The sequence below is a fragment of the Nyctereutes procyonoides genome, unplaced genomic scaffold (assembly GCF_905146905.1).
Source record: "Nyctereutes procyonoides isolate TBG_1078 unplaced genomic scaffold, NYPRO_anot_genome, whole genome shotgun sequence".
NCBI lineage: Eukaryota > Metazoa > Chordata > Mammalia > Carnivora > Canidae > Nyctereutes > Nyctereutes procyonoides.
Window position 1 is genome coordinate 18203806 of NW_026575036.1, and position 69549 is coordinate 18273354.

The following is a 69549-nucleotide window of genomic DNA, read 5'->3' on the forward strand; positions in this document are numbered from 1 at the left end:
TTTGGTCAGTGAATTTTTTTCCCTTCATTATTTTTTTTCTTTGTTATGGCTTTTTCTTTTCCACTTGAAGAAGTCCCTTTAATATTTTTTGTAAGTGTGGTTTAGTGGTGATGATCTCCTTTTTTTTTTTTTTTTTAATTTAGGAAACTCATTCTCAAAAAAAAAAAGGGAACTCATTCTCTTTCAATTCTGAGTGATAGTCTTGCAGGGTAAATTATTCTGAGTTTTAAGTTTTCTCCCTTTAGCACTTTGAATATGTCACGTACTTACTTCTGGCCTACAATATTTCTCCAATGTTTCTCTTTCAATTCTGAGTGATGTCTTGCAGGGTAAATTATTCTGAGTTTTAAGTTTTCTCCCTTTAGCACTTTGAATATGTCACGTTCTTACTTCTGGCCTACAATGTTTCTCCTGAAAAATCAGCAGATAGTTTTATGTGATTTCTCTTGTATGTAACTATTTGCTTTTCTCTTACTTCATTTAAGATTCTCTCTTTATCTTTACTTTTTGACATTTTAATTATATTTCTTGGTGTGGACCTCCCTGGGTTCATTTTGTTTGTAGCTTTCTTTGCCTCCTGGACCTGGATGTTTATTTCCTTCCCCAAGTTAGGCAAGTTTTCAGCTATTATGTCTTTAAATAAGTTTCATGCCTCATTCTGTCTCTTTCATCTTCTCTGGAACCTTTATAATATCAGTGTTATTATTTTTGATATTATTCCAGAGATCCCTTAAGCTATCATTATTAAATTTTTTTGTCCTTTTTTGTTTTGTGCTTGCTTTCTACTACCTTGTCTTCCAGATTGCTGTCTATTCTTCTGCATTCTCTAATCTGTTGTTGATTCCCTGTGGTGTATTTTTCATTTTAGTTATTTTTCAGTTCTGATGGTTCCTTTTTATATTTTCTCTTTGTTGAAGTTCATCCATTCTTCTCTCAAGTTCAGTTAACATCTCTTTGACTATTAGTTTGAAATCTTTGTCAGGTAGGTGGCTTATCTCTGTTTTGTTTAGTTTTCTGTGGTTTTGTTTTGTTTTTTTGTTTGGAACATATTCCTTTGTCTTTTCATTTCTTCTGTATTGTTTTTGGTGCATTAGGTCAGTTCCTGGTTTTGAAAGTAGCGGTCTTATGTAGAAGGATCCTGTCGGGCCCAGTAGTGCATTTGCCTTTGGTCATAAGAACCAGGCACTCTAGCAGTATCCCCTTTGTGGGCTGCATGTACCTTCCTTTTGTGTTTGGGCTGTGATTGCTGTGGGTTCCCTGGTAGTTGGGCCTGGCCCTCAGCCCCACTCTCTGCAATGACTGGCCCTGACTACTATGGATGCACTGGTGGGCAGGGCTGGCTCCTGGCATGGTGGCCTGAGAGGTCCACCTGCGACTCCTGTGGGCATGCTGGTGGCTTGACTTGACTTCCCCTTCTCTGGGGCAGGAGCTGCTTTGGAGTGGCGGTGGTCTGGGCTAGGGCTGCCTGCTGCATGTGGCGGGGTGGAGCTGCTTTGGAGGGGTGCCTGTTGGGGCAGGTGGGTTAGGTAGTGCATAATCACAAGGGAATGTCAGGGCAGGACAGCAGTGCTAGTGAAGTACATAGTGTCAGAACTGGCTCTCACAAGTATCTGGCCAGCTAGGTTGAAGGGAGGGCAAGAAAAATTGTGTCAGCATTTCCATTCCCAGAGAAAGCTTCTGCAGATCCCTGCCCATCTGGCACATGCCCTAAAATTAGTCAATAAATCTTCCTTTATTTATAATCCTGGTGCTTTTCAATCTGCTATTTTTGTACTGGGTCTTGGATCAAGTGGTATAGCATTGCTGGTTCTATAAGGGTGGACTGTCAGTTCTCTATAGCCCTCTGGCTTTTCTGGAGTTAAGCCCCACTAACTTTGAAATCCTGACATTGTGAGGGCTTGTCTTCTGGTTCAAGTTCCCAGGGCTGGGGGTGATTGATATGGAGATTGAATGCCTTGCTCCTCATGAGGACCTCCATCCCTGTGATATCCTTCCTATTTGTAAGTTGTATCACCAGAGGGTTTCATTCTTTACTATATCTCTGTTCCTGCTATCCTTCTCAGGGTGGCTGCTGCTTTATGTCATTAGCTGTGGAGGATGTGTTCTGCTAGTCTTTAAGTCATTTTCAGAGTGACACTTGCATTTCATATATCTGTTGCCTTACAGTGTCTGTGGGAAAAAGTAAGGTCAGGATCTTCCTACTCCTTGATCTTCCCTGAATTTCCCTCTTCTCCCAGTTCTGACAGAATGGTCTTGTGAAGGAAATGAATCTCATTGATCAGCCAGGCCCTACCTCCTAGTTGTCTCTCAGACTTCTGTGATTGTCCAAGTCTTCTTTGTACTTAATATTTCTTAGTATAGATGGTATGCCAAGACCTGTCAGTGTCCCAATGGGTAGGATAGCAGTGAGCACCTGGTTACTAACCCTCAGGCTGCAACTATTTATATATTTAATTTAAGCCCCTTCTGGGAAGAAACTGGGAGATGAGCTTTTTTTTTTGTCTGCTCCCTCTGTGCTAGACTCCCATGTGTAGCCTTGGGGTTATGTGTGCCCGGTAAGAACTATTTCTTTGTTTGCTACATTTCTGTGGGACTCATGAATGCAAGCCCATTTGCTATTAGAACCAGGTGATCTGGAGACTTGTTCTTTGGGTGGCTGTCCAAAAGGTTGAGGCGCTAAATATGCAGCACAATCTCCTTCCAGGGAGATACTGGTGATTCGGTTTTATTGGAGTGGGCTGGAGCACAGAAGGCCTGAGAGATGTCTGCAGTCTTCCCTGGTCTGGAGAAGATCACAGCCAGCCTGTTGATGCCTGCTAGATTAGATGCCTTGCCCTAAGGCAGTATCTTTTAAGGTAAGCAGATAAACCTTTTTGCAAGGAACTAATGGGTTTAAGAGATTTTGCCTGGGGGGAAAAAAAGAGATTTTGCCTGGGGCAGCCCGGGTGGCTCAGCAGTTTAGTGCTACCTTCAGCCCAGGGCATGATCCTGGAGACCTGGGATAGAGCCCCACGTCAGGCTTCCTCCATGGAGCCTGCTTTTCCCTCTGCCTCTCTCTCTGTTTTTCTCATGAATAAATAAGTAAAATCTTAAAAAAAAAAAAAAGTATTTTATTAAAAAAAAGAGTTTGCCTTGTCCCTAGTTGCTTAGCCCTGCGATGACAGGCAGTTAAGAATTGTTTCTTTGTTTACTAAAGTCCTGGTTTCTTGAATGGAAGCCCCTTTGGCTGTCAGTACCAGGGCATCCAGTGACCTGTTCTTTTTTTTTTTTTTTAATTTTTATTTATTTATGATAGTCACAGAGAGAGAGAGAGAGAGGCAGAGACACAGGCAGAGGGAGAAGCAGGCTCCATGACTGGGAGCCTGATGTGGGATTCGATCCCGGGTCCCCAAGATCGCACCCTGGGCCAAAGGCAGGCGCCAAACTGCTGCGCCACCCAGGGATCCCCAGTGACCTGTTCTTTGGGCGGCAGCTATAATAGCTGGGGGATACCATCTCTTTCTACAGAGATACTGATGTGTTGGAGTGGCTTGGAAAAAAAGGCAGGAGAAGTGTCCTCTGGATTTTTTTACTTTCTGAAGAGGTTTGCAGCCAGCCTCTAATGTCTGCTGGAATTATAAGCCTGGATCTCAGGAAGAAACTTTTAAAATATACAGATAAATCTTTTTCAGGGAAGGGCCGGGAGATAGATGATTTACCCCCCACAGGATAGCTGTGATGAGTGCTGCACGCCCGTTAAGAATTGCTGTTTGTTTGCTACAGTCTTGTGGGTCTCCTGGACGCAGGCCCTGTTGGCTTTCAGCACTATGCTTTTGGGAACTTGTTTGTCTGGTGAGGGCCCTGAAAATTGGGAGTGCTGGATATGCAGTACAAACTTCCTCAGGTCAAAACTATGAGCTGAGAGTTCCCTCCCAACTCTATGGCACTGTTGCTAAGGAGGAGGGGAATGTGTTTATGCTAAGAGTGTCTTAGCCTTTGCTACTTGTTTCAGTGTGGGTGTTTTCCCTATGTAGGAGTCACTCAACTAGTTTCTGGATCTCTTTCAGAGGAAATGCTGCAAATGTAGCTGTACATATGCTTAGCTATGGGAAGAGGGGCCTCAGGAGCCTTCTATATTACCATCTGACTCAATCCTTGTGGAACAACAACAACAAAGAACATTGCTGTCTTATTTTAATACTCCCCTACACAAAACCATTAGAAACAACTATTAGGAATACACAGACACACACATATTTGACATGCCAAATAAAAACTTACTTTTGGATCATCAAGTATTTTAATTTTATTGTATAACATCTTTCACGTAGATATTTGTACTCTTTGGCAGCTCAGCATCTGAGCCCCTTTTCTGTGTGGGAGATATTTCCCACCTTATATGAGTATTGGTGTTAGGTACAGGCCACCTTCCTCTCTACAAGGTGGCAGAGCCCACAAAAAAATCCAACACAAAAAACACAACAAAACCCAGATACATGTTTCAGTCGGTTTTGCAGCTAGGGATGGGCATATGATGTAAGCCCAGACTTTGATGCACTTGTCCTGTACTTTGAATCAGCAGTTAGTGATCCAGAGAGAGAATACAGAGCATCTATTGTAGTTGCAAGCAGTTGTAGAAGCTTACAGGGGAATTTTCAGGGACAGTAATGACAATGATGCCAGAGGAGATATTTTACTGTCCAGGAGTGGAGATGGTGAAGCTGCCACCTCAGCCTTTCTGGCCTATTTAGGAGTCTTCAAATGTTAGCAAGCACCTTTAGTCCATGTGATTGGTTAGCCAAACCTTTCTTTGCATATCTATAGATCATGCATTGTTTACCAGAAAGAATGTACAGTATAAGTATAGTCATTCCACACTTCTATAAAACACCCATTGCTCCTCACCAAGTATAGTCCTTAATCTCCCATCATCTGTTTAACCAGTTCTCCCACCCACTTTCCCTCTGGTAATCATCAGTTTGTTTTCTATAGTTGGTTTCTTGGTTTTCTTCTCTTTTTCCCCTGTGATCATTGTTTTGTTTCTTAAATTCCAAATATAAGTGAAATTGATATGGTATTTCTCTTTCCCTGACTGATTTATTTTGCTTAGCATCAGACTATCTAGCGCCATCCACACTATTGCAAATGGCAAGATTTAATTCTTTTTGATGGCCAGTACTCCAATGCATGTGTGTGTACATACCACATCATCTTTATCCATCAGTTCATAGACATTTGGGCTCTTTCCATAATTTGGCTATTATTGATAATGCCAATGATAATGTTGGCTGTAAACACCAGGTGCATGTATCCCTTGAGTTAGTACTTTTGTATTCTTTGGGTAAATACCTAGTGATACAATTGCTGTATCATAGGGTAGTTCTATTTTTAACTTTTTAAATAACATCCATATTATTTTCTTCTGTACCGGTTTGCATTTCCACCAACAGCATAAGAGGGTTCCCTTTTCTTTGCATCCTCACCAACACCTGTTGTTTACTGTATTGTTAATTTAGCTGTTCTGACAGGTGTGAGGTGATGTCTCACTGTAGTTTTAATTTGCATTTGTCTGATGAATGATGTTGAGCATCTTCTCTGTTAGCCATCTGGATGTCGTCTTTGGAAAACTGTTTTCATGTCTTCTGCCCATTTTTTAACTGGTTTGTTTTTGAGTGTGAGTTTGATGAGTTCTTTCTACATTTTAGATGCTAACCCTTTATCAGATATGTCATTTGCAAATATCTTCTCCCATCCTGTAGGTTGCCTTTTAGATCTGTTGATTGTTTCCTTTGCTCTGCAGAAGCTTTTTATTTTGACGAAATTCCAATAGTTTATTTTTACTTTTGTTTCCCTTGTCTCTGGAGACATATCTAGTAAGAAGTTGCTATGGCTGATGTCAGAAGAGGTTACTGTGTGTGTTCTTTTCTAGGATTTTAATGGTTTTTGGACTCACATTTAGGTCTTGTATCCATTTTGAATTTATTTTTGTGTATAAGAAAGTGGTCCAGTTTAATTTGTGTGTGTGTGTGTGTGTTTTAAGTAGGCTCCACACCCAACATGGAGCTTAAACTCACAACCCTGAGATAAAAGTGAGTTGCATGCTCCACTGACTGAGCATGGCTCAGGCTTCCCCACTTTCTTTTGCCTATTGCCATCCAGTTTTCCCAACACCATTAGTTGAAGAGACTGTCTTTTTTCAATTGGGTATTCTTTCCTGCTTTGTTGAAGAGTAATTGACCATGTAGTTGTGGGTTTCCCCTTTTAGTGATAACTGCCCTAAAGTTCCTTTAAAAATCTTGGGGGGTGTGGGAGGGGAATCTTTGGGCCAGGCAGAGAAACCTCAGAGTTGGTTTTTGCACAGGAATCTACCTTCTTCCCAGGTGGCCAGCCTTCTGAATAAAGCTCAATTTCCTTTCCAATTAAAACTCATCTCTTAAGTTTGGGCCTTTTAAGAGAAGGACAACAGAACTTGCATTTTCTTTCTTTTTTTTTTTTAATTTTTATTTATTTATGATAGTCACACACACAGAGAGAGAGAGAGAGAGAGAGAGGCAGAGACACAGGCAGAGGGAGAAGCAGGCTCCATGCTCTGGGAGCCCGACGTGGGATTCGATCCCGGGTCTCCAGGATCGCGCCCTGGGCCAAAGGCAGGTGCCAAACCGCTCCGCCACCCAGGGATCCCAGAACTTGCATTTTCTTGTGACAGCAGTACAATCAGTGGTGTCCAGTGTTCACCTGTGTCAGCAGTGATGTCCTTATTGAAAATAATTATGGCATGGTTTTGCCTGTGATCTCACAGCCCAGACTATCTTGTTTCTTGCTGGTTGCCAAATCTGCTTTCTCAGCCTTCTTGGAAGGTCTCTTGGCTACCCAGTTTCTCTCTATTTATTAAAAATATATTTTTTAAGATTTTATTATTTATTTGAGAGAGAGGGAGAAGCAGACTCTCCACTGAGCAAGGAGTCAATGCGGGGCTCAATCCCAAGACCTTGAGATCATGACCTGAGCTGAAGGTAGACACCTAATCGACTGAGCCATCCAGGCATCCCTACCCAGTTTCGTTTTAATACATTTATTTTCTGTTTAAATTAACCAGAGGTACTTTCAGTTTCTTATAACTAAGAATCCTAATTGATGCAATGTTTTTGTTTAGTGCAGCTAATTAAGAGACACTGTTAGTACCATTGGTTGCCTTAATAACAATCTAAAGTGTTCTATTTAAGAAATTACCTTTGACTTTTACATCAGGATCCTTTTTCACTTTCATTATGGTTTAGTTATTAGTAGGCTGATCTAGCAGCTGGTCTTGAGTTCTTAGTTGACTTTTCTTAGGCACATATTGATGGAGATTATGTAGTACAAAGAATTTGGTGAGAGCTGTCAGAGTATTTTGCATAATGGAAAATAGGCCTGGAATAAAAACACTTGCTATTTACATATATAAAGACTGTATTTAAACTTTCAGTTGTCTCTAGTTCTGCTGATCTTTATAATGTGGAAACTGCACATAGAATTGATATTTCTTCTTATTTTCTGTTTATAAACTGAAATACTTAATATTGCTGGCTTTGTTATACGTCTTGTATTTCTGAACTTTGAAAAGTCACTTCGCTCCCTGTGCAAGTTTTTGTAAATTTTAAAAGATGGAGAATAAATTAATCTCTGAGGCCCTTTCCAGCCTTAGCATTTGAGGGGTCAATGAAATGTAATTTATTTCCTTTTCTTTTCTAAAATTTGAATGCCAACAGTACACTTATGACGCTGCACAGAACAGAATAGATTGGATTCTTTGTTCAATGAGTTCAAAATGGTCAATTGGGACATAGCTTTTGGGAAATATGTAAAAGAACAAGTTCAATAAGTGGCAAAATGGGCAGCCCGGTTGCTCAGTGGTTTAACGCCGCCTTCAGCCCAGGACGTGGTCCTGGAGACCCGGGATCGAGTCCCACATCAGGCTCCCTGCTTGGAGCCTGCTTCTCCCTCTGCCCGCCCCCCTTCTCTGTCTTTCATGAATAAATAAATAAAATCTTAAAAAAAAAATAAGTGGCAAAGTATGAGGGTATTCAGTAACAGTTATTCATGTAGTTTATGAAAATTTGGAAAAATTTCATTTGGAAAAATGAACAGCTTTGTGTATTCACAGTTGACATACTTGGTAAGTAGTGTGTTGCACTGGTTAAACTTTAAAATCATAGTTCTTGGATTTGAATCTCAGTTTTACACTTATCAGTGTGACTGTGGGCAAGTTACTTAACCTCTCTGTGTCTTAGTTTCACCATCAGTAAAATGGGGTTAAAAATAGATCTTACATACGGAGTTGCTGTGATGATAAAATGAATTTATACATATTAAGTATTCAAAGTATTTAGGGGTTGCAAGATACATAGCAGTTTTTATTTTCATGTTGTTATATAATCTCATATAGCTAAGATACATTTTATTATCTTATAATTCTTGAACAAATCTTGAATTTGAGACTATAGTTTCATGTATATCCAACAGCTATATTGTGAAAATCTTATTATGAATGTTTTATAGCATTCCATTATTACTAATAGAGCAAATATTTTATAACTAATACTGTACTGTCATTGGAATGCAGTGCATTGTTTAGCACAAAGATGCTATAAGGCACATCCATAATGACTAGCTATTCTAAAGGAGTTATGAGATTTTGAGTACACATAGCTGATACATTACTATCACTGGAGTTGCTCTAATAATAAACTTAACATTTCTTTAGATCCAAGTAGATTTTGATCTTCTCTCTATTCCCTCTTGATTTTAGTAGAATACTGAAATACAACGAAAGGCAAGAGAATAGCTATCAGATGAGACCAAGCATATTGCTATAGATGAGAATGTTTCAGAGCTAATCTTTTCCAGTGCGTTCCTTTCTTTTTGCTTATATTGATTATATAATCCAGGTTTATTCTGTGCTTTATTATTAATTGTAATAGAGTCTTTTTTACTACTTCTTGGATTTTTCTAAGACAATTTTGTGAAATAGTATATACTATAAATAAGAACATTCTCATAGTTTCTCTTCAGAAATAATATAATAATAAATAAAAATAATAAAATAATAAATAATATAATATAATTTTTACTTCACTTTTAGATTTTAATTTCAAGTCTTCAGTTCGGCTAAAATGGCAATCATTTTATAGACTATTTCTTTAATCACTATATCTTTTGTCTTGTTTCCTTTTTTAGTACCAGGGTTCTGATTAAGCAGGAGAGGAGAAAGCAAAAGGTAAAGAAAAAATATTTTTATTTCCATTAGCTTTATAAGAACAATGATCTTCTGAAGTATTTTTCAAAGGTTAATAAATTCACCTAGTAACTGGAAGACCACCCAGTCTTCTCTGTTCTTAAAGATAGCTTGATTAACTGAACATTTTGCTCAGGCAGAGACTTAAAGATCATCGTTGATTCTTGTTGTCATTGTAGTTCCAAAATATATCCCACATCTGATCACTTCTCACTGCCTGTGCTGTGAGTCCCTCGATTCAGATAATCATTTATTTCCTAGAGTATTATGATGGCCTTGTAACCTATCTCCTACATATTTTTTAGTTTTTTTCTTGCATTGATTTTATTATATAAAGTCGAGCATGTATGTATCTTACAACTGAGCAGTATATATTCAAGAGAAATTCTACATGTATACTTTGAGACATATACAAGTTTGTTTGGATCACTGTTGTTAAGTAGCAAAAAAAGAAAGAGAAGAAGACAAAAGAGAGGAAGAAGAGGGACAGGGTAATGGGGAAGGAAGGAGAGCACCCAAATGTCTGTTAGCAGTAGAATGGTTAAACATACTGTGGCATACCCAAGTGATGGTATAGCAGTGCAAATGTATTAACTACATGTAATTAATATAGATGAATCCCAAAACTATAATGTTGAACAAATGAAGCAACTTACAGAATATAAGCAGTAAGATTCCATTTATAAAAAGTTCCAAAATAGAAAAAAAAAATGTTCAAAGCTCATAAAATTTAAAGAAAAGCAAGGGAGTGATTATTATAAAAGTAGGATAGTTATTAGTGAAATGATGTCTCATTGTAAGTTTAACTTGTATTTCCTTTGATTACTAATGAAGTTATCTGAAATTTTCATCCATGCTTCTTTTGTAAAGTATTTTCCAAGTATTTTTTCTTTTTTTTCCCAAGTATTTTTTCTATTTTATAATTTGTGTTGTGTTTTTCTTCTTGTCTTTATATTTTTAGAATTCTTTGTTGGTTTTATGTGTACTCTGTAGCTTTTATTTTTACTTAATGTTGTCTTTAAAGGAAAGTTCTTAATTTTGATGTAATTGAATTTATCAGTGTTTTTCTGTTTTATCTTTTATTCCTTTGTAATCTGTTCTTCACACAGCAGTTAGTATGATCTTTTAAGAGCACAGATCAGAATTTTTGTTCCCCAGCTTAAAGCTCAGTTGTTTTACGTTGCTTTTAGAATATCTTACTTAACGATAGCCTAGAAATACCTGAAGGATCTACAGCCTGCCTACTTCTCTTTTTTTTTTCTTCTCTGACTTTCTTACTACAAACCCTGTTGTTCATTTTATTTTAGCTACATTGACCTTCTTTTTTCTTAATTCTTCCTTTTGTCTGGAAAATTCTTTAAGATATTAGCATGTCTGGCTCGTCAACATTTAGGTTTCAGCTAATGTATCTCCTCTAAGATTGGCTTTCTTTGATCACAGCATCTAAGTAGCTCCCCACCTCCAGTTACTTTTTTTCCAGGATCATTTTTTTAATCACTCTTTTCTTTCATAAATGGGTATTATCTTATAAACTTGTTTCCTCTGTTCTCCCTCACCTTCATTAACATATATTCATCAGAAGAGGGATTTTATTACTTTTGTTCATTTTGTATCTCCTACACCTAAATTGTGTCAAGCAATAACATAGGCACTCAGTGAATAACTATAAACATAATCTGTCTCTAGTTTTCTTTTTTAAGTAGTCTAACTCTGGATCATTCTTGTGAATATTTATGAGCAAGGGAAAGACATACGGACCTTCCCTGAAGTGTTGATCTCTAGTTATGCCACTTTCCTATTTGAAAATGTCATACCTTCCATTGAAATGTCAATGCCCTCCTTAAACCACTCTTCAACTCTGTTTCTAGTCTCTTCATACTTATTAGATGACTTTGTCTTGTATTTTGAAGAAATAGAAGCTATCAGGTGAGAATTATCTCAGATATCTACTACTAGTTCTGGAAACTATTTTAAATCTTCTCCAACCTTCTCTTTCCCTTTGGGACAATGGAAGTAGTTTCCTCTAGTCAAAGGAAGGTCCTTCTATCTGTAGTCTGGATTCCAATTTTCTCAAGGTCTTCACTGCATCAGTTACTTCTTTTTCTTGTATCTTTAACCAGTCACTGTCAACTGGAGGCTTTCCATTGATATTCAAACATACTCAGTTATCCCCTATTAAAGCAAGTAAAGCCCTCTCTGGATCCTTTCCCTTTCCTGCTATACCTCTTCACTCTTGTCTCATTCAGTTCTCAATCCACTCAATAGTACAGCTCTTGTTAATGACAAAGTAGGAGTCATGGGAGGATAATAAAGGAAATTGACTTTGACTAGAGTCACACAGCTTCTTTTTCTTGTCCTCTTCTCATTTCAGTTGACTTTTAATGGTACTCAGCTGTGCATATCTTTAAGGCTTTTTATATTTGAAGAATAACATACTCTGTAGAAAAACAAGTTTTTAACTTGTCAGATTTATGAAATTTTTAAAAAACTTTACATTTCAGATAGTTTTTAATCTTTTGATACCTAGTAATGGCTTTATAAAAGTATATTTTAAAGGTAGTACATTTACCAAAAAAGATTATAAGAGGCTGTGAAATTAAGTCTTTAAGCAAACTGTGTCGTCATGATTGATTTTAATTTACATGTAAACATAGACAGGGGATGTCAAAAATATAAAAATGTCAAGTCAATTATTAAATAGCATTATTGCTTTTTTATTTTTTATGATTCTGCCTAAAACCATATGGTTCTTATAATAACTTTTATTTTTAACTATTTTAGGAATATTTTGAAAAGAAAAGGTTAAAATCAAAAATGAAATTACTGGGGGTTTCATCCCCTGTCAAAAATTCCACTGTCAGTTTAGACCTTCTTAACCTATATATGGTAAATCACATATCTTGCCAGAAGAAAACACCTGGTAAGTCTTTCCATTAGCATTTTGTTTTGACTCTAATGTGATTGTAGTGTTCAGTTTTTTTAATAAATTTGTAATTTTGGAGCTCAAAGGATTTGGAAAGTAAATTAATTTTAAGAGGGGTTTCCTTCTTAAATTATACCATTGTTACTCTGCTTAAAAATCTTTTGTTGCTTAATCTTTTTATTTTTAAGTTGTGTGTTATATAAAATTAATTTTATAAGGTATGGTCAGAGTTACTATATTGCAGTTATTTTATTTATTTATTATTTATTTATTTATTTATTTATTTATTTATTTATTTTTTATTATTGCAGTTATTTTAGTTACTACATTAATCTACCTGAGCAGATAGTTACAATGTTTAACTAAAAAGAAGGGAATAAATGTTCTTATTGTCTTAAAGTATTTAGAGAATTTGTTTGAAAGGAGGCAGTGAAGTAGATTTTTGCCTCAATGATTAGTTTCTTATATCAGAACTTTTTTAAAAAAGATTTTATTTATTTATTCATGGGAGACACAGAGAAAGAGACATAGGCAGAGGGAGAAGCAGGCTCCCGGTGAGGAGCCCAATGTGGGACTCCATCCCAGGACCCCAGGATCGGGACCTGAGTCAAAGGCAGATACTCAACCATTGAGCCACGCAGGTGCCCCCTACATCAGAACTTGAATAATTTCTTAGGCATTCTTGGAAAATTAACTATAGTAGTCTAATACTTCAAAATAAAGTTCTTTTTTGCCTGTACTTTGAGTCTTCAAGTAAATAAAAGTTTAGTCAGAGTATTTTTTTCTCTCAAGGGAACTTGTGTCTGATATGTAATTTTTAAAATAAGTGCTAAAATGAGAGCTTAAGAAACAAGTTCGTAAAGAAGGGCTAGAACTTGATCATAATTACTGTTAGTATCTCCTCTTTTCCTTTCTCTACCATTTGTGTTCCTTACTGCAGTTGGCAGTTTACACAAACAAGTAAACTTATACTTTAGATGTAAATACATTATTTATGGACTTTAAGGAATAAAAGTTTTTGTTGTAAATCTGTTTGATGTATTTACCTTCTTTTTCTTTGCTTATGTAATACAGTGTTATCAGCCACAATCATGGCGTTCTACATTAGATTCTCAGACCTTATTCATCTTACAGCTAAAGTCTGACCTGTTTCCAACCTGTATTTCCTCTACTCTCTCATCCCCAGTCCCTGGCAACCACTTTTCTACTCCGTTTCTATGAGGTTGACTTTATTTTTTTAGATTCCACATATAAGTGATACCATGCATTATTTGTCTTTCTCTAGCTTGTTTCAGTCAACATAATGCCTTTAAGGTCCATACAAGCTGTCATAAATGGCAGGATTTCCTTAATTTTCATGGTTGAAGAATATTTCATCATATGTATATATCTCATATCATCTTTATCCAATCACCATTGACAGACATTGATGTTGTTTCCATATCTTGCCCATTGTGCATTGAACATGGGACATGAGAGTATAGATATCTCCTTATGATTCTGTTTTCATTTCCTTTGGATATATATTCAGAAGTGGGAATGCTGAATCGTGTAGTTCTACTTTTAATTTTTTGAGGAACATGTATTATGTTCTCCATAGTAGCTCTGCCTATTTGCATTCCTGTCAACTGTGCACAAGGGTTCCCTTTTTCCACATCCTTGCCAACACTTGTTATCTCTTGCCTTTTTGATGATAGTCATTCTAACAGGTATGAGATGATATCTCACTGTGGTTTGGATTTGCATTTCCCTGATGATTAGTGATGAACATTTTTTCATGTTCTTGTTGGCCATTTGTATGTCTTCTTTTTTTTTTTTTCATTTGTATGTCTTCTTTGGAAAAATGTCTGTTCATTTTCACTGCCCATTTATAAAATTAGATTCTCCTTTTTTTGCTGAGTTGTATAAGTTCATTATATATTTTGCAGTTTGAACCTTATCACATATATGATTTACAAATATTTTGTCACATTCCATAATTTGTCTTTCATTTTGGTAATGATTTTTTCTTTACTATGCAGATTTTTAGTTTGGTGTGGTTTTACATTTGTTTTTGCTTTTGTTGTCTTTGCTTTTAGTATGAAATCCAAAAAATCATTCCCAAGACTGATGTCAAGGAACTTACCCCTTGTTTTCTTCTAGTTTTATTGTTTTAGGTCTTACATTCAACTCTTTAATCCATTTGAGTTTTGTGTGTGTTGTAAGACAGGAGATTTCACTCCTTTTTATGAGGTTGTCCAATGATGTATTTACCTTTGTATATTCCCTTTCTTCTTCACTTTCTTTTCATTTTTACATTCAACCTGTTTATTGAGTGCTCCCGTATGTAGTGTATTGGATGCTGGGAATAGAATAGAAAGTGATGGGGTCAGGACACACTGTCCCAAAAATAAAGCACATTGGCATACTAAAGATTTTAAGCAGAAGGAATTGGAGAAGCAGCATGTGCAGGAAAGATTCTCATGTGAGAAGTGTCCTCCCTATACCTGGAGGAAAGGAGCATCTTTGTCTCCAAGACAGAGGGACACCGAGTAGATTCTAAACAAGTAAGCCTTGCTGTTTCTTCCAGTTGGCTATACTTAGTTCATACCCTTTTTTGTTTGATCACATTTTCCTACTAAGTAGGAGGAAGAGTAAAAGTTTACTCTTCATCAAACCTAGCATTAAAATGCTCAGGTTTAAACACTTCTTTGAGTCTCCATTTCCTTAAAAATTTTTCCATTTAAAATTGATACTAAATAAATTGGTAAGTATTTTATTAATCTATCTTTTGTTATAGAATCCCTAGGTGAGAATTTAGAAAGATAAAGGAAGAAGATATTTTTCCTTGCTTACAAAAGCAAAAGTTTATTAATGTTGGTGTTAGGAGGTGGTTAGGTCATGATGGTGGAGCCCTCATGAATGGAATTAGTGCTTTTATAAAGAGACCCCAGAGAGCTCTGTTTGCTCCTTTCACTGTGTGAGGACACAGGGAGAAGACAACTGTCTATGAACCAGGACACAGGCTCTCCCCAGACCCTGAATCTGAGAGCACTTTGATCTTGGACTGCCTGGCATACAGACTGAGAAATAAATTTCTGTTGTTTATAACCACCCAGTCTATGGTATTGTGTTAGAGCAGCCTGAATGGACTAAGACACTTAGCTAAAAGGAAGGGCAATGGTGCAACTGGGCCTGAGGGACTGAATTGGGGACTTAAATACCACCAAGATTTTCTTCGCACTTTAGATATTAACTTTGTTCACTCAGATTATCTTTTTCATTCAGGCTTAAAATACGACCTTAAAAAACTAGTATTCCTCATCTCTCCCATTTTGCCACAAGAAAAACACTGAGAGTTATTTCTTTGGTTTGGAGTTTTTAAATTTTATTGGAAGCATATTACCTTACCCTACTGGTGCCAGGTCCTAGCACTGGAACAGTTATTTATAACTACAAGGATGTGATCCTATCATTGATTCATCTTGGATTGGATGCTGCTCTTAAATCAATTATTTTTTCTAGAGACAGGGTTTTATAAGAAGATAGAAAGTTCTCTATTAGAACTGTATACTTGAGGCTCCTCGGTGGCTCATTTGGCTAAACATCCAACTCGTGGTTTCACCTCAGGTCATGATCTTGCAGTTTTGGGATTAAGCCCCACATGGGCTCTGTGCTCAGCCCAAAGTCAGTCAGCTTCAGATTCTTTCTTCTTTTCCGTCTTGCTCTGTCTCTCTCTTTCTCAAATGAATAAAATATAAAATCTTAAAAAAAAGAACTGTATAGTTGGTATGTGTGTAAAAAGCATTATCAGAAAAGGAGAAATACTTTCCTGTACTGAGCAGACCGAAGAGTAATACATCTTGTATAAGGAGAGAAAAGGCTTCTGTTTCCATAGTTTAAAAATCTAGTAAGAGAGATAGAATTAAGTACATTATGGTAAGTGCTATAATAGAGAATATATGTAGTACTATGGGCATGTATAACATAGCATGCGCTATAGTCTGGGGCTCAAGGAAATCTTGGAGGAAGAAAAAAAATAGAGCTGAATCAGTATAGCTCCTTTCATGAGGAATATATAAGAGGATGAAAAAGATGATTTGAGTTATCTGTGATAGTTTTTAGTACTGTAATGACTTCTAGCATATATGGATTATAGGTAGTTTTAGGAAATTTCTAATTTAATGAACATTGTATATTAAACATTGCTTTTAAAAGGTTTTTAATTATAATTTTTTCATTATAGAAACTGTGAGAAAACCAATCCATGTGAATATGTGTAGAGACATAAAAATGCCCCTAAGAAAGCATAATTTAGAACTTCCAATGTCACCTGACTGTGTACCATCTAACCTCTGCATTGATGATATAGAAAACAGGTAGGTTTTAGCAAGGTTGGAAATTAGGTATTTAAACAAGTCATCATCAGTATTGTTTTATTCATTAGAAATTTGTACAGAGAACTTAGTCTTCTAGCTCTAGGTTTTGTTTGTTGCCAGTATTATTTAGTTATTAAGACTTTTATCAAATGAGCTAATGGCCACATTAAATGTTTTGTATGCATAGTTTGACTTTCCTTATTCTCAAAATGTTTCTCTAGTAATGATACAATTTTTATAAAATTTAAGAATGATTTAGAGTTCTATATATTTTCGTGTATTTGTATAGAATAGTATAACTTTTAAATGTATATAAAAAGATAGTCAAATTTTTTGCCAGCTTTTTTTAACCTTAAATTTTTCTCTTCATTTTTATACATTATTAAAGACAAGGCAGCAAGAAACAACTTGCCCCAGTTCAGGTGAGACTTAAAAATTTTTTTAAGTTACTCTAACTGTTGTGGCATGCTACCAAATGATACAAATTTTTTCAAATATCAGGGAAAATTATTCTTTAAAAGTTTTTTTTACAGTCTTTAAAATTATTTTTGGAATTTTTAATATATAGAACTTAAGAATATTTTAACTGATTGCTTATGAGAAATGCTTTGGAGTTCTGGTAATGTAGATTAGGCCTGTGTGTACATAACAGTTGTTACTGATGAGCTGAATAAGATAATTCATTTGGAAATTTCTGCTTTGGGTTCATGTGATCCTTGAGAAATTCATCCTTCTAGCACAGTGGCCATATGATTTTATATCATATTGTGATTTTCAACATTTACACTGATCCCAAGAGTTTCTTTCAATGTATTGGAAATGATTTTTTTTAGTGATTTTAATAAATTAGAAAACATATAGATTGTGATTAAACCTTCAAATTTTAATGTCTAATGCTATGTTATATTTTTAAAAAGATTTATTTTTTTATTTTAGAGAGAGAGAAAGAGAGCCAGTATATGCAGAGACCTGGGAGGAGTAAGGATAGGGGAGAGAGAATCTTAAGCAGACTCTGTGCTGAGCATTCTCAGAGATGGAGATCATGACCTGGGCCAAAACCAAGAGTCAGACTGTGCCACCCAGGCATTCCAGGTCCAGTGTTATATTATTAATTATACTTTCTTTGCTTTGAATTGCCAAAATTAAACTGCATCAGAGAATGACAATGATAATAAAAATCTCTTGGAAATCTTTTTACCTGAATTGTGGGTCAGTGAATCTCAGGTTTCTTGTCATTTGGAGATGGCATGAAGCTAGGAGGTTGAGGATACCAGTAGTGAGAGAGGCAGATGGAAAGGAGCTCTTCAATATAATTCTAGTTGATAGCCTCTCTTGTCTTCATAAGTCCTGTGAATTATTGATGACTAGCTTTTCCTTGAAACTTTTTCTGCAGTCCATGACCTTTTCACTCCTATTTTGATTTTCTTCTCTAGTTTATATATTTTACCTGAGCAAATGGTTGTATCTTCTTTTCATGTTCAGCCCTCAGTATAACAGAATAGAAAATTGCAGTTTCACTTCAACCATCTTTTTCAGCAGAATTATCTCTAATAGAAATACTACAAAACAAAATTTCATTCTCAGAATAGCATCTAGTCCTCAGAAAGTTGTATATGAGAAAAAGTTGAATTAGTAGGTACATTTGAATCACTGGTCTTAGCATTTTATATCATTGTATTTTATGATATGCTCTTTTTTTCTCATGGATTTAAAAAATACTAGTTGTGAATTACTATAGATATAGCCAAATTAGGATATCTGTTAAGTATAATAATTCCTCTTTGGTCAAAGTTGGATTGTCTGCTCTGTAGAAGATTATGAATCCAAAAACTGGAATGTTCTTTATTTTTTTTATAATAAAATTATTTTTTATTGTTGTTCAATTTACCAACATAACATAACACCCAGTGCTCATCCCGTCAAGTGCCCCCCTTAGTGCCCGTCACCCATTCACCCCCACCCCCCGCCCTCCTCCCCTTCCACCACCCCTAGTTCGTTTCCCAGAGTTAGGAGTCTTTATGTTCTGTCTCCCTTTCTGATATTTCCCACACATTTCTTCTCCCTTCCCTTATATTCCCTTTCACTATTATTTATATGGGATGTTCTTTAAATGTCTTTGAAATCATCATCCTTTTGTAAAATTACTGATAGTGAAATTGAAAATAGTTCAGTGTGTTTATGTTATAATTAATGATATAATCACAGTAAATAACTAGTTGGTGATGTCATGGTAGCCCAGGAGGCATGATACGGAAAGGTTCCTGTGTATAGTAGTGTATAATTTCCATTACGTCATGGTAGTCCATTAAAGTATGAGTTGTGAGGGATCCCTGGGTGGCGCAGCGGTTTGGCGCCTGCCTTTGGCCCAGGGCGCGATCCTGGAGACCCGGGATCGAATCCCACGTCGGGCTCCCGGTGCATGGAGCCTGCTTCTCCCTCTGCCTATGTCTCTGTGCCTCTCTCTCTCTCTCTCTCTCTGACTATCATAAATAAATAAAAATTAAAAAAAAAAGTATGAGTTGTGGTGGCTTGATTCTTCTTATGATTTGACAGATGATAACTGGTTATATGCATTTGATAAAACTATACAAATATGTTTGTATAGATAGAGATATGTATGGCTAAAATATTGTTTAGTCATTGTATTCTCTAAAGTTAAAAATCCAAAAACATCCAGATTTTAAAATTCTGAAATCTACCATAGACTATAAAAAATAGTCATTTTATTAGATTATATAGAGTTAAAAATAAATTTATGATTATTGTACTAATATATAATGGTAGTGGGGAAAATGGTTATATAATCATGATGTCTTATTAATGGGAATAGTTTTGAATTTCTCCCATTTTAGTATGCATTGGTTTTATGCCATACTTATGTATTTGTCATTTATAAATGATTATAATTTATAATTGTAATTTTATAAGTTATAGTTACAGATGGTACATTATATATAATATATAATGATATTGATATAATTCAATATTATTAAGTATTAAAGTATATTTTCTATTTTACAGAGACGATAAAGTATATTCTAGTGATAGATGTTAGCCATATTAATTTAAGGACCCATTAACTTTGGAATGATACAATGATAGACATTTGTTATTCAGTTTGTATTTTATAAGATCAGAATTTTAATCCTATTAGGTAGTTTATAGGATAGAGAATGTAACTCTGTAATCTCTGTAACTTAAATAATCTCCTATTTTTGACTGCAGGATAGTGATTGATTATCTTTGGAGGGGTAAATAATGTTATACTTAATACACAGAAGAGAAAATTAAAAAGAGAGGTGAAAGTACCTGTCGAAGGCATAGTGTCACATTATGAAGTATTAGAGAAGTGTTAATTGCTCATTTGGAGGGATTTCAAGAAAAGTGAAAATTAAAATGAAACTATAAAAGAGAATGAGTTGAAAAAACAGGTTAGAAGAAAAGGTGGGCTGCGGCTCACTGATCCCTAGAGAAGTAGTATTGAGCCAACATATAGTATTATATATTTTATTGGAGTTCGATTTGCCATCATGTAGTATAACACCCAGTGCTCATCCCATCAAGTGCCCCCCTCAGTGCCTGTCACCCCATCCCCCCGCCCACCTCCCCTTCTACTTCGTTCCTTTCCCAGATTTAGGAGTCTTACATGTTTCGTCACCCTCTCAAATTTTTCCCACTCATTTTCTCTCCTTTCTCCTATAATCCTTTTCACTATATTTTATATTCCCTGCATGAGTGAAACCATATGATTGTCCTTTTCCGATTGACTTACTTCACTCAGCATATGCTGAGTGAGTATTCTCTTCTCTTATGATTTGTCACTTCACGGGATGACTTTGTCTCTACACCTCTGTCACTGTTCTCTGTGCCTGATAAGAAGTGTATTACCATACTTTATTTCCAGCTCTCCCTGACTTTAGACTCTCTCCCTTTTTTCTAAGACTTTCAGTATCTCTTTCTGTCTTCCTTTCTTTTTTTCCAACTTTGTGTCATTGATTGTCTTTGGACTTCTCATTTCTGTTTCATGGCTAATAAATAGAATATGCTACAGATATAAATTATTATTACTGGATAGATTAGTGTTGGGCCACTATAATATCTTACGTTTTATGTGGTTCCTTACAAATTAAGAAATGGATTACCTCATCTGTTTTCCACAAGTCTTTCCATAGGTTCCCCATTTTGCACTCAGTGATAATTGATATTTGGAAAGATTAAAAGAGTGTTCTAAAATTACTCAGTAAATGGATAAAACTGAGATAAATACAACTGTTTTTTGGGGGAAAATTATTTTCTGTCAGAGATCATTTGCTCAAGATCCAGGTGTCCTGGGTATTTATATATATTTATATGTATAAATATATTTTTAAGCTCTGAGGAAATGGTATCAATCATAGTATCAGTTCTGTTATTTTAACAATCATTTAAATACTGATCTTGCTTTCACTGTTAGCATATTTGTTTTGTTTTCAATAAAGACAATTACTTTCTTTTAAGCTAGTAAATTTATTTTTTTTTTGCATATAGATATCCACTTAGATGGCATTTTATGGTATGTAATTTAAATCCATATACCTTTACCATTTTGGCAGGTTCTTTTTTTCTTTTTCAGCTTAGTAAAGTTAATTATTCTAATTCCTTGGTCTCCAAATTAAATGAAAATCAAGATGTTCTCAGTCCATCATATAAAACAGCACAGTATGGGTCATTATTTGAAAGATTAAACAGGTAAGCAAAGATTTTTGAAGGAAATAAGGAAGCTCCAGCTTTCTTTCTTTGAGTTGTTAATTCAATATTAATGAAAAAAAATTTTTTTAATATAGACAAATCTAAGTAATACTTCTGGAGAAAAATAAAAGTCAAATGTAGCATTTAATTAAAATAATTTTAAGTAATTATTTTCTAATGTGTACATCTGCCTTTCATTAATATATTTAAAAAATATGTTGAAAAAAATATTTTGAGCCAAAGTGCTTTGCATTTGTTTTATAATGTCCATGAATAACTAGTTCATTTTCTGTATCATAAACATATTAATTTATTTTTCTTACGGTAGTTGATCAGTGCCCCACTTTTATTTTCTATCTGTATGTAAATCCCAGTTCATTGTTTTAAAATCCATTTAACTTGTAAAACCAGTTTGAATCACTCTTAGTAATCATGGTGAGAAACTTGACTCTCTGTAATCCTACCCCAGTCTTCCTCATTTTAGTTAATGACACTACTATTTGCTCAGTTGCTTACACCAAAATAAAAGTTGTCCTTGACTGCTTCCTTTCCTTCAACTCCCAATATCTGTTTCATCAACAAAGTTTGACAATTGTGTATTCTAATAAACTTTAAAGTTATCTAGTCACATTTCCACCTCTATAGGTTCCATCCCAGTCTAAGCCACTACTACCTCTTGCCTGGAGAACTGTAATAACTACCTAACAACAGGTTCTTTTGTTGTTTTCTCTTTATGTCCTGAGTTCAGCTCTATTAATGTATAATCAACATGCGACAAACTGAATTTATCTAAAGTGTGCACATTGAGAAGTTTTGACTGGTGTCAAATACAATGAACATATTTATCATCACTAGTATTTTCTTTGGTCATCTTTGTAATCTCTTCCTCTGGCTACTTCACATCCCTTACTTTCATCTCAAGGCAACTGCTGATCTGCTTTCTGTCACTGTTGATTAGCCTGTATTTTTCTAGAGCTTTATGTAAATGGCATCATATAATTATGTTCTCTCTTTGGTCTAGCTTCTTTCACTCAGTATAAATATTTTGAGATCTACGTTGTGTGTTGTGTGTATTGATAGTTCATTCCTTTTTATTGCTGAGCAGTATTCCATTGTATGGAAATAGCACATTTCTGTTGATACGCATTTGGTTTTTTTCCTATAGTTTTGATTATTCCAAATAAAGCTGCTATGAAAGTTCGCAGAGAGATCTTTGGACATATGCTTTCATTTCTCTTGGGTAAATATAAGTGGAATGATTAGGTCATATGACTGGTGTATGTGTAACTTCTAAAGACATTGGTAAAGCGTTTTCCAGAGTGGTTTATATCATTTTACATTCCTGTCACCAATGTGTGAGAGTTCAGTTGCAACACAATCTTGACAGTGTTTGGTACAGTCTATGCTCTCAGATTTAGTCAGTGGTAATAGAGAGTTCCCCCTCTATCTGAAAGTAGAACATTCCTTTTTTTTTTTAAAGATTTTATTTATTTATTTGATATATATATATATATATATATATATAGAGAGAGAGAGAGAGAGATTCTGAGCCCTCAAGCAGGGAGAACAGCAGAGGGAGAGGGAGTAGCAGGCTCCTGGCTGAGCAGGGAGCCTGATGCTTGGCAGGATCTCAGGACACTGGGATGATGATGTGAGCTGAAGGCAGACACTTAACCACCTGAGTCACCCAGGTACCCCTGAAAGTAGAACATTCCTGTTAAACCTTTCACAAGCTGAAATGTTATTGTAAAGCAAAGAAGCAATTATGATTAATTTAAGTGGAAAATTTTCTGAGTCTTCCCAGACCCAAAAAATAATCTCCCTGCGGCTTTTCTGATACTTTAGGACATATCTTGCAAATGGATGCACAAAATAAATTGAGATAAAGCACAGATGCTCACAGAGTTCAGAGCTGCACTAGCTTGATGCTGAGATACTGAATGTAGTTCCTGGAGAAGGAGCTTGCAATGGCCACCCTTGCCACTCAGTGTGATATGCATGCTGCCCCTTCACCGACAATTATTTCTGCTTTTCACCTTTTTTTTTTTTTTTTGTAAAAGTGAAAATCTTTAGATTTTCTTTGGTTAGCAAAAACATACTAATGTAGGTCTTTTTATAAAAGGGAAGTGGCATAATGTAAGCTTCTGAAAAGCTGGGATGTCTATACCTCAGTGTGGTTTTAATTTTGCATTTCTCTCATGACTAATGATGTTGGCATCTTTTCATGTGCTTATTAACCATTTGTACATTCTTGGTGAAATGCCTGTCCTTTTATTTTTATAATTTTCTTTTTGAAGTAAAAAAGGTTTTGATTTTGATAAAATTCAGTTTATTAACTGTTTCATTTATGAATCATGCATGTGGTATTAGAGCTAATCTTTGCCTAAACCAGGGTCATGAAGATCTCTAGTTTTCTTCTGTCTTGTAGTTTTATATATTACATTTAAGTCTATTATCCATTTTGAGTTAATTTTCATGTATGAGGTGAGGTGAGGGTCAAAATTCACTATTCCACATTTGTGGAAATGAAAGAATATTTTTCCCCACTGAATTGCTTTGGCACCTTTGTTGAAAATCAGTTGACAAAAAATGTAATTTTTTTCCATCTGTAATCTCAATTCTATTCTGCTGATAAGTCATGTCTACCTTTATATTAGTGCCATACTGTCTTGATTATTACAGCTTTATTATAAGTTTTGAAATTTGGAACTGTATTAGTTCTTCAGTTTGTTCTTCCTTTTCCAGAATGTTTTGGTTCTTAGGCCTTTGCACTTACATATAAATTTTAAGATCAGCCTGTCAGTGTCTGGAAAAAAAGAGAAAGTCTACTTGGATTTTGTTAGAGATTGTATCAAATCTTTAGCTCAATTTGGGGAAAATTGCCATCTTAACATTAGTGATTCTTCCAATCCATGAGAATGAAATGTTTCTCCGATTATTTTTTTCAAATGTCACAGCAGCTTCCTTCAAAATAGTACCATATCTGAACTACCCAGATGTTCATTAAGAATAATTATATGTACGCCTGCAACTAATGAAACACTGTATTTCAACTATAACAAAAAATAGAATATTATATTCATACAGTGGAATAACCACACGGTAATGAAAAAGAATTAAATGCTGATACATGCAATAGCAAGCAACAGTATGGATGAGTCTCCATACCAAAAGAAGACCACTGAATAATTCCATTTATATGAAATTCCAAGACAGGCTTGATTAATGTATGCTGACAGCAGTCAGACTGGTGGTTACTGTTGGGAGCTATACACTTGGGGGAGTGTGAGAAAACTTTCTAGTATATTTGAAATGTACCCTCCCCCCAGATTTATTAAGGTATAAATAAATCAAATATAGATACAAATAAATACAGATATATTGTATTTAAGATATTCAACATGATGATTTGATATATGTATATATTGTGAAGTGATTACCGCAGTCAAGCTAACTAGCATATTCATCACCTTATAATTACCTTTGTATGTGTATGTGGTAAGTCTACTTTAGAGATTCTGTATTAACAAATTTCACACTTGTAGTATTCATTATAGTCACTATGTTATATATTAGATCTCTATAACTTATTTGTCTTAAAACTGGAAGTTTGTACTCTTTGACTAGTGTTTCCCCATTTCTGCCATTTCCTAACTTCTGGAGTTCTACTCCTTGCTTCTTAGAATGTGACTTTTTAGATTCCACATATAGGTGAGGTTGTATGGTATTTGTCTTTCTGTATCTGACTTATTTCACTTAGCATAATGGCATCCATAGTCATCCATATTGTAACAAATGGCATGATTTTGTTCCTTTTTTTATGGCTGAACAATATTTCATTGTATTTAATCTTCTTAAACTTCTCTTAGTATAGTGTATGGTCTTTCAATAAATAAGCCTTGTGCTTCCTTGGCTAAATTTATTCCTAAGTATCTTATTCTTTATATGCTGTTGTGAATGGTATTTATTATTTTCTTAATTTCATTTTTGTGTTGTTCATTGCTAACATTTAGAAATACAGTTTTGTTTTTTTTAAATTGGTCTTGTCTCCTATGACCTTGCTGAACTTATTGTGAGTTCTACTAGTGGTTTTATGGATTCTTTAGGGATTTTTTTTTAACCATACTGGATTATGCTGTCCATAAATAGAGGTATTTTTACCTCTCTTTTTTTAGTGAGGATGCCTTTTACTTCACTTTCTTGCCAGCTACAGTGACTAGAACCTCTAGCACAGTGTTGAATAGCAACCAGACAGGCAAGAGTGAGCATGCTTGCATTGGTCCTAGTCTTAAAGCATTTAGCCTTTCACTATTATGATGTTAGCAGTAGGTTTTTTATAGGTGCCCTTTATCACGTTCAGGAAATTTCCTTCTATTCCTAGTTCATTGAAAGTTTTAATCATGGATTTTGTCAGATTTTTTTTTTGTGTCCCTTGAGATTATCATGTAGTTTTTTCTCTTTATTAATATATCCTATATTTCTTTATTTTCAAATACTAAACCACCTTAGGTTCTTGGGATATAAGCTGCTTGGTCATGGTATATAATTCTCTTCATATATCATGGGATTATTTTTTGTTATTATTTTGTTGATGAATTTTATGTCTATTCATGAAAATTGTTTTTTTTTTCTTGTAATGTCTTTGGCTTTGGTGCTCATCTTACAGAATAAATTGGAAAGTATGTCTTTTTCTATTTAATGGAAGAATTTGTGGAGAATAAATATGGTTTTTCTTTAAATGTTTTTGCATCTGGGCTTTTCTTTCTGTGAAGATTTAACTAGTAATTTTTTAAAATATCTGTTCAGATTTTCTAATTTCTTGAGTCAATTGTAGAAATGTATGTTTTTCTAGGAATTTATCCATTTCATCTAAGTTGTGTGATTTGATAACATGAACTTGTTTATAGTATTTCCTTGAAAACTTTTTATTTTTATTTATTTTTAATTTATTTTTTTCTTGAAAACTTTTTAATTTCTGTAGAGTCAGTAATGATTTCTCTTCTTTAATTCCAGATCTGTATCTTTGCTCCTTTCTTTCTTGGTCGGGATAGCTAAAGATTTGCTAATTTTATTGATATTTTTAAAGAACTAAGTTTTGGATTTTATCAGTTTTTTCTATTATTTTTGTTTTCCATTTCATTGATTTTTTTTTTTGCCTTAAAGTTCATAATTTCCTTCATAATTTCCTTCTTCTGTCTTGCTTTAAGTTTAGTTTGCCCCCCCCCCCTTTTGGTAGATTCTTAAAATGTAACCTTAATTTATTGATTTGATATTTTCTTGTTTAATATGGGCATTTACAACTATAGGTTTCCCTCTAACCAATGCTTAGAGGCCAATGAATACTTGGAGGTTGTGTTTAAACATCTTGAGCCAATAAGGCTTCTCCCTGTGTGCAAGACCTCACATTCAGGCAGGGATGAGTAGATACCTGAGGCCCTCTCCTGACTGTGTATAGAGACTTAAACATGTGCAGCCTTTCATACTACTGGGGTGGGACATCTTACAGTTTATTAGAGCTCATTATGCCTATTTGTTTCCTGGATCTCTCTATGAAATTTCTGGATTTTTATTTATTTTTTCCTTCAAATATTGCAGCCCCAGTTAGCTGCAGTGTTAGTTTTCTGATCGTTTGCCACCAAGATAATGATTCTTTTTGATGAATTCCTAGGCATGGGGGCTTCCCTGTTTGACTTCTAGACTACTGAGCCTTGGTAGAGCTACCAGCCATGGAGTAGTGATAGGAGGAAGGTAGCTTCCCAAGGCTAAAACTCCACAGACTCCCACTGTTCCTACTAATGAGGTTTAGTAGTTTTTCTTGAAGTACTGCTTCTCAGTTTATTGAGAAAGGCACCTTTGATGCCTTTGTTACTCTCCAGATTGAAATGATTGTTTTTGCAAGTGTTATCTGCTTCTGTCACTACTTTTGGGGAACAGGATTTATTTGCCAGACTTCCACACATCATTCCACATTGCCCCATGTTAATTAATTTTTAAATGTTTAATGAGCCCTGCATTCTGGAGATAAACCCCACTTGATTACAATGTGCTCTCCTTGTTATGCATTCTTGAGTTTGATGTGCCAAAATTTTGTTAGGAATTTTGCGTTAATCTTCATGAGGGATATTATTATCTATGTCTCTTGTGATATTGTCCTCTGGTTTTGCTCTTAGCCTAATGTCGATGTCATAGAATGAGTTGGGAAATATTCTCCCCTGTGTAATTTTCTGAAGGAGTTTATGTAAAATTGGTACAATTTCTTTCTTAAATATTTGATAGAGTTCATTAAGCCACTTGGTATGTAATCTTTTCTGGTGGGAAAGTTTTTTTTTTTTTTTGGTTTTTTTTTACTGTAATTTCCTTTTTTTTTTTTTTTAAACTAGTTACAGGGGTAGTCAGATCATTTTTTTTGAGCTTTGATAGTTCATCATATAAGGAATGCATCTATTTTATTGATGTAGAACTTACTTAAAGTTATTCATAATATTCTTTTATTACATATTTAAAATTTTTAACATCTGTAGTGATGTCTTTTCTCTCATTACTAATATGTGTTTTCTCCCTTGTTTTTCCTGATCATTGTTTTAAATGTAAGTGTAACTGGCGGCATGGTCCGTAGGAGAGAGAAGTGTGAGGGACAGTTGGACACATACTTAGGCTACTTTAAGGGGGCGAGCCCTATGGGTGTGTAAAAGGACACGCCCGGGGGCCACCGCCAGCAACGGAGTTTGGGTGGGAAGAGGAGGAGGAGGAGATCCTTGCAGAAAGACTAAGATGCCCAGTGCCTGGGACACATTAGATGGGGGCTTAGAGCTGCAGACAAGACAGGACTCTGCAGAATGAAGTGCAGAGCATCTGTTGGTCAACAGCATAGCTTGCCAGCCCAGGGAGAGGATTGGGTGTAGGACAGGTCTGCTGTGTGGACTGAGCTGACCACCCCCATGGCATCTCTCGGGGTTCTAACCTGGGGTGTGGTGACAGCTGGCACTGTGCAGCCGCAGTGGAGGAGATGGGAGGGACTGTAGCTCCTCATTGCAACATCACTAACTCCTTTCTGTGAGTAAGTAACAGTGTACTGGGTCTTTTCGTTATCAGAGCAAACCTACACGTTATAGAAATTTGGGAAAATAAGATAGAAAGTAAGAAAGTGAAATTTGAACATTTTGGTGGCTCTCCTGCCAGGCCCCTACCTTCCTGCTCTCCCTCCATCCGTCATGGCTTTTCTTCTTTTTGTTGCGATGTAGCAGTGATCCTACCTTCTGTAACGATACAATATTGTGTAGGTGTTTTCATTCATATCAGGGGACTTCCCCATCACGTTATTACTAATTTCAGTTTGAAATGGCTGTGTCCTCCACGGCGTAGACGGACAGTAGGGCCCGTGGTTGATCACCCATGCCGTTACTAATTTCTCACCATCAGAAATGGAAGAATTTCTTTGTGCATAATGCTTTTCCCCAATGCCAAGTGATTTCCTTAGGATAGATTCTCAGAGGTGGAATTATTGAATTGATATTAGCACCTTTGAGCTTCTTGTTACATATTGACAGATTGGTTTCCAGCAATGTTTGTATCCATTGACACTGCCGCCAGCAAGGATGTACGTGCCCACTTGTACCATCTTGCCAGCTCTGAGTATTATCCTCTGGCTAAATATTTGCTGATCTGATAATGAATCATAGCATTGTGTTTCAGTTTGCATTCCTTTGCTTTCTAGCAAAGTTGAACATCTTTCCATGTTAAGCAGTTGTATTTTCTTTTTTGTGGATTGTCAGTGTTATTTGCTCTTACCTACTGGGGTCTGATAAATTTGTATGAGCTTGTTATATATTAAAGATATTAACCTGTTGTGGGTCAAAAAATTAATGTTAAGTATAATTAGCCTATAACATTATACTAGTTTCAGGGGTACAATGTAATTAAATATTTGTATACATTGTAAAATGATCACAATAAATTAGTTACCATCTGTCACCATACAAAGTTACAAAAATTTTTTGTAGTGAGAACTTTTAAGACTTACTCCTAGCAACTTTCAAGTATGCAATACAGTATTATTGATTATATTCAATAATGGAACTTTTGACTATATTCAAATATGGAACTTTTTTTTTTGGAACTTTTTTTTTAACCTCTTGACCCACTTCACCCACTCCTCAACTTCCCTCCCCTCTGACAGCCAGCAATTTGTTCTTTGTATCCATGAGGTTTTTTTTTTTTTTTTTTGGCTTTTTTTTATTTTTAAGATTCTACATATAAATAAACTTATATGGTATTTTTCTTTTTCTTTCTGGCTTAATTCACTTAGCACAATACCCTCAAGTTCTGTCTATGTTGTCACAAATGCCAAGATTTCATTCTTTTTTATAGTTAGAAGTATTTTGTTACACACACACACACACATACACGCACCCTGCACATCTTTTTTATCCATTCGTCATTGATGGATGGTAAGATTGTTCCATATCTTGGCTATTGTAAATAATGCTTTAGTGAACATTGACATACATATATTTTTCTACTCACCCCTGACCCCCGCCGATCATTCTTATTTAGAGACTCACCAATTTTGTTTATCCTCTCCCTAAAGATAAATATTTTAGTTTCACATGTTTATTTTTTATTTTACTGAATTTTGTTCTTTGTTTCCTCTTGCCTATTCCTTTGAATTTAATTTACTTTCTTTCCATTGTCTTAGGGTAAAAGCTGAGGTCATTGATTTGAAGTCATTTTTCTTTTCTAATATAGGTGTTTTCATGCTATAAATTGTCCATTAGCTGCTCCTTTTGCTGCATCCTGTACATTTTGATGTTTTGTTTTAATTTTCATTCAGTTGAAAGTCTTCCTAATTTTTCTTTCAATTTCTTTTTCAATCCACAAGTTATTTAGAAATTTGTTGCTTGGGTCCTAGAAATTCTAAGGCATTCCTGTATCTTTCTAAATAAATACCATTGTGGATAGGAAACATCCTTTGTATGGTTTGAATCCTTTCAAATTTATTGAGACTTGACCATTCTGTGGTCAAGAATATGGTTTACATTTAACATGACAATTGATATGGTTGGGTTTAAGTCTGTTCTCTCTTTTTTTTTGTTCCATATGTTTCTTTTTCCTTTATATCAGCCTTTATTTTGTTTTTTTATTTTTTATTTTTTAAAGATTTTATTTATTATTAGAGACACACACACACATACACACACAGAGAGAGAGAGAGAGAGAGAGAGAGAGAGAGAGAGAGGCAGAGACACAGGCAGAGGGAGAAGCAGGCTCCGTGCAGGGAGCCTGACGTGGAACTCGATCCCGGGTCTCCAGGATCACGCCCTGGGTGGGCTGAAGGCAGCGCTAAACCACTAAGCCATGGGGCTGCCCTCCTCTATATCAGCCTTTATTTTGTTTGTTTGTTTTTTAATGACTAATTTACCCCTTTTGTTGGATTATTAGTTAAGTTGTTTTGTTTTCCAGTTGTTGCTTTATAGTATACATTTTAATTAATCACAGGGTATGTTCAAGTTATAGCACTTGACGTATAGTATAATAACATAATAGTATATTTTTGTTTCTACATTCTGGCCTTTGTGTTGTTATAGTCCTATATTTTATTTATATATGTTATAGATCCAGTAATACATTATTGCTCTTTTCAAAGAGGGTTAAAATGTAAGAAAACATAGTTTTTATTTTTAAGTACAATTTACTATTTTTGGTGGTCTTCATCATTTTGTGTAGATCTAGATTTCCATCAGTGCCATTTTCCTTCAATTCTAAAGATTTTCTTTTAATATTTCTTCTAATATGGGTCTACTACTGATTAATTCATTTGTTTTGTATACTTGTCTTTATTGTATTCTTTTTTACATATGTCTTTGATTTGTGTTGTTTCCAACTAGAAATATGCTGTCATTTTTATCTTAATATCTGTACATCTAATAGATACTGTTTCTCTGTTTTTTAAAGATTTTTCTATCATGGATTATCATGGACTTTCTACCATAGATTTTTATCCATTGATTAGGATGTTAATTTTCTTTCCATTTCTTGTGTTTTGGCAGTGTCGAGCTTCTTAAATCTGTGGACTTACTGTTTTTATCAAATTTGGGAACAGTTCAGCCATTAATTTTAAAAATACTTGGGATGCCTGGATGGCTCAGTGGTTGAGCATCTGCTTTTGGCTCAGGGCATGATCCTGGTCCAGGGATCGAGTCCCATATCGGGCTTCTTGCAGGGAGCTTGCTTCTACCTCTGCCCGTGTCTCTGCCTCTCTCTCTGTGTCTCTCATGAATAAATAAATAAAATCTTAAAAAAAAATTTTTTTAAAACACTTTTCCTGATTAACTTTTCTTTTCTGGCGATTTAAATTACATTAAATTAGTCCACTTGAAGCTGTGTCACACTTTACTGGTGCTTTCAATAATTTTTTTCTCTTTGTTTTATCTTATATAGATTATATTTGCTTTATCTTCAAATTTACTAGTTGTATCTTCTTTGATGTCTCAACTACTCATAAATCTGTTCAGTATATTTTTCATCTCTGTAAATTTTATTTTACTTTTATTTGTATTTTTCATGCATTTACTTCAACATACTCAGTCTTCTTTTTTGTTTTTTTTTTTAAGATTTTATGTATTAATTTATGACAGACACACAGAGAGGGGCAGAGATAGGCAGAAGGAGAAGCAGGCTCTGTGCAGGGAGCCTGATGTGGGACTTAATCCCCGGTCTCCAGAATCATGCCCTGGGCTGAAGGCAGGCTAAACTGCTGAGCCACCCAGGGATTCCTGAAGGTTATGAAATTTATATCCACCTAGTAACCAAACTGATATTTTTCAAGGCAAAAAGTAAGTCATTTTACTTTGTATTTAGAACCTTTCAGTGTTTCTTACTGTTCTTTTAAAAAGTAATGCTCTATTCATATGACTTGAGTAGTTCCACTATGGGATATCCAAAGAAAATTAGAACACATTCAAAATGATATATGCATCCCTATGTTTATTACAGTATTTACAATAGATAAATTATGGAAGCAACCTAAGTGTCCATCCATAGATAACTGAATAAAGAAATATATATATATATATATAATATATAATAGAATATTACTCAGCCATAAAAAGAATGAAATCTTGCCATTTGCAGCAACATGGATGGATCCAGATATTATTATGCTAAGTGAAAGAAGTCAGTCAGAGAAAGACAAATACCATACAATTTCACTCGTGTGGAATTTAAGAAACAAATGAACAAAGGAAAAAAAGACAAACTCAGACACTTAAATTTAGTGAACAAAACTGGTGGTTACCAGAGGAGAGGAGAGTGGGGGGATGAGTGAAATAGGTGAAGGGGACTAGGAGTACACTTATCATCATGAGCACTGAGTAATGCATATAATTACTGAATTATTTTTATACCTGAAATATAACACTGTATTAATTATACTTGAATAAAAATATTAAGTTCTATATGATCTGAGCCCTTTTAAGCCTTAGGTTATAGATTTTTCTTCACTAATTCTATTGAAGCTATATTCTTTTCTTTCTTTCTTTCTTTCTTTCTTTCTTTCTTTCTTTCTTTCTTTCTTCTTTCTTTCTTTTTTTCTTTCTTTCTTTCTTTTTTTCTTTCTTCTTTCTTTCTTTCTTTCTTTCTTTTCTTTCTTTCTTTTCTTCTTTCTTTCTTTCTTTCTTTCTTTCTTTCTTTCTTTTCTTTCTTTCTTTCTTTCATTTTATTTATTTGAGAGAGAAAGCACAAATAGGGGGAGGGAGAGGGGGAAAACCTGGAAAACCAGAACCCTGGGATCATGACCTGAGCTTGAAGGCAGATGCTTAACTGACTGAGCCACCCAGGGGCCCATGATCTTTTTTTTTCCCTTGTTCCTCAGATATGCTGCAAATCTTGGGTTTGTGCTTATTATTCTATTCTATTCTATTCTATTCTATTCTATTCTATTCTATTCTATTCTATTCTATTCTATTCTTTCTATTCCATTCTATTCCATTCTATTCTATTCTATTCTATTCTATTCTATTCTATTCTATTCTATTCTATTCTATTCCTCTGGAGTATGCTTACTCCTTTCTTCACATTTTTAACCATTCTGTGTCTTTCACTTGTTTATCACTTATCACTTCCTTACTAGGGACTTTTCTGACTAGGGTATCTGATAGAGGATTTTGAACAGAACTTATTATTTCATCATATGATCTAGTAGCATCTATAAAGGTGCTGTAATTATCTATTTAATTTATTTTTGTATTTCTTTTATCCTTTGCACTTAGTAATGGTTAATTATTTATTGTTTTCCTTAACTAGAATATAAGATATATTATCTTCCTACCACATAGTAGACATACATTAAATATCTGATTAATGTGCATAGATAAGTCTTTCTTTACATGTATTTTCTTATTTAGAGTACCAAAAATTTCTCTGGTGTTAGTGTATATAATTACATACTATAGGTTATGCCTTTTGGTATAACATAATAGCATTATAAAGCCCAAAACACCAATGAGATCTATGTTGACAAACAGTATAGGGTCGTGATCTGTGAACATTCATGAATAAAACATTTCTCTCTGCTTAATAGCAAATTGAATTATTTCATCTCTATGTCCATAACATGGCATAGTGTTTGGAAAACAGCAGGTATACTTGCTTGCTAGTATTTAATAAATAACTTACAAAGTAAAGTTGGAAATCAGTCAGTTTATATTTCTTTTCTAAATTTCGTTGGTACTTCTAATCTCTGGAACAACCCAACCCCAAGTAAATTTGTTGATAGTCAATGACAACAATTTGGAATATCTTGATTTCTAATTATGTCCTATGATAGTGTAGATTTGGTACAAGTTTAACGTAAATTAAAATTATGATTTCTGCATTAGAAAGGAACTTAAAAAGTTATATAGTCTAACCTTTTCATATAATTTATATATTGGCTTTTTTGTATCTATATTTTTCTGTCTTGAGAATGTCAGAGTTTTAGGTTGAAAAAAAGTCTGTTAAAATATTCTCATATGACTATTTGGTTTTATGTTTTAACAGGATAATTTTTCTCTCCACAATTTTTAAATATCTTTTCTCTGGTTAAGTAAAGCAGTAGCTATACACAGTATTATCTTGATTATTCATTAGATCTTATTATAGAAGATAAACTATAGGTTGGGTATGTTTTGTTTTGTTAATATAACAGTAAATTGAACCCATACTAATTTTTCATGTTGAAATACTGACCCGAGTGTAGATTATTTTTATACTCACTAAGGCACCAGAAGAGTACATTAGACAAATTTTACCCAAAGCAATATTATTTATTTAAATTAAAAAAATTAAAACATAGTTTAGCTACTCAATGTGTTCTCTAAAATTTTGTTTCTAATTGAAAATATTCTATGTTTTTCTTGATAAATATGTTTTTATTTACTCCAAAGTCCAGGCAATTGCAGTTTCCTTACTGGAAGATCTGTTGTAGTTATGGGTGAAGAATGTGGAAGCATGGATGAGCAAAGACAGTCAGACTTCATTACTGAAAAACAGTCAGCACAACATATTTGGGGAGAAAATAGAAGAGAGGCTTCACATTTTCTTGAAGACGTGAACCAGTCAAAAGCCCACCTTATATCGGAGAATTATGACTCTTTTATTAGTGAAAATATCATCAATTTATTAAGCATAGATCAACAGAGGATAAGGAAAACCTTTGACAAGTGTGATTGTGACAGTATGGGAGATGCTTCTGCAATCACAAGTTCTGATAAAAATGATTCAACTGATAGATGCATTAGAAGTATTTTTACAGATCCAGAATTGACTTTTAGTAATTCTACTTTTAATAAAACAAGTTATCCAGAAAAGTATCAGCCAAGTAAGTATCAAAAAGAGTACAACAATAATGAAAGAAATATTCTTAGTATATCTTTTGAAAAGGATTGTTATGTAGCCAGCTCTGAAAAAAAAGGTGAGTATTATACATGGAAAACATAATAATCTATTGAGGTTTTTTTTGTTGTTTTCTGTGTGTGTGTGTGTGTGTGTATCTCCATAGATAGATAGAATAACATTCTGTTAGGTTTTCTTTTTAATGATCGGCGGGGAAAATTAAAGACAGCAGAGCCAGGCAGTAGGTTCCAGAGTGCTTTAATGGGGAGCGCTCCTGGGCGAGTTTCCGTGAAGAGGAGGCCCGAGTCAGGGAAGTTGCACCCAGGAGGGGAAGGGTATGTGTTTTTTATACCTGTGCAAGTTAAGAAAAAAAAAATGGGGTTAGAGACGTGGTTTTATGTGATAAGGTGAGGCAGGGTCCATGTTCTTGTTTTTGACTGATTCTGGTGTTTTTCTTCTTTTAGGCGGGTCTCGATAGGTCACGAGTTGTTTGTGACTTGATGAGTTTTAGGAACTTATCCGGGGTGACATCTGGGGGAAGGGTGACCCTACCTATTAGCCTTAGGTCATCCATTTTGGAGAGGCCCTACCTCCATCTGCCCAACATATTCTATTACATGACTTTTTAGATCAGTAATTTCCTTCTTTGTGGTATGTAAGCTTCAAATTAAAAAAACAAATTGTCTCTGCTAAAGTTTTGAATTCAATGCATACTTTTATTTTTAAAGGAAAATTTGAAAGTGATTACCAAGAGAAGATACCACAGAATGAAAGCCAGAAATATCCAGTGAAACATATGTAAGTTTTAGGTAAATCTGGAGAATATAAATCAAGATCTAGTATAGTGCGTGTTGTGGGTTTGAACTGATAAAAAGTGAATAGGCATATTGCTCTTTGACGGTGGGCAGACCAGCCTCAAGAAGGCTTCTCAGCTATCAGAATCTTGGTAGTATCACACATTTGAGAGTATGTTGCTCATATTTGCTAGTGCAGAAATATCTTATCTGGAATCTTAGTATTAATTAGGTTTGAGAATACTGACTTACATGTTCAAGAAACTTATATGTTCACCAGAATGTCAGTTTATTAATTTATAGTAAGAAATAGAGTAGTCGCATGTATAGGAATGTTTGTTTACTTGCATAGTAAGCATATTTTCTAATCATAGACTCAACTCTCCATGGGAAGGTTGCTTGGTTAGTATAGAATTAGAATAGGAGAGTGATAGAATTCAACTGTAATGGCATAAGCATATTAACATTTTATAGGACAGTTATTACAGGTAGTTAAACAAAACTTCTAGTTTCAGAATAGCCCAAACTTTCTTGGTAATAATTATGATTTAGTCAGATCTTTGTAATTGAAAGTTGTGAACTAGAACATATTTTTTTGAAAGTACTTTCTTATGGAAATGTTTAAAATATCTATGTATAAAAAGTGTTTATAGATGCTATTTTTATGGGATTGGCACAACAAATTAAAATGTAGATTCACAACTTATTTAATATAATCAATAAGTTAGCTACTTTGTTGTCAAATCCCCAAATATTCAGTAACTTGTGAATGAAAAACAGCTTTGGTAGGTCTTGAATTTTAAAATGTACTTTATGAAAGTGATTTAGAACACGGTTCCCAAAATGGCTACAGGTCACTAGGGGTGGAGGGGTGGGTGCTTTTTTAAATTAAAAATACCAGGTTTGATCCACACATAATAAATAAGCTCTTGAAGTTGGAAGTTTATGAATGTTTTTCTAAAAGCTTCCCGTACAATTCTGATCTGAAGCCAACTTTGGGAACCATGATTTAGAACAATAATTTTCAGCAGGAATAAAGTACAGTTTTAAAGCATCCTTACTTATGATCCTTAGGGGTGATATCTCTTTGGAAGAATTACATTCTAAGCAATCGTGGGACTTTGGATTTGGTGAGGTAACGTACATCTTCCATTTTCTTTCCAGTTAAATGAGTTGTTATTATGTCATAATTTAGTATTGGCAATTTACTTTGATTTAAAGTTAGTTTTTATCAGAAAAACTTCTTCTGAGATTAATGCTATTTGTTACATTTTTTTACTCTGGGGCAATTATAGCTTAATTTTAGAATAAAATTAATACTCTTTCAGAACCCATAATAAGCTTTAAGACAAACCAATCTAGATACTTTAAAAATTCTTTCTATGAGTCCTATAAATTTTCATCCAAGATGAAAACATTTAGGTTTCAGTGTGCTATGGTCAACATAGTTACGTTTAAGAATACTGAAAGCTCTATCAACGCTGGTTATATAAGTTGTAATTGCTGCTCTTAATAAGGGTATGTGATTGTTACAGCAGTCCAGTGAGCTAGGAGCTTTATGTACTCCATTTCTAATCTATAAGAACCTGATTCTGTAAGGTCTTCAATGCAAAAAAGACTCAAGTGCAGGGAGATTAAATAACTTGTTCAAGGCAATGCACTTAAACCAGGATTCAGACTGTTACTATTTTTTAAAATGTTATTATTTTTAAATTTATTTCAGAGAGAGAGAGAGGGGAGGAGTAGAGGTAGAGGGACAAGGCGGACTCCTCACTGACCAGGAGGCCCCCGTTGCAGGACTTGATCCCAAGACCCTGAGTTCATGACCTGAGCCAAAATCGATTCTGGCACTCAACTGACTGAGTCACCTAGGCACCCCTTCAGACTCTTATTTGACACTGTATTTTCAACTATACTAATTGTTTTTTCTTTTTATCTTCAAAATGTGCATTGACTGCATATTATGAATTCCTTTAATAGAATTTATTGAGTATTTATTTCTACACTCAGTTTCTACATTTATTATTTCATCAGTACAGTGGTGAAAAAACAAAATTTTCATTCTTCTGAAGCTCATATTCTATTATGCAAGAGACTCAGAAAGGTATAGAGATGAAAGGACATGGAACCTACTTTTAGGAAACTATAATCTAGTAACTAGAATAAAACAAAAAACCTAGTGCATTTAGAACATTGATGCAACTGGGATTTTTACAAAAGGCAGTTTGAACTTAGTAAAAAGCACTTTAAGTTTTCTTTTAGGGGTTTTATGGTTTTAGTTCCCACACTTAGGTCTTTAATCCATTTTGAGTTCATTTTTATGTATGGTTTAGGAAAAGTGGTCCAGTTTTATTTTTTGGCAAGATATTTTCCAAATATCATTTATTGGTATGACTCTTCCCTATTCTATATTCTTAACCCCTTTATTGTAGATTAATTGGCCATATAGATATGGGTTTATTTCTGGGCATTCTACTCTGTTCCATTGATGTATGTGTCTGTTTTTGTGCCAGTACCATACTTTTTGATTACTGTAGCTTTGTAGTGTATCTTGAAATCTGAGCTTGTGATATCTTCAGTTTTGTTCTTCTTGGCATTAGCAACATATTTATGGCTATGTTTCCTCAGGCAAGGGAAGCAAAAGCAAAAATGAATTAAAATACACCCAAATAAAAGGCTTTTGCACAGCAAAGGAAACCACCAAGAAAGTAAAAGGCAACCTACTTAGTAAAAGAGGATATTTACAATTATGCAATAAGGAGTTAATATCCAAAATACATAAAGAACTGATACAACTTAGCTCCAAGAAAGTAAAAAATCTGATTTAAAAATGAGCAGATAACCTGAATAGACATTCTTCCAAAGAAGACAGACAGATAGCCAACAAGCATATGAAAAGATGCTTAGCATCACTAATCATCAGGGAAATGCAAATCAGAACCAGTATGAGATATTATTTCATACTAGTCAGAATGGCCAGTATCAAAAAGACAAGAAATAACAAGTGCTAGTAAAGATGTGGAGCATTAATTTTAACATTTTATATTGAAAATACACTCCCTAAAAATATTTTTTAATGTGCAGTATGTGCAAAACTTCTGGTTTTCTGCCCTGAAGCCTCAACTGCAAATTTAAAAGTTGCCTATGAGAGTTCCTGCCCTCCAGTTTTAACTGTTGAAAGATTAACTTGAATTACAGACGTAAAGATTCTTTGATTTACTTAATACTTGGGTTCTACTGGTACCTAAGACTGATTTTTTACTGCTTAGTAGAGAATGCAGTTTCATAAAATACACATCAAACTCATCCAAATAGCCAGTCATTTAGCTGTAGGTTCAGTGTACTTATACATTCTATCATGTACTGTGAGCAAAATACAGCTGAATTTAATTGGGGTGCTGTTTATAATTTAAGACAAGGACCTCTAAATGACTCCTTTTTGGTATGTTTCTGAAAATATCAGGCACAAACATGTTGGTAGGAATATAAATTGCTGCAACCACTATGGAAAACAGTATGGAAGTTCCTTAAAAAAGTAAAAATAGAAATACTGTATAGTCCGGTAATTCCATTACTGGGTATTTACCTAAAGAAAACAAAAACACTAATTTGAAAAGATACATGCATCCCAATGTTTATTGCATTATATATAATAGCCAAGATACGGAAGCAACCTGAATGTCCTTGTATAGATGAATGAATAAGAAATTGTAGTATGTATATACGTGTGTTTATTCACACACACACACACACAATAGAATATTACTCAGCCATACAAAAGAATGATATCTTGCCATTTGTGACAACATGGATGAATCTATAGAGTATTATGCTAAGTGAAATAAATCAGAGAAAGACAAATACCATATGATTTCACTTACATGTGGAATGTAAAAAATGAGCAAAAAACCCACACTTTTGTACCTGTTGGCCATCTGTATGTCTTCTTTGGGTAAAAGTCTGTTCAGTTCCTCTGCCTATTGTTTAATTAGACTGTTGGTATTTTGCTTTGAGTCATATGAGTTCTTTATGTTTTGGATATAACCTCTTATCAGATAAATGGTTTACAAATATTTAGTCCCATTCTGTATGTTGCCTTTTCAAATTGTTGATGGTTTCCTTTCCTGTGCAGAAGTGTTTTAGTTTGATGTAGTTTCACTTATTTAGTTTCACTTTTTAATTGCATTTGTTTTTTAGTGTCAAATAAAAAAAAATCATTGTAAAGGAACTTTACCCCCTATGTTTTCTTCTAACAGCTTTATGGTTTCGATCTTATATTCAAGTCTTTATTCCATTTTGAGTTCATTTTTGTGTATGGTGTAAGATAGAAGTCCACTTTCATTCTTTTGCATGTAGCTATCCAGTTTTCCAAGCACTATTTATTGGAAATACTTCCCTTTCCCTATTGTACATTTTTGGCTCCTCTGTTGTGAGTTAATTGGCCATTCTGTACGTATTTTCTTCTTGGTTTTTTATTATGTTCCATTGGTCTGTGCTTGTTTTCTATGCCAGTACCGTACTGTTTTGATTACTGTAGCTTTCTAATATTGTTTGAAATTAGGAAATGGATGCTTCTTGCTTTGTTCTTCTTTCTCAAGATTGCTTTGGCTATTCAGGGTCTTTTATGGTTCCATACAGACTTTAGGATTATTTGTTTGTATTTCTGTGAAGAATATCATTGGAATTTTGATAGGGATTTTTTGGATCTGCTTTGGGTAGTATGGACATTTTAACAAGATAAATTCTTCAATTCATGAGCACAGATTATCTTTCCATTTATTTGGGTCTTCATTTTCTTTCTTTTTTTTTTAAGATTTTATTTATTTATTCATGAGAGACACAGAGAGAGTGAGAGAGGAAGAGACACAGGCAGAGAGAGAAGCAGGCTCCATGCAGGGAGCCCAATGTGGGACTTGATCCCCGGTCTCCAGGATCACACCCTGGGCTGAAGTCGGCATTAAACCACTGAGCCACCCGGGCTGCCCGGGTCTTCAGTTTCTTTCATCAGTATCTTACAGTTTTCTGTGTACATATCTTTTACTCTTTGGTTCATTTTTTTTTCCTAGATATTTTATCCTTTTTGATACAGTTATAAATGGTATTGTTTTCTTAATTTCTCTGATCATTATTAGTGTATAGAAATGCAACTGATTTTGTATGTTGATTATGTAACCTGCAACTTTACTGAATTTATTATTTCTAACAGTTTTTTGGTGATTTAGGGTGTTTTATATAGAGTGTTATCTGCAAAGGAAGATAATTTTAATTGTTCCTTTCTGCTTTTGATGCCTTTTCTTTTTCTTGCCTGATTGCTCTAAGACTTCTAGTATTATGTTGAATAAAAGTAGTGAGAGTAGACATCTTTGTGTTGTTCCTGATCTTAAATGGAAAACTTGCATCATTTTACCCTTGAGTATGATGTTAGCTGTAGGCTTAACTTGTATGATTTTTATTCTGTTGATGTATATTCCCTCTATAATCTTTTGTTGTAAATTTTAATCATGATTGGATGTTAAATTTTGTCAGATGCCTTTTTTGCATCTTTTGAGATGATCATAGGATTTTTATCCTTTAGTGTTGAACCATCTTTTTACAATCCTAGAATAAATCCCACTCGATCATGGTGTATTATCCTTTTAATGTATTGCTAAATATAGTTTGCAAATATTTTCAAAGACTTTTGAATCTATGTTTATTAGAGGATATTGTCCTATAATTCTTTTTTTATAGTGTCCTTTTCTGGTTTTTGTATCAGATAATGCTGGCTTTATAAAATGAGTTTGGAAGTATTTCTTTCTCCTCTATTTTTTGGAAGAGTTTGAGGATTGATAGTAATTCTTTTTAAAATGTTTGGTAGTTTGATAGAATTCAAGGAAGCCATTGGTTCTGGATTTTTGCATGTTGGGAAGTTTTTGATTACTGATTCAGTCTCTTTACTAGTAATTGGTGTATTCATATTTTTGATTTCTTAATCGGTCTTGATAGGTTGGTTATATGTTCTAAGAATTTTATTAATTTCTTCTGGGTCATTTAGTTTGTTGATTTATCATTGTTTTTAGTAGTCTCTTGTGATCTGTTTTTCTTTATAATCAGTTATAACATCTCCTCTTTCATTTCTGATTTTGAGTTCTCTTTCTTTTTTCCCTTTTAAGCATAGCTAACAGTTTGTCAATTTTTTTAAATCTTTTCAAACAACCAGCTCTTAGTTTCTTTTCTTTTTCCTTTTTTTAAAATAAATTTATTTTTTATTGGTGTTCAATTTACCAACATACAGAATGACACCCAGTGCTCATCCCGTCAAGTGCCCCCCTTAGTGCCCGTCACCCATTCACCCCCACCCCCCACCCTCCTCCCCTTCCACCACCCCTAGTTCGTTTCCCAGAGTTAGGAGTCTTTATGTTCTGTCTCCCTTTCTGATATTTCCCACACATTTCTTCTCCCTTCCCTTATATTCCCTTTCACTATTATTTATATTCCCCAAATGAATGAGACCATACACTGTTTGTCCTTCTCCAACTGACTTACTTCACTCAGCATAATACCCTCCAGTTCCATCCACACTGAAGCAAATGGTGGGTATTTGTCGTTTCGAATGGCTGAGTAATATTCCATTGTATACATAAACCACATCTTCTTTATCCATTCATCTTTCGATGGACACTGAGGTTCTTTCCACAGTTTGGCTATTGTGGACATTGCTGCTATAAACATCGGGGTGCAGGTGTCCTGGCGTTTCATTTCATCTGAATCTTTTGGGTAAATCCCTAACAGTGCAATTGCTGGGTCGTAGGGCAGGTCTATTTTTAACTCTTTGAGGAACCTCCACACAGTTTTCCAGAGTGGCTGCACCATTTCACATTCCCACCAACAGTGTAAGAGGGTTCCCTTTTCTCTGCATCCTCGCCAACATTTGTGGTTTCCTGCCTTGTTAATTTTCCCCATTCTCACTGGTGTGAGGTGGTATCTCATTGTGGTTTTGATTTGTATTTCCCTGATGGCGAGTGATGCAGAGCATTTTCTCATGTGCATGTTGGCCATGTCTATGTCTTCCTCTGTGAGATTTCTCTTCATGTCTTTTGCCCATTTCCTGATTGGATTGTTTGTTTCTTTGGTGTTGAGTTTAATAAATTCTTTATAGATCTTGGAAACTAGCCCCAGCTCTTAGTTTCATTAATCTTTTCTATTGTCTTTTCAGTTTCTCCTTTATATATTTCCACTCTGATTTTTGTTATTTGCTTTCTTCTACTAACTGTAGGTTCAGTTTGTTAGTTTCTTGAGGTATAAAGTTAGGTTGTTTGAGATCTTTCTTGTTTCTTAATAAGGTGCTTGTCACCACACACTTCCCATTTAGAACTGTTTTTGTTGCATGTCAGAGTTTTGGTATTTTGTATTTCCATTTTTATTTGTGTCAAGATACTTAAAATATTTTTTTAATTTTTTCAGTCATTGGTTGTTTAGGAGCATGTTTAATCTCCATATATTTATGAATTTTCCAGTTTCCTTCTGGTAATTTTTATTTTCATACTATTATGGTTTGAAAACATGGTTTATGTGATTTTAATCTTCTTGAATTTATTAAGACTTGTTTTTTTGGCCCAGAATACCATCTGTCATGGTAAATACTCAATATGTGCTTAAGAAGAATGTGTATAGGGCAGCCCTGGCGGCGCAGCGGTTTAGCGCCACCTGCAGCCTGGTGTGATCCTGGAGACCCGGGATCGAGTCCCACATCAGGCTTCCTGTATGGAGCCTGCTTCTCCCTCTGCCTGTGTCTCTGCCCCTCTCTCCCTCTGTCTCTATGAATAAATAAAATCTTTAAAAAAAAAAAAAGAAGAATGTGTATATATATAAAAAAAAAAGAATGTGTATGCTCTTGCTTTTGGATGAAATGCTCTGTATATATGTTTAATACATTTGGTTTAAAGTGGCATTTAAGGCCAATGTTTCCTTAAGTACTGATTTTCTATTTTGGAGGATCTATCCATTGATGAAAGTGGGATATTCAAGTTCCCAACTATTAATGCATTACTATTTCTTGAGTCTGTTCATATTTGCTTTATATATTTCAATACTCCTATGTTGGGTGTTTATATATTTTCAAATGTTATGTCCTCTGCTTAGATTTACTCCTGTTTCATTATATAATAACCTTCTCTGTCTCGTGTTATAGTCTCATTTTAAAGTCTGCTTTGTCTATGTGTAACCTACTCTAGTTTTCTTTTGGTATTCATTTTCATGAAATATCTTTTTCCATCCTTTCACTTTCAGCCTGTACGTGTCCTTATATATGAAATGAGTCCTTTGAACACAGCATATGAATGGTTCTTTTTTTTTTTTTTAAATCCATTTGGCCACTCTGTATCTGTTGATTGGGGAAATCTAGTCCAGTTATATATATATATTTTTAAAGATTTTATTTATTTATTCATGATAGTCACACAGAGAGAGACAGAGAGGCAGTGACACAGGCAGAGGGAGAAGCAGGCTCCATGCAGGGAGCCTGATGTGGGATTCGACCCCGGGTCTCCAGGATCACGCCCCGGGCCAAAGGCAGGCGCCAAACCGCTGCGCCACCCAGGGATCCCAGTCCAGTTATATTTAAAGTAATTATTGATAGATTCAGGCTTATTGCCTTTTTTTCAACATATTTTGACTGTTGTGTAATTCCTTTGTTTCTTTTTCTCTTGCTCTGTTCCTGTTCCTTTGTGATTTGATGACTTTCTGTAATGTTAGGCTTAGATTCCTTTTTTTTTGTATATCTTGTTTATTTACTATAGATTTTGGCTTTGGGGTTACCATGAGGCTTATATAAAACAATTTCTACTGATAACAGTCCATTTAAAGTTGATAAAAATGTAAGTTCCAATGCATTCTAAAACTCTATAGTTTGATTACCCTCCCAAACATTTTATGTTTTTGGTGTTACAACTTCTTTTTGTCTTACACATTTGTTAACAAATTATTGTAGTTATTTTTACTACTTCTGTCTTTAATCTTCATACTAGCTTTGTAAGTAATTAACCCACCACCTTTATAACATTATTTTGAATTTTAGTATATATTTGTCTTTACCAGTAAGATTTATACTTTCATGTTTTCCTGTTACTAGTTGATACCTTTTATTTCAGCTTCAAGAAATCCCTTTCAGATTTCTTGTAAAGCCAAGTCTATTGGTGATGAATTCCTTTAGCTTTATGCTTATTTGGAAACTCTTTATTGCTCCTATTTTGAAGGACAGCTTTGCTGGGTAGAATATTCTTGACTGGTTGTTTTCCCTTTCAGCACTTTGAATATATCATGCCACTCTCTTCTGGCTTGCAAAGTTTCTATTGAAAAATCTGATAATAGTCTTATGGGCGTTACCTGGATAAAACAAGTTGTTTTTTTATTGCTTCTTCTAAAATTATCTCCTTGTTATCTTTTGATGATTTAATTATGTGTCTTGGTATGGTTTCTTTTGGGTGCAGCTTATTTGGAACTCTGTTTCTTTCCCCAGGTTAGGGACGTTTTGGGCCATAATTTCAAGTAAATTTTCTATCCCTGTCTCCCTTTTCCTTTTGGGGCTCCCATAATACAAATACTGGTTTATCTGATACTGTTTCATAAGTCCCTTATGTTATTTTCACTTTTTTAATTCCTTTTTGTTGTTGTTCCTCTGCTTTAACAAATTCCACTGCCCTTTGAGTTCTTTGAGTTCCTGATCCTTTCTTTGGCTTTCATCAACTTTTCTTTATTCCTTTTATTATATTTTTCAGTTCAGTTACTGTATTCTTCAGCTTTGTGATTTCTGTTTGGAACTTTTATTATATTTTCTGCTTCTTTCTTGACATCCTCATTTGGTTCTTGCATTGTTCTCCTGACCTCAGTGAAAGCATTTTTACAACTGTTATTTTGAACTCTTATCAGGAAAATAATTTATCTTCATTTCACTGAAGTCTTTTTCTGAAGCTTTATTGTGTTCTTTTGTTTGGAACATACTGTTCTGTCTCTTCATTTGCTTTGACTCTGTTGGTTTCTGTGTGTTAGATAAAACACACCTCTTTTAGTCTTGAAGGTGGGGCCTTGAGTACGAAATAAAACCCTGTCCTATCTCTTGGTTGTCTCTCAAACCTTTTTGATTTTCCAAGTAGTCTACTTTATTTTTAGTAGTTCCCAGTAGTTGAGGCTATGCCAAAACCTGCCAGTATCCCAGTGGGAAGGATCTCAGGACTCAGATTCAGTTTTATTGGAAGCTGTACCCTTAGGTGGGAGCTTTTAAAGTAGGCAGCTATACCTCTTTCATAGCAAGACTTTGAGATGGGCATCTTATCCCCTCTGCACTAAGCCCTGGTGTGATAGCCACTTAAGAAGTGTCTCTTTGTAGGCTGTCATCCCATTGAATTTGTGAAGCTAAGCCTTCCTGGCCACCAGAACTAGGCTACTACAAAAGCTGGGATGCTGGGTGTTTGTACAAGCTCCTTTCATGGAGACACCAGCAGTCTGGGGTAGGGCAAAGTGAGTATGAAGATGGTACCTGGTAACTTCCACAGAATCTGGAGATGATTGTGGGTGGCTCCTAGTTGTGTGTTAAATTAGAAGCCCTCAGGCTGAAGATTTAAGATAATCATATAGGCCTCTTTCACAGAAAGATTGGGGTTGCATTTTAGTGTGTTGTGTCTCTGTCCTATCCCCTGGAGGTGGCTGGTTCAGAATTATTTCTCTATTTGTAACAGTCGTATGGGACCTTCAAATGTAAGGCCGAGATCTGGGACCTGTTGGCTGCCAGAGCTAAGTAATTAGGCGGCATCCCATGAGCAGCAGCCACAAAAACCAGGGTACCAGACATGTGCACAGTCTCCTTACTGATGCTGGTGACTGGAGCTGATTAGAGGGTGAGCATAAAGATAGTGCTCAGCCTCTTGAGGTCTCTGGAGAGGATTAATTTGTCCTTAGATGTGAGTTTAATTAGAAGTCTATCCCTTGGGCTGTTGCTATGAAGGTAAGATAATAGGCTTCTTTCACAAAAAAAAAAAAAAACTGGGTATTTAAGTGAACTGCCTCAGTTCTAGCCTCTTGAGTTGTAGAAAGAGTGAGCCTCTGAGAGCTTGTTAAGAAACTGCTGCTCAGTGTGCTACATGTAGCCTTGTTGGTCTCACAGACATAGCCCTGTTGACTTATAGAGCTTGATATTTTGGGGTTTTGTCTGTCAGGTGCAGGTCTTAAAAGTTTGGGTATCAGTTGTAGTGTTCAAACCACTTGCTCTTCTGGAGGAATTTTAGAGTTGTGAGTTCCCTTCCAATTATGGGTTGCTTGCTCGTAATGAGGTTTGTGGTGAAATTGTGCCTTAGCCTCTTGAACTTTTTTTTAATAACTTTTTTTAAAAAGGTTTTTCTTTTTTTTTTTTTAAGTTATTTATTTTTGAGTAATCTCTAAACCAAAGTGGGGCTTGAATTTATGACACCAAGATCAAGAGTGTCATGTTTTTCTGACTGAGCCAGCCAGGTACCCCCAATTTGTTTTAATGTGTGTTTTTTTCATGTTTTCCTAATTAGAAGGAGTCTTTTTGGCTAGCTCTTTGGTTTCTTTTAGAGGAAATTGTTCTGTATGTAGCTGTAGATTTGATGTGTCTGTGGGAGGATGTAAATTAAGTATCCTTCTACATTGCCATCTTGAATTAGAACCTATTTACTTTTTTTGGTTTGTTTTTAAAAAATACTTTATTTGAGAGAGAGTGAGAGAGAGCATGAGTGTGGGGTGGAGGGAGGGGAGAAAGAGGGGAAGAAGCACACTCCCCTCCCTTCTGAGCAGGCAGCCTTAGGCAGGGTTTAATCTCAGGACCCTGAGATCATGATCTGAGCTGAAGGCAGACACTTAACTGATTGAGCCACCCATGTGCCCCAGAACCTATTTACTTTTAAAGCAGTAGAGAAATAAGGTTTAAATATGATTGTTGAAAATGAGAAGGTAATCACTAAAGAAATGGAGACATTGGAGGAGGAGACTTGGAGGAGACAGTGGAGGAACTTCAGAATTCAAAGAATTTGTAATGTCACTGGGAAACCTGATGAGGGGGGAAAAAATAAAATGACACTTCTACATAAATGGTAAACATAACATGTAAAGAATGAAATTTGCTTAGCAATTAATAAATATAAAGAAGCCGATCTTTTAGAAATCAAGATTCAAAGAATATTAAATTAGAAAATAATCTGTATTTTTTAAGAAATGTAGAATAATCATAAAATTAAAGAAGAAACATATAATAAAAGGTACACAAAATATATAGTCTCAGAGCAAAGACAATATAAATGCAATAGAAAACTCATTCAGAAAACAGAAGAGGAAATACGGAGTTTGTTGATCCATACCAATTATGAAATCCAGCTTGGCAGGCATTGTGAAGGCTTGCTCTCCTGGGGGTGTGGAGGAAATTCTTTGGATAATTTAGTATCTTCTCTTTGGGATGGTTTTTTCTGTCATTTATCCTGTATAAACAGATCTAAGGTAGGTATTGTGTATGTATTTGCCTTGGGGTCTGTATAGCTGTCTCAACTTGTATGTTGTGGTACAAATTTCGAGCTTGAGTATTTTAAGAGTTGAGCGTATGATACTTTTTAAATGATTGAATAGCGGGGTTAGAGAAGAGGCTCTGTTCCATAAAGTTATTCAGGACCCCAAGCTGATGGGGACTTTGCTTTCTTTAACGGGTGGTTTCCACATTTATAGTGTATGTTGATATCAGATAGCAAAAAGGGGGGGGGGAGTAGAGGATTCTGGAGAAAATCTTTATGGGCTTTGAGTAGTAAGTGGTGTATACCACTTTTGCCTCTGACCAGAACTTAAATCACATTTCCAAACCAACTCCAAGGGAGGTTAGGGAATGTAGTTCTAGCTGTATGCCCAAGAGGAAAGGGAAAGAGTTTGGTGAACAGCTGGACAGTTTCTCCTTTATCCTACCTGTCTTTATTAAAGCACTGTTATCTTAACCAACAGAAAGCATATATTTTTCTAGGTCCACGATACATTTGCAAATATAATTCATGTAGTAAGCCATAAAGGAAGTTTGAGATTTGTCTAAGCAGAGATTCATAGTTGCATTTTCTAATAATTCATTAGAAATCAACAACAACAAAAGATGCTTAACCTCCCTTACTTTTTTGGAAATTACACACTCTGGGTTTTTAAAAGAAAAAGAGAAAATGGAAAATGAAAATAAATTAGAAATTATATAGAAATTGATGAAACAAAAACCAGTGGTTTGTTCTACAGAAAATTGATACTTCATGGGCGCGTTTATTATTTAAAAAAACCTAAAAATACATAAACTGATATCCAACTTAAGAAATTAGAGATAGAGAACAGAATAAATATCCATATTGCTTTAATATTTCTGTCTCTTTGAACTGCATTTACTTATGATTACCTCAGGCCTTTTCATCACTTTTTTTGGCAAGTGTCTGTTCTGTTGCTTGCTGTTTTCAAAATGCATTTAAATTTTATTTTATTTATCACAGGCAATTTTCTTCATAGTTATAAGATCATCTTTGTTGAATTAAAGTAATAGAAAAGTACATAAAATGAATTGGTGAGATTAAAAGGGAAATATGAATGGGTTAACTCTTTATAAACTTGGGAGTTGTTAAAATTTTGTTTTTCTTCTAGATTCTGATGGAAGGAGGAGGAACCTCTTCTTTAAAAGACAGACCAACATCTACAAAAATCTGTCACTGTAACTATAAGTAAATTTTATTCTTAAAGAAAAAAGACAACTAACATTTAAATGACAATTAAGTGGCTTTTCCCCCCAGATTTTTGCTAGCAAATATTTCATAGATATCTTAGAATATACTAGCAGTGCAACTGGTTCTTTAAAATTGCTCTTACCTTTGAGAAAATATATTATACTTAAGTATATATAATGTATATATAGTTTCGTGAATAATAAAACCGATACCCTTGTATGTACTTTGTAGCTTAAGAAATAATGTAGAATCAGTACTTTGGAAGCTCTTCTCAATTGCATTTCCTATCCTGCCCTCTAGAGGTAACTATTATCCTGAATTTATTTTTGTGATCTCCCATGCAGTCTTTTCCATTGCTTGGTTTTGAACTTTCTACAGATTGAGACAGACTACATATTTTTCTGCAATTTTTTTGGTTGTTTACCCAGTAATATATCTTGAGGCTTGTGTACTTTGATAGTTGTGACTCTAGTACATTTCATTATTTACTACTATACAGTCTTCTATCTTGTGAATGTGGTACTACATCTTATTTATACATACTCTGGCAGTGATTACTTAGGTTGTTTGAATATTTTGTTATTATAAACAGTGCTGCTTTGGCAATTCTTGATATTTCTCCTGGCACACATGTATAAAAATTTCCTCTATGATACGTAGTTCATATGATATGCACATCTTCACATCTTCAAAGTAATGCAAAATTATTTTCCAAAGTTATTGTGTCATTTTAAACTTTCACTAGCAAGAGGTAGGAATCTTAGTTTTTACATATTCTAACTCTGGGTCAGCTTTTTATCATTGTTGGCAATGTGGAATCTCACTGTAATTTTAATTTATATTTCTCTAATTATTAATTAGGTCGATTGACCATTCCTGTTCCATCTGTGAAATGCCTTTCATGTCTGTTGCCCATGTTTCTTTTAAGAAATTCAGCTTTTCTTATGGGATGTATCTTATATATCTATATATATCCTGTATATCCTATATATTTTTTGTAGATCCTAGATATTAATTGCTTGTAGACCTATATGTAGCAAATACTTCATGTTTGAGTGATCTCTTTATTCTTTGCGATATTTTTATGGGCAAAAGTTTCTTTTTTTAAATTTTTTTTAAAGATTTTTAATTTATTTATTCAGAGAGAGAGGGGCAGAGACACAGGCAGAGAGAGAAACAGGCTCCATGCAGGGAGCCTGACGTGGGACTCAATCCTGGGTCTCCAGGATCACACCCTGGACTGCAGGCAGCGCTAAACCGCTGCACCACCAGGGCTGCCCTGGGCAAAAGTTTCTGACAGTTTTTATATAGTCTCTGATAGAATGATTGTTTAGTATATCTAGTCCAATAGGAAACCTAGAAAAAAATTTTTAAAGATTTTTATTTATTCATGAGAGACACAGAGAGAGAGGGGGGGGGAGGCAGAGACACAGGCAGAGGGAGAAGCAGGCTCCTTGCAGGGAGCCTGATGTGGGACTTGATCCCGGGTTTCCAGGACCAGGCCCTGGGCTGAAGGCGGCGCTAAACTGCTAAGCTACCCGGGCTGCCTGGAAATCTAGAAATTTTAATGGGTTTTTTCTTTTAAAATCTGTTTAATCTTTTGAATATGTAACACATTGGTTTGGTTTCTGTCCCTATTTTTGCTGCTCTATTTCCTTCTGTATAGTATGAGTAGCTCTTTTCGTGTTGGTGTTGGTTTATGGTTTATCATTCCAGCTTTCCCCCCCACCAAAATAAAGCCCAAAAATATATAAGTGCACATATACACATGAATTTTGGTTCTTGCCTTTCTCACTCTGAATGTAATACTGGATATTTTATTTAATATAGAATATTTTATAAATTAATTAAATTGATTAATTTAATAGAGCATCCTATAGTGTTCTCCATGTTAGTGTTAGACATTCTATCATTCTTTATTTATGACCATGTAGTAATCCATTATGTGGATGAATTATACTTTATTCAATGAATGCCCTGTTGATGGACATTTGAGTTGTTTCCAGTATTCTGTTCTTACAAATAATGTTGTAGTGAACAACATTATGCACATGTTCCTTAATTGTGGAGGTGCATTTTTGGGGTAATTTCTAAGAGTGGGATTACTGAGTCATAGGGGAGATACGTTGGTTTCTGTTTTTTTTTTTTTTTTTTTTTTTTTTTTTTTTTTTTTACTTTTTTAAAGTAGGCTCCATGCCCAGTGTAAAGCCCAGCATGGGGCTCAAACCCACAACTCTGAAATTGAGACATGAGCTGAGATCAAGAGTCAAATACCCAATGGACTGAGCCAGCCAGGCACCCCATACATTAGTTTTTTTGATAGATATTTCCAAATTCCCTGTCATACCATTTGGCAGTCCTACCAGAAATGTGCCTTTTATTCTGCAGCCTCCCCGACATGATTTATGTTCTAACTTAGACATTTTTTTGGTGAATCTTCTAACGATAGATAGATAGATAGATAGATAGATAGATAGATAGATAGATAAATGTTTTGAATCTCTGGTCTCTTTTCTGCCCCCGTCTTACTGCTTTATTGCAGATCCTCATCACTTTATAACGAATTTATTGAATTAATTTTCTAACTGACTTGCTTTTATCTGGTCTCACCCTTCCTTAATCTATCCTCAGATGCCTTGGTAGGTAATTAAAATGCAAATTCCTTTAGTACTAAAGTGTATCCGTATACTTTTTTCTTCTATTCCATATGCTGTTTTTCATCTTGTCTCTCTAGAAAATTTATTTAGTTTTCAAAACCTATTCTTTATGCTTTTTATTTTTTTAAGATTTTAAGAATCAGTTAATTTGAGAAAGAGAGAGGGACAAGCAGACTCTGAGCTGAGCACAGAGCCCCATGTGGAGCTCAATCCCACGATCCTGACATCATGACCTGAGCCAAAATCAAGAGTTGGGCATCTAACCAACTGAACCACTCAGGGACCCCTATACTGTGTTTTTCTGTAGTTCTTCCCAACTTTTTCTTCAGAGCTCACCACACTTAGCTATTACTTTCTTTAAAAAAATTTTTATTTAAATTCAGTTTGCCAACATCTAGTATAACACCGAGTGCTCATCCCCTCAAGCTATTACTTTTGTGCCTTCTGTGACTTCTGTTGTTGCACCTAATTTTGTGACTTTTTCTTTTAAACAGTATGTTTTTCTCCACCAAAAGATTCTGAACACTTTGAGCATTGTAGACCTGTCATGTTTCCCTACTATTACAGTGCCTTACATAAGGCAATTACTCAGTAAGTGTTAATCTGAATTGACATTTCGATCTGTATATCTTTTCTTACACTGCTATAGGTCAGATACTCATTCAAAAGACATTTGTCTTCTAATGACTCTGGTTTACTGTACTTATGAAGTGAATGAACCTTACGAGGGAGAATGCTTTTAGATTATGATGTTAGTAAAATCTACCATTCACTTTTCTGTACTCTGCTTTCCACTATCAAGAAAAACCTGATCCACAGAGGTATGAATTTCCTTCTAGAATGATGAACTAAGGATATCAGAGTTCACCTAAGTTGTCTCTCTAAGCTGACTGGTTAGATTCTGTTACAGAGAGCATTAGTCCTGATCTGAGACATGAATAGATAGTACTTATAGTTTATTGCATAGAGGAGGGAATGTGGTTTGATATGAGTTGTTGCTCCACATTCCATTATTTTGTGCTTTTTTTGATAGCAAACCCATTTTCATAAACAAGGAGAGGAGTAGTTGAAGCTACTGTTGATTTATAGTATTTTTACATTATAGGGGGTCATAACCTACTTCTCAGGTGCATTTTTAAAGTGTACTTGCATTCATAAGAGAACATATTAAGCAGATAATGAGAGAATATCATACTGGATGCTTTGAATTGATTTTTTTTCATACAGTTTTCATTGCACAATGAATCTTCATTTACTGGATTAGCAAATATCTGGCACCTTGGGATGTAATATACTTGTCTTATTCTTCCTTCCTGCAGTTGACACTTTAAATTATTTGTTCATAAAAAGTGGTTCATATATTGGAAAAAAAAATCAATCCAATTTTCTTTATTCTCTTTTCTTCCCTTAAATTATATACTCTTACTTTATTTAGAGATACAATGATTTTAGGTGTAGAATAAGCCCATAATATCCTGTCAGAGATGCAAGCTGCCAAGCATATAAGATTTTAACTTGTTTTTGCACACTTTAAAGTGCTCTATAGATGTTAACTAGAGGAGCCTGAGTGGCTCAGATAGTTAAGTGTCTGCCTTCAGCTCAGGTCGTGATCTCAGGGTCCTGGAATTGAGTACCATATTGGGCTCCCTCCTCAACAGGGAGCCTGCTTCTCCCTCTGGCACTCCCCCTGCTTGTGCTATCTCGTTTGCTATCTCTGTCTCTCTGTCAAATAAATAAATAAAAACCTTAAAAAATTTTTATGTTAGCTAAATTTATTTCACCAACAAATATCTTCTGCCTGTGTGTATATATTTTGTGGAGCATTAATAAATACCATTCTTCATCAATTAAACCTTTATTTTCAGATCTTGATTCTTCACAGAGTAGTCAGTCTACCTATTACTCTCCAAGGCCAACAGATAGTTGCTTCAGTTCTAGTTCAGAGATGGTAAGTTACTTTTCTTTTTGCTTATTAGTTTATGTTCTTCTAATTTGGAGTTACTTGTATTTCTCATTGTTTACCTTTACATTCTGAAAAAAATAATTGTCAATAAGTAGTAGATATGTGTAAAGAAAATACTTTAAAATATTTAAAATGGGAAGCCTGGGTGGCTCAGTGGTTGAGTGCCTACCTTTGGCCCAGGGCATGATCCTGGAGTATCGGGATTAAGTCCCACATGGCTCCCTGCATGGAGCCTGCTTCTCCTTCTGCCTATGTCTCTGCCTCTCTCTATCTCTGTGTCTCTCATGAATAAATACATAAAATCTTAAAAAAAATATTTAAAATGTAATAAGCTTAATAAACAAATGTAAAATTGAAATGTAAATGAGTATCATTCATTCACATTTATAAAAATGTTTATTTTAACAAAAGCTACTCTTATCAAGATATGTGTGTCTATACATTATAAAGTTGTATTTCTTTTAAAATGCTTTTTAAAAGAACCCACTCACAATAATTGAAACCTAAAACAACTAAGAATACATAGAAAAAAACTGAAGACTTACGTGAAGAAAACTATAAGATGTTGATTAATGTAATCTGAATAAATTGGAGTGACGTGTTATGTCCTGAGTAGAAGTGCTGCATTTCTCAAAGATCACACGTTTTAATGGATTCTCCTTCATTAATTCTTCCATCTTCATTGCATCTTTGGCTCACCATCCAAACTGCTCTTGTTAAGGAAGAGCACCAGTGACCTCTGTGTTGCCAAATTCATTGGGCACTTTCAGTTTTTATTTTTTGAGAACTAATAATATTGGTAGAAATGATTTATTTTCCTTTTATGAAACATTTTCTTCTTTTTGCTTTTCTGATAACATGCTATCTTGATTTCCTTCATACCTCTTTGAATTCTACTCTATGCCTTTGCTGACTCTCTACCACCCCTCACTGTATATAAATGTTGTAATGTTTAGGTTTTGATGCAGGACTGTTTTCTTCTCTTAACTTATACTCTAAACTCTAGGTGATGTTCTATATTTCACTGACATATGCCATCTGTCTCATGACAATTTTCAACTTTATCACTTTAGCCAGGATCCTTATTTAGATCCTTCCTGTTTGATATATCTTCTTGGATATTTCAAAAAATCTTTTCTTTGTACATTAAACTGTTTCTTCTACCTTACTCTTATTATCCTTCAGGTCTCATTTTAGATATGTGACTTTTTCTAAAAAGCCTCTCCTTGGCTCCTCAATCTAAGTTAGGTCCCTTACTTATGCTTTCAAAGTGCTTCATACTTGTTCTTTATAGTGCTTTTATCAATTTGTAATTATATATACATGTATATGATTATTCAGTTAATATCATTTCCACCCATGAGAATATGTGCTTTAGTAGGGCAGCAACCATGACTGCTTCACTCATACTGCAGATGCTAAAGGAATATTTTCTTAAATAAAATATTTTCTTAAATAAACAGTGATGAGCCTGCTTTTTTTTTAAATTCATTTTTTTAAAGATTTTATTTATTCATGAGAGACACAGAGAGAGGCAGAGACGTAGGCAGAGGGAGAAGCAGGCTCCATGCAGGGAGCCTGATGTGGGACTCGATTCCAAGACCCTGGGATCACGTCCTGAGCCAAAGGCAGACGCTCAACTGCTGACCCACCCAGGCGTCCTGAGCTTGTTTTTTTTTTTTTTTTTTAAATGTGTGCCCAGCCAGTCCCAATGCTATTTCTTGGGTTTACTTTTTCTATTTTAGTGCCAATCCACTGAGACCTCTACCTCATCTTAGTATTTTTATGTAAACAGTGACTTTAAAAAAAAAAAAGATTTATTTATTTATTCATGAGAGACACAGAGACAAGCAGAGACATAGGCAGAGGGAAAAGCAGTCTCCCTGTGGGGAGCCTGATGCAGGACTCGATCCCAGATCCTGGGATCATGCCTGTAGCCAAAGGCAGAAACTCAACCGCTGAGCTACCCAGGTATCCCAACACTGACATTTTTTTTTTTAAGCCGGAATAATCAGTACTTTTATATAGAATTTTTGTTAGAAATATTTTGGTTACTCAGTAATTAAAAGATAAGTTTTCCATGAAGTTGAAACATTCAAGCTAGCAAATTAAAATTTATACCTATTAAAAGTTTTTAAATTTGACTTTTTAGATAACTGTTGAAATATTTATTCTTTAATCCTTTTTTTCTTCTTAAGTAGGCCCAATGTGGGGCTTACCCTCATAGCCCTGAGATCAGAACCTGAGCTGAGATCAAGAGTTAGACACTTAACAGACTAGGCCACCCTGGCGCCCTGAGATATTTATCCTTGTTTAACCTTTCTTTTGTCTATTTGATTACCTGTTAGCTGATACTTCCTTAAATCATACCTTTCCTGAGACTGGGTCCATAAAAGATACAATATAGATACTTTTTGACTTAGTTAATGGTTGAAGAATTTGTTTATTAATTCCTTTGTGAAAGGGTAGAGAGATTGTAGCTTGTTATTATGGGGACTGATAAGAGACAAAATTTCCCTTTTCTTTTTTAGCTCTTTGCATTTTGAGGATTTTTAAAAAAGATTTTTATTTAATTATTCATTAGAGACACAGAGAGGGAGGCAGAGACAGGCAGAGAGAGAAGCAAGCTCCCTATGGGAAGCCCGATGTGGGACTGGATCCTGGAATCCCAGAATCAGTCCCTGAGCCAAAGGCAGACTGAGCCCAACCACTGAGCCACCTGAGGGCCTGCATTTTTAAGATTAAAAAAAAAAATTGACACAGAGCACAAGCAGAGGGAACTGCAGAGGGAGAGGGAGAAGCAGACTCCCCACTGAGTAGGAAGCCTGATCCTAGGACCCTGAGATCATGACCTGAGCCAAAGGCAGATACTTAACCAACTGAGCCACCCAGGTGCCCCTCTTTTGCATTTTTAATACAAGAATTATTATTGTTCTTGCTATTTTAAAAGTCCATAACCTCCTTGGAAGTGGTAGATTATTATTTTTTAAAATTTTAATTCCAGTGTAATTAACATACAGTATTATATTTCACATGTACAATGTAGTGATTCAGAAATTCTGTACATTATTTAGTGCTCATCATGACAATTAATCCCCTCTACATATTTCACCCATTCCCCCAACCCACCTCTCCTTTGTAGTTAAGAGTCTGTTTTTTTGGTTTATCTTTTCTTTTTCTTTGTTCGTTTGTTTTGTTTCTTAAATTTTACATGAGTGAAATCATGTGGTATTTGTGTTTCTCTGATTGATTTATTTCGTTTAGCATTATAGTCTCTAGGTCCATTCATGTTGTTGCAAATAGCAAGGCTTCACTTTTTTATGGTTATGTCATATTCCATTATATATATTTATGTATCTTACATCTTTATCTATTCATCTGCCCTTGGACACTTGGGCTGCTTCCATAATTTGGCTGTTGTGAATAATGCTGCAACAAACAGAGCGGTGCACTTATCTTTTTGAATTAGTGTTTTTGTAATCTTTGATTAAATGCCCAGTAATGGAACTACTAGATCATATGGTAGTTTTATTTTTAATTTTTTGAGGAACCTTCAAAAGCAGTAGATTACTGTTTGAAGACTGTTTGTTGGCATAACAGCTTTGAATTGCAACCTGCCAAGTATCTTCTGTATTTTGAAATTTTCTATTATAGAATGAATTTTGAGAATGCTGTGAAGTGACTGAATGATTTGTAAATTTAAGCAAAAATTTACAGAAAAATTACTAAATTTCTTTTAGCCATCTGAAGATGAAGATCAAATATTACAGCAAATTGAAGAATCAAATAGGAGATCCATCAGAATCAAAGAAACAACTAATAATTTTTATCCAGAAGGGATGCCAAAACTTCCACATGGTAGTATTATTAGGAACAATACCAAAAATCAAAACCAAAATGAGAACCTTCACCACTTCTCGATGAAAAATAATACAGATCAATTTCCACAGTCTCAGTGTAATTCAACACACATATTGCAAAACAAAACCAGTGATAACTGCATTCTTCAGGTTGCAAGATGTGATGCATGGGTGCAAACAGACAGTGAACCTGTAATGGAAGAAAAATTAGATGCTGCTGTACAGTGTGATATAATTTCAAAATGTAAATGTAGAAGTAATGTGTCTTCTCTTTGTAATGTTGAAAGATGCAGTGAAAATGTTAATTCAGATACCACTGGAGGGCAGGAAACCCTTAAGAACAACTAATACTCTAAAATCTCAGCTTAAGATTTCACATTGCATTTAATGTTCAGAATTTCATTAACATAATAAGGAATGAGAATATGTAGCTAAGCATAAGGTGAAAGTATTTACAGGATATATTTATGGCTTGTTTTAAAACATTTTAATATTAGTGTATACATTTAATTTTACATAGATTTTTAAAAACAGACATATCTTCAAGATATATGTAGTATTCAAGTTTTTAGGAAAATAATGTATATATGTAAACATTGTTTATCATAGTGATTATTATATTGTGGTATGCTGCTATTTATGGATAAAAGTATGTTTAATTGCTTCCTTCCATGTTTTCTTTATTTTAAAATTTAGTGCAACCATGTCTGATAGCAGAAATGTTCTCTTCCAAGATTTTAAGACAGAAAGTAATGCTAAATAATATTGAATATGTTTTATAATCTCATAAGAATTTTGGTAGCTACTTAAATTATGAATTTTCATGTCATCCTGGTGCAGGGGCCATGCCTATCTATTCTGTATTGTTCTAATTTTAATATATATGATGCCAAAATGAGCACTACTAGCTACTTAAATTAAATATACTTCATTAAAAAATTCTGGCATTAATTTTTAGCTAAAACGTATTTTCTATTTTGTTTGGATAATGCTTTTTGTCGGTGCTTGTATTAATTCAAAGAAAAATGTTTTCAAGATACAAAAAAAATATTTCAATCCTTTTTTTTTTTTAATTTATTCACGACAAACAGAGAGAGAGAAGCAGAGAGTCAGGCAGAGGGAGAAGCAGGCTCCATGCAGGGAGCCTGACCTGGGACTTGATCCCAGGTCTCCAGGATCACATCCCGGGCTGAAGGTGGCGCTAAACCGCTGGGTCACTGGGACTGCCCTTCAATACTTTTATAAAAGACATGTTCAACATTGGCAGGATGATTTATAGTTACTAATTTTAATCTTGCTCAGATTCTTTTCAAAAATAATTTTTTAAATATTTTATTTAAATTCAATTTGCCAACATACAGTATAACACCCAGTGCTTATCCCTTCCCAAAAATATTAGATCAGAATTTCTCATTTATAAAATATAGGCTTTGTTTCCAACATAACATTTATTTTTTGTTTCAAGATTTTAAATGTTTATACTCTGAAATTGACCATTTGTATGGATATATTACAAATTGTACAGCAGAGGGCATTCTGATACACTGAACAAAAATATAATTGGTAGGAGTTTCTGTGCTTTTAAAGAAAAGGCAGATGAGATATTGCAGTGTTATATGCACACATATCCAGGGGTGATCTGAAGCATTATGATTTAGAAACACTGACAACTGATGTTTAAATGGTAATAATCTTAAGTTTTTTTTTTCAATCTTAAGTTTTTTAGCTAGTTTTAGGAAATTGTTTTTGCAGACTCAGAAAGCTTAAAGAGCTCCAAAGTAATTTTCTTAAAGTATTGGTAATCATCTCATGAAAGGGGAATATAATTATCTGATGTACATTGATAGTTTTTCAAAAGGCTAGATTTTCATTGTGATTTAAACAAGTATTTCATCATGGACTGAACATTATTTTGCAAAAATATAACATAGCGATGGAAATCAATATATAGAAAAAGAAGACTCTTTACTGGTGATACTAGAATAAGATTGAGCTATGGATCTTAGGTTGGTTTAAAATATCAAATAAATGGATTTTTTTCCAAATACTAATGAAAATGTACCAGTTGAAAGCACATTCATTACAAAAATCTACATGTAGGGAACATCTCGGTGGCTCAGTTATTGGTTGAGCATCTGCCTTTGGCTTGGGTTGTGATCCCTGGGTCCTGGGATCGAGTCCCGCATCTGGCTCCCTGCATAGAGCCTGCTTCTCCCTCTACCTATGTCTCTGCCTCTCTCTGTGTCTCTCATGAAAAATAAAGAAAATCTTTTTAAAAAATCTGCATATAGTTATATTTTTATCAGTATTATAATGTGGTAATTAAGCTCAGTAAGGTAAAAAGGAATGTCAGAGCTTTTTAGTACAGTGACCACATATAGAGCAGGGTAAAGTGCAGTGTGGTGAAGAATGTAAACTTGCCCAATAAGAGGTCTGCCTTTTGCCCTTGGCCTTCGGGATGTAATCTCTAAGCCCTTGGAGTGTCATTCATGCCTGATTAGAAATGTCTTTGTTAGCCTGGGACCTTGGGCCACACTAGATAGTAACATTATGATTTAGAATGAGACTTTGAGTCAAGCTGTATCAGCTCAGCTTCTTAAGGCTAGAAACTGAGGTCATGATGTGCACAGTCAGCCATGCCACTGTGAGGGAGCCCCAGTAAAGACTCTGGACACTAAGGTTTAGGTGAGCTTCCCTGGTTGCCAGTATTCTGTGTGTTGTGACACACTGATACCAGGAAAGTCTATGACTGCATAGAAGAGGACTACTGGAAGCTCTGCATTATTACTTTCCTGGAGTCTGTCCTGTATGTTTCTTCCCTAGGCTGATTTTAATCTGTATTCTTTTCCCATAATAAACTATAACTGTGAGTATAACAGCTTTCAATGAATTCTGAGTCCTTATAAAACAAATTATTAAATTTGAGGGTGCTCTTGAAACCCCTGAAGGTAAGGGTAGTTTTGTGGACTCTTCCCCTAACTTTGCAGTTGCTAACTCTTCAGGTGCTTTAAGAAGATAAAAATAATGGAAAGGAAAGTGAATATAGATTTACAAAATCAAAAAGACATCTCTTACAGGGTAAAATAGATTGTAGCATACTTCTCGAAATGCAATATGGTTTAGGTTTCCCTTTGATGAAACCATTTAATGGAAAAAAAAACAGCGTTCTTATTCACAACTTAAGATGTATAAGACAAACTCTAAATGTATAAAATAAATTCTAGCTGAGATTTAACACCAATGAAACAAAATGGAAAGCTTAATGATTATGCACACATTCATAATATAAACTACCAAGTGCAGTGACTGCAAATAAGATAACGTACAGTCAGTAATGGCTGATCTGGAGTTGGTGTTTAATGGATTTGTGAAACAGTGCTTTGTTTTGGTCGGCATTAACTACTCTAATAACTTGCCATCTGTAATAGTAGGAAGCTATCTTTAGGGATAGTCTCATGTAATTTTATTTTGTAGCACTTAACCATAATCGTAATTTATTTGTGTAATTTCTTGGTTAATATTTATTTTCCCCATGACACTGTACATAGGAGTGTAGCAAATGCTGTCCTTGCTCTGCTCACATTTCCTTGGCACTTTCATTTCAATACATGCCAACCTGATTTCCAGCTGACAGCACCTGTGACTTCTTTCCTGCAAGGTTTCTCTTGGCTGCAGACACCTGCTCTGCCTATGCGCAGGTAGGCAGGCAGAAAGTACCAGGGAATTAATGCTGTTTGAGAGAAGTCTTTTAAAACAATGACTGATGGGAGTTGGTGGGTAAATACTCCAGTTCCCTTGCTTCTTGTGCAGGATAACTTTCTTAGAAGCATTTTCTGCACCACTATGTACTCAAGGTGTGTGATCCACAGACCTGTAACATTAATGTTATCAATCCTCAGAAATTAGAGGTACAAATTCTTAGAACCCACCCCAACCAAAACTACTGAATCAGAATCTCTGAGACTGGGGACCAAGAGTATATGCTTAAGTGGATGACATTTATGCACACTGTTCTTCCAGAGTTCCTGAAAAGGATTAAGTTACCTACAGTAGAGGCACCTGACCTGGGTGGCTCAGTCGTTGAAGTGTCTGCCTCTGCTCGGGTCATGATCTCAGGGTCTTGGGATGGAGCCTCACATTGCAGTGGGCTCCCTGCTCAGTGGGGAGTCTGCTTCTCCCTCTCCCTCTGTCTGCTGCTCCCCCTCCTTGTGCTCTCTCAAAATATTTTTTTAAAAAGTTGCCTACAATAGTAACTTGCTTGGTAGTAAACGCTTTATTAGCTTCCTTCCTTGTCTCACTTCCCTCCTTCCCCATGCATCTTTCTTAAAATCACACCCCAAAAAACTACCTGTGCTTAAATGTTGCATTCAGTTTTGCTTTATAGTTTGCTTCTGGGAGAATCCATATTGACAGGACAAATTCAAGACAAACTGATGCATGAATTCTCTTTGTTGGTATGATTCAGATTCTGACCTTGCTACTTTTTCTAGTTGTACAGTTCTCTAGTTGCAGTTTTCCATCCATTTCTGTCAACTGCTGAAAACTCAGTGCATCTAGCAGCATATTAGACATAGGTGAAGAGAGAATTTTTGAGATGAAATGTACATCATAATAAATTGTCCAGAATGCACAAGAGAAAGAAATAGAAAATATGAGTGAAACAATAAGGAGGATAGAATAAGAAGCTCCAACATATACTTAATTGAGGTATCTATCAACAGAGATAGAGACATAATTTAAAGCATAATACCTGAGAATTTTTAAAACTTGTTAAGTCAACTAATTCACAAATTCAAGAAGTCCACCAATTTCCAAGTAGAAAAAAAAAAAACCCGAAATTCGTGTCTAGACCCAGTATAATAAAATGGTACAGCCTCAAAGACAAATCTTGAAAGCAGCTGGAGGAAAAAAGAATATCTTCCTACAACGACAGCTACACTGTTAGATGACTTTTTAGCAGCATTAATGAAAGACAAAATACAGTGTAATTAAAACTTCTAAATCCTCACAGAAAAAAGCCATCATTCTAGATTTCTGTTTCCGTCCCAGTAGCTCCAGCACTGTTTATATCACTGAGCTAGCCAATACTAGCATTAAGAAATCATTTCTGTAGGATTCGGTAATTTACATTTAAGACTTTTGTATATAGATAGTACTTTGTGGAAAAAAGTTCCTGATTTTTTCAGTTTGGTCTTCAACCCCTATTTTCAGTAATTTTTCCATTGTTTCTATTTCTTTAGGCTGTCTTCTTAATGACATTGTAGCACTTGAAGTAGCTCAAGCAATAGAAATTTATTTTTTCAGTGTTATCTCTGATGGGCTGCAGTATATATTCCTTTGTGCCTGTTGCTGAGGAGATACCATTTCTTTTAAAATGCCTTATTATTTCAAGCTTCTTTAATACTTAAAGCTTTCCTTTTATATGCAGTTCTTGGCATTTTTGAATCAGGACACTCAGACTTGTTTGGGATGTTGAATATACACACACATATACATATATTTGTTATAATTTCCACCAATGTGAAAGAATAGCAAAAACATAAAAGAATACAGTGAATCAAGGTAGCTGGTAGGTTTTTCAATATGTATGTATTCATTCTGTATATACCTATGTGGCTCAGCATTCACCTAGGGTTTCTTGTGAATGCAATTGCACATCAATCTGTGAAATTTATATCATGCTCAAATTGTTCCTTAATATATAATATGGGGACAAATTTGCCTTTTTCATAAGTTACAGCATAACTTGACTTTCCCCCAGACCATAATATCTTGCCAGTTTTTTAATGGTGTCTTTGAAGAGCAAAAGTTCTAATTGATAAAACCTAATTTATCTTTTCAGAAAAATCAATGATGTGGTTACAGTTCTCTTCTGTGTTTCCTTTTAGAAGTTTTGTATTTTTAGTTCTTAAATTTAGGTCTATGATTTATTTCTGGCTTTTATGTATTTTACACCACATAAGGTCAAAAGTTGTTTGTTTTTTTTAACATAGGTATCTAATTGCTCCGGCAGCATTTGTTGAAAAGACAATTCTTGCACCCAATGAATTAACTTGATGCCTTTGTCAAAAATCACTTAGTGATATGTGGGTTTGAACTCTTTATTATGTTCTCTTGTTTTATTATTTTACCCATTTATTATGATCTGGGTTCTAATATCTATCATAGATCTCTTATGTGAAGAACACATTGTCTCGATTAGTGTAGCTTTATAGTAGGTTTTGAAATCAGTGTTGCTACCTGTTTTTTAAGTTTATCATTTTGGCTTTATGTGCATTTCCATAGAAGATTTGGTCTCAGCTTGTCAATTTCTACAAAAAAACTAGTTATATTTTCATAAGGATTGTGTTGAATCCACATACTAATTCTGGGAAAATTGACATCTTAATAATCTTATATTTTGCAATTTAAATGGTTGTATCCATTTATTTAGGTTTTAATTTTTTTTACCAAACTTTTGTCTAGACCACAGCTTCATGAGCAAAATAAATGTTTTAAGCCACTGAGTTTTGGGATTTGTTAACCAATAGTAGATAATTGGAATACAGTACCTGGAAGTGAGGTGCAGCCACAACAAAAACTTAGAACATGGCTTTGAAAAGGAGTGGCAGGCTAAAGCTGGCAGGATCTTGAGAAAATTGTTAAAATATAATATAGCCCTTGAAGAGACTGTTGGTGGTAAACTTGTGTTAGTGGCTTATCAGAACTGAAAGGTAATGGAGGATAGTGACTGAAAGTTGGAAGAATGGGGACATTGCTTATATAATGACAGAAAGTTGAGCAACATTGTCACCTGTAGGAATACAGAAAATAGAACTACAAAATTAAGATTTCAAAGTGTTGAAGTGACTTCTTCTAGCAGCCTGTAGTGAAATGCAAGATGAGAAGGTTAAGCAAAAGAAATACTTTTGTATATAAAGAAGCTAGGACTCGCTGGAATAAAAAATAAAGTTTTTTTATTCCAGTTTCTTCAGATGGCAAACAATGCTAAAATTATGAAAAGGCTTTTAAACAAAGGCCAATTGCAGGACAGTGTCAGGAATATAGGGAATAAAGATGTTGTCAAAGATATTATTGTACAACTCTTTGCAAGGACTTCAGAGAGATCTGAAGTAGTATCTCAGGCTTAAACATCTTTAAGGATCTTAAAGAACATGAACTGCAAGTTTCTATTCAACAACAGGGTTTTAAAGATTAATATATATATATATATATTTTTTTTTTAATATTTATTTAGAGATTGCTCAGTGGGGAGGGGCCAAGGGAGAGAGAAAATCTTAAGCAGGCTGCACGCCCAGCACAGAGCCTGCTGCAGGGATCAATCTCATGATCCTGAGATCATGACCTGAGCTAAAATGAAGAGTCAGATGCTAAACTGACTGTGCCACCCTGACACCCTGAGAACTACTTATCTTGATGAATTTTTTTGGATACAGCTTTTGTCTAATGAAGTGAACCCCGGTACTATTCATAAGAGACCTACAAAGTTTTGTGTTGTGTTTTTAAGATTTTTTTTATTTTAATTTTTATTTATGATAGTCACACAGGGAGAGAGAGAGAGAGGCAGAGACATAGGCAGAGGGAGAAGCAGGCTCCATGCACCGGGAGCCTGACGTGGGATTCGATCCCGGGTCTCCAGGATTGCACCCTGGGCCAAAGGCAGGCGCCAAACTGCTGCGCCACCCAGGGATCCCTTTGTGTTGTGTTTTTAAAGATTTGTTTTAGAGAGTGTGCACCACACATATGTGGGGGAGAGGGAGGCAAGAGAGAGAGAGAGACAATCAGACTTCCTGCTGAGCACTGAGCCTGATGCCAGGCTCGATCTCAGAATCCTGAGATCATAAGCTGTGCCAGCCCCAAGAGTTGGATGCTCAACTGACTCTGCTACCCAGGTCCCCCTAAGAGACCTACAGTGTTTTAAGAGAAGTATATTTGCAGAAACACTGCCTGCTTGAACTAAAAGGGACAAAGACAGTACAACATAAAAGGAGGCCTTTGGACTTCCAAAGTACTACGTGGCAGGAAGCAGGTTGATGAAACTAGCTGCAAACATAAGCAGTTCTTTACAGGAAAGGATGATGAAAGGGGTTGAACCATGAGCTCAGAGAGCAAAGTTAAGATTTATAGACATGCTGTGCTGCATTCATTGGCAACAGGCCTGCAGTAGGGGCCATCCGTATGTACCTGACTGGATTTCAAAATTATTATTGACTGGTAATTCAATTCTTGTTTGCCTCTATTTCACCCCTTTTCAATAGAAAAGTCTATAATAATTATCTTATGCCATTGTATTTTGGTATACAGAGGACATATAACTTATTTCTGCAGTTTACCAGGTCTTCAGATTGAGAATAGTTATACCTGAGGTGCTATGCTTGGTCAATAGCATCTGGAGAGGCTCATACACACTTGGGTGGGATTCTGGACTTTGAACCTATGCCTGGTATAATTAGACTTTTGCAGAGGTGAGGTTGTCTTGGGAAGTAGAGAGTATATTTTATATACAGAATGAGTATAAGTAATTCAAGGCCAAATGATATGTTCACACTTTGAGTCCCCTTTCACAAACAATGGGATTTAATTGCCCTTCTCTTGATTTGGGTGAGCCTTGATGACTTACTTCCAACAAACAGAATGAGGTAGAAACTGCATGGCTTCCAAGACTCTCTCTCTCTTTCTCTCTCTCTCTCTCTCTCTCACACACACACACACACACACACACACACACACACACACACAAAATGATATAGTTTGCAGCTGGTACTCTCTTTTTTCCTCTTTCAGGACCTTTCCTCTTTCATAAACCTTTGCTGTCCTAAGCTGCCATTTGAAAGGTCTGGCTACTGTTAAACCTCCATGCTGGAGAGACCATGTGGAAAGACCATATTAGAGGTAGAGTAAGATGCCAGAGGAGCCCCGCCTTTTGTGTCTTTTCAGTCTGGACACCAGATGTGTGACCAAATGAACTACCCTCCCTGATTTTAAGCAGCCAAGAGTGTACAGAAATAAAGATGTCCCTGCTAGCCATGCTCATGTTGGATATTTGTGATCAAGATATGTTGTTTTAAGCTACTAAAACTTTTGAAGTGATTTGTTACACAGCAGTAGATAACTGACAGTTCATATTTCTAAGTCTTATTCTCCTCACTATTACATTTACTGATGAGAGCGGGGACTCTGTTTTGCAATATTTAAAAAAATATATATAATGGCCTAGGAGTCTCTGGGTAGCTCAGTTGGTTAAACATTTGGCTTTGGCGCAGGTCATGATCCCAGGGTCCTGTAATAGTGCCCCATGTCAGGGTTCCTGCTCAGCGGGCAGCCTGCTTCTTCCTCCTTGCTCTTGCTTTCTCTTGCTATCTGTTTCTCTCTCAAGTAAATAAGTAAAATACTTGAAAAAAAAAAGTATATGGCCTAAAATAGTGGGTTTTTATATGAGCACTCAATAAATCCAGTTGGTGCTATAAAATGGATTGAAGCACAACCAGACTTTTTAAAAGCAGCTTCATTCTAGCATTATGGCTATATCATTTCATATTTCTCCTTCAAACCTTTGTTCTAACAAGAACTTTATTTACCTTGGTTTACATTTACCTTGGTTACTTTCTGACTTTGGCTCTTAGTTTTTAACTTTTATATCTCTTTCACTTCATGTTGATTTTGACTCCTTAACTAACTTTTTACCTGATAATAACTACTAAAATGTATTGACCCATATGTAAATTTTATAGCTCAAGAGCTACTGTATATCCTCTGGAAATAGTGCCTAGTACGTACAAAACAATTAGTAATTATTTGTTGATTACCTATGTGAAAGACACTGCAGTAATTTACATACACAACCTCTTTTAATCCTCACAACATTATGAAGATTAACCCCATTTTATGGATAAGGAAATTGGACTTTAAATTGGTGAAGTGACTTTCCCAGGTCGGTCATCCAGTCAGTAGTAGAGACAAGATTCAAATCAAAGATCTAACTCTAAAGCCAGTGCTTTTAATGATTATGCTTTACCTCATTTTGATGTTAACATGGGTTTCCAGCTGACTGTCAACTATCAACTTTGCCCACACTCTTTATTTGGTTTGCAATTATTTGCTTTGTCTTCTCTAGAACTGATGTCTTATTTGCCTCTGATTTGTATGTTGCTATATTCTACCCTATTGCTTATGTTTGGAGGTCTATGGAAAGATCTACCATTAAAAATGTAATTATGCACACACACAAAATCAGAACCAAGACTTATTTCAGTAATTTGGAAAATAACTGTTTTTTTTTTTTTAATGGAAAGTAGGTAAAACCTAATACTCCCTGCAGCCATTGAACTATTTCCATGCTTGAAAAAAAATAAGACCGGTAAGAATGAATGGATAAGACAAATGGCAGTTCTTTCTGATGTTATGTTTCAGTTTTAGAATTAGATATTTAAGCCTTGCTCATATGCCAGTACCCCCCCCCCACCATTAAAGTGAAAAATCACTTGCTCACATTACAAAGTCTGCTTCTCTGTGGCATATTAGCAAAATAGTTAACTCTTTTGATTGCTGTTGGTCATTGGGTTCTCAAATTATTTGGTTCTCAGTAATACTTTTGGTGTCATTGAACATGTTGTAGGTAAACCATATGTGTCTCTGGTTTGTTGTTTTAAGGATTTTTACTAAAATGTTATTTATGAGGTAGAGAAAAGGTAAAGTATAAAAATTGAGAGTGATTAACAAGGTAAGCCTAAAGAGCATTTAGCAAATGAAAAGTCAAAGTATGATGAAGACCAGAGATAGCATTTTCCTAGCATAATTTATAGTTAATTATAGTTGGCCCTTGAACAACACAGGTGTTAGTGGCACCACCCCTCTTGTAGTCAAAAAGCTCCACATATAACTTTTGGCTCCCTAAAAACTTAATAATAGACTACCGTTGCCTGGAGGTCTTACTGATAACATGAGTAGTCAATTAATACTTTTTTTTGTATATGTATTATATACTGTATTCTTAAGTAAGCTAGAGAAAAAATGTTAATAAAATCATAAGGAAGAGTCAAATACATTAATACTATAAAAAAAAATCCAAGTATATACTGGACCCCTGCAGTTCAAACCCGTGTTCAAGGATCCACTGTATGCTGAAACTTTATTATGTTTGTTATTAGTTATTATTTAATCCTAATCTGTCTTTCATAGTTGAAAATGGGACACTACATTTTACATAAGATCAGATCCAAGGATCATGATTTTCCACATCTGTTTTTTTTTTTTAAGATTTTATTTATTTACTTGACAGAGAAAGCATAGGCAAGGGGAGCAGCAGGAAGAGGGAGAAGCAGGCTCCCCACTGAACAAGACTTTCCCCCCTGCCCCCGTATGGGGCTCAATCACAGGACCCTGGAATCATGGCCTGAGCCAAAGGCAGACGCTTAACCACTGAG

The 69549-nt window shown here is 35.0% G+C and overlaps 1 protein-coding gene and 1 pseudogene across 1 annotated transcript; one reads left to right on the forward strand and one right to left on the reverse strand.

Annotated features, from left to right (window-relative positions):
- The first annotated feature begins 1314 nt into the window (after positions 1 to 1314).
- CUNH12orf40 (chromosome unknown C12orf40 homolog) lies at positions 1315 to 59381 on the forward strand. Its single transcript, XM_055318523.1, has 13 exons — positions 1315 to 1392; positions 2821 to 2855; positions 9196 to 9235; positions 12035 to 12173; positions 16402 to 16534; positions 16923 to 16956; positions 21147 to 21262; positions 34684 to 35117; positions 35860 to 35929; positions 37000 to 37060; positions 49567 to 49633; positions 54169 to 54251; positions 58007 to 59381. Exons 1-13 carry the CDS (start codon positions 1315 to 1317, stop codon positions 58472 to 58474), a joined length of 1758 nt encoding a protein of 585 aa, XP_055174498.1. The 3' UTR covers positions 58475 to 59381.
- Positions 58915 to 59028, reverse strand: LOC129505727 (U6 spliceosomal RNA; annotated as a pseudogene).
- Positions 59382 to 69549: the final 10168 nt, after the last annotated feature.

Excerpts from the sequence above, each read along its gene's own strand:
- CUNH12orf40 (XM_055318523.1), top strand. The coding sequence starts at position 1,315 with ATGGATGCACTGGTGGGCAGGGCTGGCTCCTGGCATGGTGGCCTGAGA. Across the intron at positions 16,535-16,922 it reads ATTGATGATATAGAAAACAG|ACAAGGCAGCAAGAAACAAC; the intron begins GTAGGTTTTAGC and ends ACATTATTAAAG. Across the intron at positions 16,957-21,146 it reads AACAACTTGCCCCAGTTCAG|CTTAGTAAAGTTAATTATTC; the intron begins GTGAGACTTAAA and ends TTTCTTTTTCAG.